Below are 72,089 nucleotides of genomic sequence, written 5' to 3' on the forward strand. Positions count from 1 at the left end.
TTCCAGCAGAGAGTACAGGTGTAGGACAGTAAATCTTTGACGAGGGCTGTTTGGTTGAATCTGGGAGTGGGGCTGAAGGTGAGGCCTTTGGATAGGACAGGGGTTTCAGATTGGGAGAGAGGTTTGGAGGAAAGGTTAACTACTGAATTGGGGTGTTGTGGTTCCAGATTGTGTTGATTGGAATTTTCAGGTTTTGGAGGGAGTGGAGCTGGAAGTGGGAGATTGAGTAGATGGGAGAGACTGGGTTTGTGTGCAATGAGAGGAAGTTGAGGTTTGCTGGAAAGGTTGTGAAGGATGAGTGAGTTGCCTTTCCGGAGGTGGGAAACCAGGAGATTGGATAGTTTTTTAAGGTGGAGGGTGGCATGCTGTTCCAATTTGCGGTTGGCCTGTAGGAGGATGCTCTGAACAGCCGGTGTGGATGTGGGAGAGGAAAGATTGAGGACTTTTATTAAGGATAGGAGTTGACGGGTGTGTTGATTGGCTGAGTGGGTGTGTAGCTGAAGGATTAGGTGGGTGAGGGCAATGGATTGTTCAGTTTGGAACTGGTATAGGGACTGATGGAAAGAAGGGTTGCAGCCAGAGATGGGAACTTTAAGTGTGAACCCTTTGGGGGTGATGCCAAATGTCAGACAAGCCTGAGAAAATAAAATATGGGAGTGTAATCTGGCTAGGGCGAAGGCATGTTTGCGGAGGGAATGTAAGTAAAACTTAATGGGGTCGTTGCGGAGGTGTTGTGAGGGTGACATGGTATTAGAAGGTGGAAAGTGTAACATGTGGCTGAAATGAAAATGAAAATAAATCTCTGGCTGAGGGACTACGTCAGCTTTCAGACAACACTATATAAAATTAATAAAATAAAATAAAATAAAATATTAATTATTTTATCTGTATGATTGTCTCTCCTATGAGTCGTCAGGTTTTAATTATTCGGTATCAGACGCTTGACAATGGCTTTTTCGTAAAGGCAATGTTACTCGTAGTTGACCGTGAAATAAAACTGAAATAATCGGACTTCGTAATTAAATCGTTTCCAAAGACTGCTGCGGTAGGTGCGGACTCATAATCTAAATCTCAATATTACAATAATTTGCCAGCCATGCCAAAACGTCGTACAGAGGTGATTGTCTACTAAACAAAAAATTACACAGTTAGTTAAATCAGATATATTCAATGAATAAGCCTACAGTTCATAATCCTACTTACTTTTATAAATATAAATTCTTTTCAGAATCGAGTGCCTAGTATGGTTGCAACTCGCAGTAATTTTCTATAACATGAAATATGGCGGTGTGCCAGACAATAAACTAAAATACGTGCTTCTCGCACCACTTCTACCAGAGCTCTCCCTCTTCTTAATCAAACATACGAGTAACGTAATTGTGCTTTTGATTTATCAGCGACACAGCGCTGCAGTTGTGTGCCATAGGCTTTATTTATTTGTCACTGATTATTTATTTGTCACTGATTATTTATTTAATTAATATCTCGCGTTTCCGAGGAAACTGACGCTCGGCATGCAAATGTGCCTTTATATTGCCCCCTGAATTGCGAGGCGAAAGGACACACCTGCAGGCGAGCAATTCACCTAAAGGCACAAGAAAATCTAAGTTATGTACAACTATTTACATGACCTACATTATACACATTATATACAACTTTGAATGACGCGGGTGCGCCGTAAAAGTTCTTATGTTGGCAGATAGAGTGCGCGCATGCGCAGAAGCGTCTGTGTGACTGCCGTTATGTCGTACAGTTAGATCACGCGGCACAGTATTGCAGTTCATATTGTTCGTGTGCGCGCGTTTCTCAGTCGTTGCACAAAGAAAATTTTCAACCAAGATTACATATGAAGACTACATTCTATGACAGGTAACTTAGTTTTAAATTTACAATATTCGTTATAACACAATGCAACTTAGATTGTTGAATGTTCTTAGTTACATAGTATTGTTTTGAAATACTTCAGAGAAAAATGTCCGTATGTTTCAGGTGCGTTGACCTATACACATCGTGTCGTTATCACAGTTCATATTCATCTGCTGCACAATAATTTTTTACAGGTTAGTATCGTCGTGGTAAAGTTTTTTGATCACAGTAACATCGTTGTATAACAATGTGATTAATACATAAGCGTGTCCATTTCCTATTTCCATTATAGTCGTTGTGATGCAGTTCGTAGTGAGTAAAAGCATTGCTAATTACAGATCAGACGTGACCCGTCGAGTAATTGGTCCACGTGCAGTTCGTTTTTTACATTCCGTGGAAGCTTGGTTGCAGAACCTCGGACGGCACATAGCTGGCGTCGATCCTTGGACAGTCCAGGTAAGCGTGTCCGTCACATTTCGAGAACATTAAATTCCCTGAAGTTCCAACCAAAATTCTTCCACCCGTCGTGTTGTTTTCTGGACAGGCACTTTGTGTCCATTTAATCCAGTTAACATCTTGAAGTTGGGTACTGTAGTAATGTCACTAGACGATGCACGAATTATTCGCTTCACATTTTCAGTTTTTTTTGCTGAATATAGCTCACCTAAATGTTCGTAGTTATTAATCAAGGGAATCGTTCATCGCGTTTACATAGGTACGATGCATAATGAATGGCATTAACCGTTTCCTTCACATAGGTTTCTGCGTAGTTGCAGAGTTAGTAATGTTCGTTAATGTCCGTGAACAGAGGTTCACTATGCAATGTCTTTTTGGCACTCGTTTTGTTCAAATTTTTACATGATACATCAGTTAAAAAAAAAAAAGTAATTATACATACACACGTCACATATTTTCTTAGCATAAACATAATACAGTTGCACATAAACATGTTTACATCATCTTTACATCGCTATTGGTTATTACATTGTGTCACATTTGATTACATGAATTGCAGATATTTACATCCTCTTTAGCGGTTTTGCTCGGATATTATCGATGTTTTTTGTGATGTCATCTGAAATTAAGATAGGTTAGACACAACATTCATTACATCAGTAGGCAAGACCAGGCGTTTTCACTACTCAATAAATATTCAAAATAGTAAGAGAGAGAAAATGTTCGATTCCTCGCGTTTTGTGCGTGTGTGTAGAGTGTCTGTGTGGCCTTGACTACTGATAGATGCTTTTCGTGTTGAGAGATGTGTGTCTAATCTATTTCTCAAAGTAAAAGATCGCTTCACAGATGACGTCTGTCAGTTCGTCAGGTGTCATACCAAGTCAGTGGTACCTACAATAACAAATGTTCCGTGAAAAATTAACATGTCATTCACTGCTACGTAATCATAAATTTTACTTTAATATTCAGTCTTCTCGGTGGAGCCGCGGCGTTGAAAGAAAAGTTCTTCTGTCTTCAACTGCGACTCTGGAACGCTGAAATGAAAATTTCTATACTACTTATTATCTGTGTTGTAGCAACAGAGTTTTTCGAGTTGCTTAGGCCGGTATTACACTATCAAATTTCTTTGTCCAATATTTGATCAAAGATGTGATCCAATATTCCGTCCAATATATTGGACAAAGATCTTTGACGTAGCGCTAGAAGGGGTATTACACTGTCATCAAATTTTTCGTCAAAGTTTAAGATGGCTGACAACAACTTGTTATTAACCGCAGTAGTTCTACGTACTCCAACTGCATTGTGTGCACATGCGGAAAAGAAGTGGGGGGAAAAAATGGAACCATACACACGAGGTTGACAGTCTTAAAAGTCCTGGGATTACAACTTGATAATAAATTCAGTTGGGAGGAGCACACCACAGAACTGCAGAAACGCCTTAACAAATCTGTATTTGCAATTCGAGTGTTAGCAGACATAGGCAACATAAAAATGAAAAAGCTTGCATACTTTCATTCCATAATGTCATATGGGATAATATTTTGTGGTAAATCTTGAAGTCAAACAAAAGTTTTCAAGGTCCAAAAGCGTGTAATACGTATTATTTGTGGAGTAAATTCACAGACCTCCTGCAGAAACCTCTTCAAAGAACTGGGTACTTCAGATTCTTGCATTGGTACTGGGGGAAAATAAGAAAGAAAATGAAACTGTTGGCGGGCCAGAAGTACAGTGAGACTGTCGTTTGGACGTACGAGATTTGCAGGTTAGCTTTTTTTGTTTTGTATTTCATGCCTAGATACTTCCGTAGAGATATTGTTGCATGTGGATCATTATATGTAATGATTATTACAATACATGCAACGATATGTTTGTACAGTTATCTAGGCATGAGAAACAAAAAAAAAACTATAACTCTCGTAGGCCCAAATGACAGAGTCTAACTATACTTCCGGCTCGCAGGTTAACTACTGCCTCTCAGTATATTTACTTCTTAATAAAATTTGTCGTAAATAATATATCTCTTTTTTTACAAACAACTCAGTTCATACATACAATACCAGGAACAAAAATGATCTGCACAAGGACTTAAAAACACTTACTTTAGTTCAAAAAGGGGTCCACTACTCAGGAACACTCATCTTCAATAATTTGCCAGGAAACATAAAAAATTTAGTTAGAAATAAAGATCAGTTTAAAAGGAGCCTGAAAGACTTACTACTGGCCAATTCCTTCTACTCCATTGGCGAAATTTTTAATAGAAACAAATGATGTATTGTATTTATTCATACCATTAGTATTTTTATTTCAGCTTAAAAAAAATCGACATGTTCCACATCCACGAGGATCTCCTCAGCACGGATCTATGGAACGAAAAACTAATCTAATCTGGGTGAAGCCGTGGGTTTTACGACGACACGATAAAAGCATTCAACAAAACTTGTTACGTGAGCTTACAGTGGAAGACGTCAAGTCGTACATCAATTACTTAAGAATGGATGAGCATACACTTCTGTATGTGCTCAATGAAGTGTATCCTCATATCACAAAGCACAATTTTCACTTAAGAACTGCTATATCTTCAGAAGACAGGCTCACTATAACACTCCGATTCCTTGCTACAGGAGAGGGTTATGTTAGGTTAGGTCAGGTTTGGTCTCCAATCTTCTTAATGTATTTTTGTATTCAGGGTGCCTCACGTTGTAAAGCGCCTCATAAGCTTCAGACATCTCTATTAATTCTGTAGTTGTCGGCACACACCAATTGTATTTACCGGCAATGGTTATAAAAACACTACAGACGACAGAACGCTGCAGCGATGCTAGCGCTCCGCGTGGTAACATTTCGCATTGCAGTGAACAGAAGACAAGCGATTTCTTTGATCAAATATACGGCCTCGGCCTAGATTTGATCAAATATTGGACGACATTTGTCAAAGATCCCTATTACACTATCAAATATCTTTGACAAAGATATTGGACAAAGATATTGGACAAAGTAATTTGATAGTGTAATACCGGCCTTAGCAATATTTTGATGGGTATGTCTTTGACATTATTCAGCATGAAATGCTCTAAGATCTCGGTGTGCGTATAGCCCAATAATTCTGTTAGTTCTACGATGTTGTAACAGATACGCACCAGGGTGCGGTATGTTAACAATTATATAAGGTCCTTCATATAGCAAACGCCACTTAGCGTTGCGTCGTTTGAGTGCAACAGATTTATGATGAGTACGAAGTAGTACAAGCATTCCTACCTCGAATTTTTGTTTTCTTTTTATTATGTTTCTGTGATGTTTGTTTCGTATCTGTGCGTGATGTGTCAGCGTAGTCAATACTTCTTTTATTTTCTGTTCAGGTGTGATTTCCTTGTCTGACAACTTAGGTAATGGTTCTATCCACTGATCGTTCTGTTTGCAATTGAACATGATCTCGTTAGGTGTGTAATTTGTATCGTAAATATTTAAGTTATTGTGTACGTCTTCAAAAAGACTTAGGTAGGACACCCAATTAGTATGTTTTGATGAAATATAGGTCCTCATGAAACGATTTAATTCTCGGAAAAGTCTCTCAGTCGCGTTACATTGTGGACTAAACCTCGAAATAAATATACTTTTAATGTTATTGTCCTTCAAGAAATTTCTCCATTTGTACCCAGAGTAGTATGCTGCATTATCTGATAGAATTGCTTTAGGTTTTCCCACGTGCGTCAGGTATTCACTTGAGAATCTTCGTATTATAGCACTTGCAGTGGCGGATTTTAAAGCATAAAGTTTAACATGTTTAGAAAATATATCGTAAAAAGCTAAGACATATTTGACGCCTCCAGAGCTTGCTGGATGCGGTCCACTGATGTCAGTACACAGAATTTCCAGGGGTTTACTAGGTAAAATAGAATGTAAATCTGTTTTTGTGGATAAATTCTGAGGTTTTGATTTTTGACATATGACACATGTTTTCAGTTCCCTGTAAATTTTTCTTCTCATATTGCTAAAATAACAGTATGTACTGAGCTTCGCTAAACACTTTTTTTGTCCCATAATGACCCCATACTAAGTGTGTGTGCCAAATTAAATTACGTTCAGACTCTTTGGGAATGCATACACACCAGTTAGTAGCATTTGGATGTCGGCGGTAAAATAGCACATCATTGTGTAACTTGTAATACTTAGTCAAAGGATGATTGTGTTTTTCTACCAGTAATGTTATTATTTTATACCAGTGAGGATCAGATTTTTGTAATTCAGCCATGTTTCTGCACATATCAATATAATATTGGTGATACTGCTTGTCTTGCATTAAGAGAATCCTGTAGTCATTTATATTTTCTAAGTCACTGTTGGTATCATTCATACCTTGTGGAAGTCTAGACAAAGTGTCTGCAATGGTGTTGTCCTTACCTCTTATGTACTTAATTTCAAAAGAGTAGTTCTGAAGTGTAACTGCCCATCGTGATAGTCTAGGATGTACAAGTTTACAAGTTAACAAAAATGTCAGGGCCTGGTGATCGGTGTAAATTACTGTATGTTTTCCAAATAAATAATAATTGAATTTCTTGAATGCCCATACTATGGAAAGTGTTTCTAACTCAGTAGTGGAGTATGTACGCTCACATTCAGTTAGAGTGCGACTCGCAAACCCAATAATTCTTATCTGTTCCTCCTCTTTATTCTTTACAACTTGAAATAAGCAACAGCCCAAGCCAGTACGTGAAGCGTCACAAGTCATACAAAAATCTAAATTGAAATCTGGATGGCTCAATATGTTAGCATTCACTAAAGCATGTTTAATTGTATTAAAGTCATTCTGGCACTGTTCCGACCAGATCCGAACTTGATTCTTTCTGAGTAGATTTAGCAGATGTTTACTGTTCAAAAGTGGTTGTGGCAAAAAACGTCTGAAAAATGAACATAGCCCAAGGAATGATTTTAACTGCTTTTTAGTTCGAGGGCTAGGAAAGTTTCTGATAGCATCTAATTTACTGGGATCCGGACGTATGCCCTGTGAATTAATGATATGTCCTAAATACTTTATCTCACTGCAACCAAACTTTGATTTTCTAAGATTGGCTGTGACTCCAGCTTGTGCAAATTTTTCTAAAATTTTTTGAAGTGTGTCAACGTGTTCATTCCAGGATTGTGTAGCTATCAGTATATCATCTACATAGTGTGTGACTGTCTCAACTAAATCGTCGCCAAGCACGGTATCCAGGGCTGTAATGAATACCCCAGAGCTGACATTCAGTCCGAAGGGTAGAACACAAAACTGATAGGTTCGCCCCCCGAACATAAATGCAGTATATTTCCGAGAATCAGGAGTGATACCCACCTGCCAAAACGAATTAGCGAGATCTATTGTGGAAAAATATTTTGCATCTAGAAATTTCTGTAATTGCTCTTCTAAATTTTCAGGTTTTGTGTGAACCGGTAAAATTATTTCATTAATAGCTCGTGCGTTTAACACTAACCTAATGCTTCCATTTGATTTTTTGACAACAAGTAGAGGACTACAGTAAGGTGAGGTGGATGGTTCAATGACCTTCCAGTCTAACATTTGTTTTAATTCTTGCCACACAGCAGGTCGTTGAGATAACGGTACGTTATATGTCTTATGGTAGAAGATCTTGTGAGGCTTAACTTCAATCTTGTATACATACGTGTTGATAACACCTAATCGTTTGGTAAAAACTTGTAAATATTTGGATAACACTTCCTGTAGTTTTATACGTTCATGTACACTGAGAGCTGTAGCTTCACTTATCTTATGATCAAGCAATGTTTTCAAGTCCATTAGCTCTGCGTCACATGAGTGTGTTTGCATGTCTTGAATGTCTTTGTCAAGTACTAACTGAACCTTGTACCCTGTACAGTGTTTGTCATGCTTTAGAGTTCTCCTGTCCAAATCAATAATAATTACCCTGCTTTTATCATTTAAAATACATTTACCTTTGGAGAAGTCTATAATGCATTCCTTCTCGCTCATAATATCTATTCCTAATATGCAATTTGTCACAAGGTTTTGTACAACCAGGAATGGCCATTGTACGGTTCCATTACCTATTTTAACGTTTACAAAAACTTGCTTCGTAACCCTACATGACTTATTACCTAGTGCAGTAGTTATTTTACAGTTTTGGGCAGGAAACTCAGGCACAGGTTCCAATTCACACATCTTTTTATAAAAATTAAAAGATAAAACGCTCACAGCTGCACCTGTATCTAGGATAATAGTAGTTGGAATCCCACCTACTACACCAGTAGTAGATGCTAAAACGATTTCATTTGTGTTTAAACGACATTGTGTACTGTCTTGTAAAAGTTCATCTGATATATTGTTATTGTGGTTGTATCTTATAAATAAAACAGGTAGTTTTTGTTTAGAATTACTCGGCATATCATTATTCCGTTGTTCAAGTGTGATGTCAAATAACTGATTAACATTGAAGCCGCCCCCCAAGGATTCTTCAGCCACGACCTGGGGCAAAGTAGTGACTGTTTCTAGTTTGTTGGATTAGCATTTGTACTAGGTACTGACACAGATTGAGGTTGTGCATCAGGTGTCATTTCTATTATATTCACATTCGGATATTGCCTATTATGATCTCCAAACTTCTGCGGTTGTTGTTGCTGTTGCGCATTATAACTTACCTGTCGGTCGTAAAGTATGCTCCAATTTTGACCTGGTGGCTGCTGTGGTAAAGCAGAGTTTGAATGAAAGTACTGATCGCTACGAGTCCAACCTTGATGCTGTCTTGGCTCGTAGTTATTATTATTTCTATTTCTGTTTGTGTTTTTGTTATTACCTTTGTATCCGTTGTTACCGTTGTAGTTGTTACCGCGGTGCCTTTTGTATGGATTGCCGCATGAAATGTTATTACTGTTGTAACTATTGTTTGTATTGGAATACGCGTGTTGATTTTGATTTCCGTACTGAGACGGCATGTGAGTTTGCTGTTTTTGTTGTACCGCGTATCCAACTGTGGGCGCGCCAGAATTGTGTTGGCGAGCCTGCATGTTTTGCATACCACTAGTGTAAACATTGTGGCTGCTGTTTTGCCGCGCGAAGCGCTGATCTTCAAGTAACATGTCAACCGAATCTAAAGCTGTTAAAAAATAATCTGAATCGTCATCCGGGATATGTAGGAGTTTTTCTTTAATGTTGAAAGGCAATTTGGCCTTCAACGCACGGAGTATATCTCGCGTTGCGACTGGTTCGTCTAAAAAGTGTCCCATGTTCAAGTATTTTTCAAAATATCTGCGTAAGTTACCATTTTTACTGTTAAAAGTTTCAGGTTCTAAAATTTGTCTTCTGAGTCGCTCCTGAACGGATTGCGACCAGAATTTGCTCAGAAAAGCACGCTCAAACTCACTGTACGTGGTACATACGTCAGCTTGACTGTATGCCCAGACAGCTGCATCGCCTTGGATGTAACCGACAATATATGAAATCTTTTTCCGGTCACTCCAAGTGCGTGGAAATGCGTTACTAAAAGATTTGAGAAAAATCACCGGATGAATGGTTCGTTTTTCTGGGATAAAAATCTGAAATTGCCTGTGTTTCATTAAGCTTTCGTCTTCCTTTGCATTATGATATGGATTTGTCCCACTGTAATTACTGCTATGTCCAGCTGGCGAGTAATTACGATAATGTTGCTGTGGTTTACCATAATAATAGCTTGTGTTTGTGTTTGCACATCGTGGTATGTGTTGTAGTCGTGGTGTGTTTTGTTCTTGTGTGTTTGTCGTGTGCGGTATGTGTGTGTCATACTCGAATGTATATTGGTTCCTGGACTGTGCATTTTGACTGATATTTTCGTTACATTCAGACTGTGGTCGATCGGTGAATTGTCTCATGGGTGCAGTGACGGATTGTACTGCGTCACTGATCAGCTGTTTGTTATTAGTAATGTATTGCGCTACGGAGTCGTGCACAATTGTTGGTAAATTTTCACGCAAGCATCAAGTCTTTGTTGACTACCCAATCATGAAATTCTTTATTAATATTTTGAAAATGAGCTGTGGCATCAGACTGTAAGATGTCAGTCAGGTGTTGTTCAACATTGTCAAATTTATTCTGTACGTCAGTAATTCGTTTTTCAAGGTTGTCATGTACTGAAGGATATGTTTGAATTTGTTCAGTAAGAACTTCACACGTGACATTAAGGTTTTTTACTTGTGTCTGTAAAAGTGCTACGTCAGTTGTCTTTTCTTGTCTCGTATTAAGCTGGGAAAATTTAGCGCTGAGTTCAGTCATCTGTTTGGTCAGTGTGGCGTCTATAAGTTCCACACGCTTACATAAAGTGTCATTACCTGTCTTGAGTGCTATGAGATCAGATTTGATTCCGTCATTTTGTGTCTTTAACTGTTCATTTTGCGTCTGTAAGGTTGCCATGTTTTCGGCGTTTTGCTTCATTAGCATTTGTAACATGTCGGCAATGTTTACCGTTTGCAAGGTCTCTGCCCCCGCCGCGTCATTAGACGTGACGTCATGCATTAACATGGGCTCTGATTGAGACTTTGAAATTTTTGTAGTGGACGGCCTATTGTCAAAATTTTCGTCAACACTTGCGTCAATGTTTGATGAATCGTCACTACCTGTTGCTGTCGTAAAGTCATTTTCTAACATTTGTCTCTCGTCCGAGTCGGATTGCGTCTGAATAGTACGTCTTTGCTGTTCCATTTTTGCGTATTGTTTTCTAGTTATTACCATGCCACACGTGATATATGTTTCAAGAAAATATTTGACACTGATTTTAAAATAAAATGCAGTTGAGCATGAATCGGTCGTAGCAACAATGGCTGTCTGTTAATTTAAAAATATAAACTGAATTTGAGATTATTGGTAATGGCTGCTGGCCATGTTACATGATATCGTACAGAAGTCGGCCATATTGTACACTCGTGTATTGGTATTGTTGCATACGTTATTGTTTAAGGAAAAATACTGAGAATGGAATTTATCACTGAAGCTGTTATGCGGAAAAGAAACACTACAGAATCTACTGAAAAGCTAATACACTGAATTATACGTCTGGTCAAGCCTGCTAATGCAAAGATGCTGCGTCTTACCTTATTTTGCTGGAAGCTTCCTTGCGTCTTCCCGCAAAATTTTATAATTGGCAAATATCTTCTGATTTTTGTTATTTCTCATATAGTCAAGTCCAGGTCCAGAAAGTTGATTTTTCACATGAAACAAAGAGAACAATGTAACAAATGACAAAATAACAAGTCCGACACGCAGTCGCCAATATAAAATTAATAAAATAAATTAAATTAAATAAAATATTAATTATTTTATCTGTATGATTGTCTCTCCTATGAGTCGTCAGGTTTTAATTATTCGGTATCAGACCCTTGACAATGGCTTTTTCGTAAAGGCAATGTTACTCGTAGTTGACCGTGAAATAAAACTGAAATAATCGGACTTCGTAATTAAATCGTTTCCAAAGACTGCTGCGGTAGGTGCGGACTCATAATCTAAATCTCAATATTACAATAATTTGCCAGCCATGCCAAAACGTCGTACAGAGGTGATTGTCTACTAAACAAAAAATTACACAGTTAGTTAAATCAGATATATTCAATGAATAAGCCTACAGTTCATAATCCTACTTACTTTTATAAATATAAATTCTTTTCAGAATCGAGTGCCTAGTATGGTTGCAACTCGCAGTAATTTTCTATAACATGAAATATGGCGGTGTGCCAGACAATAAACTAAAATACGTGCTTCACGCACCACTTCTACCAGAGCTCTCCCTCTTCTTAATCAAACATACGAGTAACGTAATTGTGCTTTTGTTTTATCAGCGACACAGCGCTGCAGTTGTGTGCCATAGGCTTTATTTATTTGTCAGTGATTATTTATTTAATTAATATCTCGCGTTTCCGAGGAAACTCACGCTCGGCATGCAAATGTGCCTTTATAACTACTTACAAAGTTTGCCAAGGTAATACCATTCCTGATGTCCAGGCGGAGCTTCAACGAATCCTCAGAACCTTAGGCCCCCTACAAAACCTTTCACCTGACTCCATCAACCACCTGACCCCACCAACACCCCGCACCCCTACCTTCTACCTTCTTCCTAAAATTCACAAACCCAATCATCCCGGCCGTCCCATTGTAGCTGGTTACCAAGCCCCCACAGAACGCATCTCTGCCTATGTAGATCAACACCTTCAACCCATTACATGCAGTCTCCCATCCTTCATCAAAGACACCAACCACTTTCTCGAATGCCTGGAATCCCTACCCAGTCTGTTACCCCCGGAAACCACTCTTGTAACCATTGATGCCACTTCCTTATACACAAATATTCCGCATGTCCAGAGCCTTGCTGCGATGGAGCACTTCCTTTCACGCCGATCACCTGCCACCCTACCTAAAACCTCTTTCCTCATTACCTTAGCCAGCTTCATCCTGACCCACAACTTCTTCACTTTCGAAGGCCAGACATACCAACAATTAAAGGGAACAGCCATGGGTACCAGGATGGCCCCCTCGTACGCCAACCTATTCATGGGTCGCTTAGAGGAAGCCTTCTTGGTTGCCCAGGCCTGCCAACCCAAAGTTTGGTACAGATTTATTGATGACGTTTTCATGATCTGGACTCACAGTGAAGAAGAACTCCAGAATTTCCTCTTTAACCTCAACTCCTTTGGTTCCATCAGATTCACCTGGTCCTACTCTAAATCCCATGCCACTTTCCTTGACGTTGACCTCCACCTGTCCAATGGCCAGCTTCACACGTCTGTCCACATCAAACCCACCAACAAGCAACAGTACCTCCATTATGACAGCTGCCACCCATTCCACATCAAGCGGTCCCTTCCCTACAGCCTAGGTCTTCATGGCAAACAAATCTGCTCCAGTCCGGAATCCGTGAACCATTACACCAACAACCTGAAAACAGCTTCGCATCCCGTAACTACCCTCCCAACCTGGTACAGAAGCAAATAACCAGAGCCACTTCCTCATCTCCTCAAACCCAGAACCTCCCACAGAAGAACCCCAAAAGTGCCCCACTTGTGACAGGATACTTTCTGGGACTGTATCAGACTCTGAATGTGGCTCTCCAGCAGGGATACGACTTCTTCAAATCCTGCCCTGAAATGAGATCCATCCTTCATGAAATCCTCCCCACTCCACCAAGAGTGTCTTTCTGCCGTCCACCTAACCTTCGTAACCTCTTAGTTCATCCCTATGAAATCCCCAAACCACCTTCCCTACCCTCTGGCTCCTACCCTTGTAACCGCCCCCAGTGTAAAACCTGTCCCATGCACCCTCCCACCACCACCTACTCCAGTCCTGTAATCCGGAAGGTGTACACGATCAAAGGCAGCGCCACGTGTGAGAGCACCCACGTGATTTACTAACTGACCTGCCTACACTGTGAAGCCTTCTATGTGGGAATGACCAGCAACAAACTGTCCATTCGCATGAATGGACACAGGCAGACAGTGTTTGCTGGTAATGAGGATCACCCTGTGGCTAAACATGCCTTGGTGCACGGCCAGCACATCTTGGCACAGTGTTACACCGTCCGGGTTATCTGGATACTTCCCACTAACACCAACCTGTCAGAACTCCAGAGATGGAAACTTGCCCTTCAGCATATCCTCTCTTCTCACTATCCGCCAGTCCTCAATCTCCGCTAATTTCTAATTTCAATTTGCCGCTGCTCATACCTGACCTGTCTTTCAACAACATCTTTGCCTCTGTACTTCCGCCTCGACTGACATCTCTGCCCAAACTCTTTGCCTTTACAAATGTCTGCTTGTGTCTGTGTATATGCGGATGGATATGTGTGTGTGTGCGAGTGTATACCTGTCCTTTTTTCCCCCTAAGGTAAATCTTTCCGCTCCTGGGATTATAATGACTCCTTACCCTCTCCCTTAAAACCCACATCCTTTCGTCTTTCCCTCTCCTTCCCTCTTTCCTGACGAAGCAACCGTTTGTTGCAAAAGCTTGAATTTAGTGTGTATGTTTGTGTTTGTTTGTGTGTCTATCGACCTGCCAGTGCTTTTGTTTGGTAAGTCACATCTTCTTTGTTTTTAGATATATTTTTCCCACGTGGAATGATGAGACTTACCAAACAAAAGCACTGACACACAAAAAAACAAACACACACACAAAATTCAAGCTTTCGCAACAAACTGTTGCCTCATCAGGAAAGAGGGATGGAGAGGGAAAGAAAAATATATCTAAAAACAAAGATGTGTGACTTACCGAACGAAAGCGCTGGCAGTTTGATAGGCACCTATATATATATATAAACAAAGATGATGTGACTTACCAAACGAAGCGCTGGCATGTCGATACACACACAAACATAAACACAAAATTCTAGCTTTCGCAACCAACGGTTGCCTCGTCAGGAAAGAGGGAAGGAGAGGGAAAGACGAAAGGATTTGGGTTTTAAGGGAGAGGATAAGGAGTCATTCCAATCCTGGGAGCGGAAAGACTATTTTGTACCCAACAGAAGGCCTAGTACCCAGTGCCCTGACACTCACCACGATGTCTGATGTATACCCACGCAATCTGTCCCTCACAGGTATACTTTCGATGCAAATTAATGTGGTGGTAATAGTAATGATGTCGTATTTCAGTGGCAAGTGATGTAAAGGTGACAGTCGAACACAGAAATGTTACAAATGCAGAATAAGAACCCTTAATTTGGAATTGGAATATAGTGTATGCCGTTTGTGTGGTCTCCTCAAATGTGACAGAAGACGAATAATTTTCACGAGCCCCATTTCTGTTGTTACGCAGGCACGTCATACAGTTGCTGCCGGTATATGCCGACAGCTTGGAACGTCTGGAACTTTATGAGTACGACATAGTCCGCAACTCGGCCAGAAAGGCGTTCACTACCGTCGGAAGCTTGAAGCACTTGCGGGAACTCAGGATGTCCGTCCCCGATCGAATACCGCCCGGAACAGCTGCTCTGGCTTTTACGTAAGTGACCCATCAAGTAGGTAACTGCTGTATTTACCTGATTATAAGATGAGGTTTTTTTTTCCAAATTTGCCATTCAGAAAATATGAGATCGAGTAATATTGGCAGATTAAACTGTTGCTGCTGAGATTAACATTTTAACATTGTTTAATAGAGTATATAGAGGGTATCCTACATTTACAGATGAAGCTTTGCTAGCTGAGGTCACGTGCAGGTTTATTTTGAAGAATTCAGAAGGGCAGTGCCGGGCAAACGATATTTGCATCGAAAGAGTCTCGAGGTTTCCCGATAGAAACATTAATACTAATTTTTAAGTAAACATAACATTCAAAAGCGGAAATGTTGTCCTTCAAAAAACATTACTCGATTCTGACCCCAGATCAATATTTTATTTGATTATGAGAGACTGGAAGGATTTATCAAGTGCATTGCAAGTGAGAAATTCAGTTGCTGTTCGTGTATTAGAACAATGGGTGAAACAATACCAACTTTTAATCAGCTTTAGAACATGGTGACATTCAGATGAGAAGAGAGGAAAATTAATCCAGAATTAGATTTCTAATTAACAAAATAAATCGTATTAGGTTGACTGTAAATTATAGTGGCGAGACTCATCAGGAGATAGTAATGACAGACGTCAGTAGATCGTGGGGTAAGCAATAGTTAAAGAATTGGACCGAATCATGATTGTGAACTTTATTTATGTATCGGTTGTGGTTGTCATTGTTGTTACATCTGACTTGCACTCTGAAGATATTGTAGTACACGTTCCACAGTCTCGAGCAGCACTATACGAGGCTCGGTGGGGGAATAGCTTGGCAGGGAACTAGGATGAGTGTGGGGAGGGGAATAGAACAGAAGAGAATCTTTTGTGGTGTCACCACCAGACACCACACTTGCTAGGTGGTAGCCTTTAAATCGGCTGCGGTCCGATAGTATACGTCGGACCTGCTTCAGCTACGTCATTTGCTATGACCTAGCAAGGTGCCATATTCAGTTACTATAATCTGAACAGATAATATTGTGAATCATGTACCGTCAAGAGCAATGTTCATCATTAATGGACCCCCCAGGGGATCCACAACTCTTTTGTGGATACGTGTGTAGCGAGCACGGGACCCCGAGCTAATGTGGCCTTCCTTCTTTTCCGGGCTGCATATCCCCCCTTTCCATATCCTTCCCCATCCCCCATCTTCGCCCCCCCCCCCTCACCTCTGGCTCTTTCCTTCCCTTTCTCCCCCTCTGGGAGTATGGTTTGTGCCTACGTCCGGAGACGGACGCTTGTAAATGTCCCGCACTCTTCGCCTTCCTTGCTTGTTTGTCTTCATCTTTCTTCGTACTTCTCTTTCCCTTACCTCTTCTCTTTACCTCTTCTCTTCACCCTTTTCTCCGCTGCGGCATTTGAGACCTCTCTTCTTTCCTTTCCCTGTCTTTCTTCCTCCCTGTGCGTGTCTGAAGGCCGACCCACGCACTTCCATGCGTAGCCGGTGACGGGGTAACGCGTAATTCCCCGCCCCGGGTAGACAGGTAGGACACGTACGTACCCCCTGGTAACGGCCAGGCCCAGGGAGGGGTGATTACCCGAGCTGATACCTTCCGAAAGTGCCGATTGGTCCCTCCGTCCGTTTGTCGGGAGGTGTGACCTGAGGTGTGAACAATCACCTAAGGCGGGTGTGCCCTCGGTGAGGGCCCCCACAAGGAAGGAGCGCGCCATCGGAGACGCCGGTAATCATGGGGGATTCTTCCGCAATGGTTTCCTCACCTTCCACTATGTCTGCTCACAAACGTAAGTTCACTGAGTCTCAGCCACAGACGGTTCTTCCATCGTTGCCACAGTTCCTTGTTGTTTCTCGGTCTGACGAAGGTCACGACTTTTCCACGGTCAACCCTTTCATTATTCAGAAAGGTGTCGACGCAATTGCGGGTCCTGTAAAGTCTTGTTCCAGATTACGAAATGGCACCCTGTTGTTGGAAACACACAGTGCCCCCCAGGCTCAAAAATTGCTGCGTACTTCTCTGCTCCACACCTTCCCTGTCCGGGTGGAACCGCACCGTACCTTAAATTCCTCGCGTGGAGTCGTTTATACACGCTCCCTCGATGGATTGTCTGACGAAGAAATTCAGCACTACCTGTCTGACCAGGGCGTCACAGCTGTTCATCGGGTTATGAAAAGGGTTGACTCGAACATCATTCCAACCCGCACTGTCTTCTTGACATTTGACAAAGTTCAACTCCCATCAAAAATCAAAGCAGGCTATGAGATAATTTCCATTCGCCCTTATGTCCCAAACCCTACGCGTTGCTATCAATGTCAGCGGTTCAATCACACCAGCCAGTCCTGTTCCAATCCGGCCAAATGTGTTACGTGTGACAAGGATGCCCATGAGGGTGCTTGTCCACCTCCATCCCCTCGCTGCATCAACTGTATGGGTGACCACGCTGCTTCCTCTCGAGATTGCCCCGTTTTTAAGGACGAAAAACTCATCCAGGAAATAAGAGTGAAGGAAAAGGTGTCGACCTTTGCTGCTCAAAAGTTACTCGCCAGTCGACAGCCCACTGTGCCTCAGAAAGGAAAATACAGCACTGTCCTTGCTTCTCCTCGGCCAACAAAGGAGGCGGCCACGCAGACTTGCGACCTCACCTTTAGTACCACGGTCGTCAGATCGGCCAGCGCAAAGATCGCCCGTTCAACCTCACCACTTTCGCCTGCCCACTCAATGGCTCACCCTTCGTCGGGTTCTGCTAAATCTCGAGCCCAAAAGTCAGACGCCAAGTCTTCGAAAAAAGAGCATTCTCGTGAAGAGTTTTTACGTACCGCAACTTCACAACCATCGGTTCCTCCTTCATCTAAACATCATATTTCCAAGAAGGCTATGAAGAAACACAGTTCCTCTCCTTCTCCGCCAAGGCGTGTCCCATCTACAGCACCACCTGGCGGAAATCGCCCTCGGCCGTCTTCTGTGTCGCCGAGGCGCACTGCTGGTGGCCGGTCAACTGGCCGATCCTTGGTGGCTGGAGCTGCTCCTGACCAACCTATGGATCAGGATCTTCTGCCTTCGACTGAATGCCATTCCATGCTGTCGGTCGCAAGCTCTGAGCAGTCGTTGAGTTGACAGCACCCTTGGTCACGTTCCTCCATTTTCTGTTCACCCTATGTCCATTATCCACTGGAATATCCGCGGCATTCGAGCCAATCGGGATGAATTGTCGATCCTCTTACGATCCTACTCGCCGGTCATCTTCTGTCTTCAGGAAACAAAGCTGCGTCCCCATGACCGCTTTGTTCTCCCTCATTTTCAGTCCGTTCGATATGACCTCCCCTCTGTTGAAGGCACTCCAGCCCATGGAGGACTCATGATTCTTCTCCACGATACTCTCCATTATCACCAAATCCCCTTAAACAGTTCCTTCCAAGCTGTCGCCGTCCGTCTTTCCCTTTCTGGATACATGTTCTCTCTTTGTACGGTATACATTCCATCGTCCACACCAATGGCACGAGCTGATCTCCTTAATCTTCTTGGTCAGCTTCCACCCCCCTATTTGCTGGTTGGGGACTTCAATGCCCACCACCCGCTTTGGGGATCTCCACATCCTTGTCCACGTGGCTCACTATTGCTAGACGTCTTCCACCAAGCGGATCTAGTCTGCCTCAACACTGGGGTCCCCACATTTTTGTCTGCCTCCACGACAAATTTATCTCATTTGGACCTTGCGGTCGGTACTGTTCCGCTAGCTCGGCGCTTCGAATGGTTCGCCCTTGATGATACACACTCGAGTGACCACTTTCCATGTGTTCTTAGACTGCAGCCTCAACTGCCATATATGCGCTCGCGACGCTGGAAGTTTGCCCAAGCCGATTGGACACTCTTTTCGTCTCTAGCGACATTCGATGACCGTCGCTTTCCCAGCGTCGACGATGAGGTCACACATATTACCGACGTTATTCTCACAGCTGCGGAACGTTCAATACCACGCACCTCCGAATTGCCCCGGCGCCCCCCAGTTCCTTGGTGGAACGAGGCATGCCGTGACGCAATACGTGAGCGGCGACGTGCTCTTCGCATTTTCCGTCACCATCCAACTTTGGCAAACTGTATCCGATATAAGCAGCTCCGTGCGCGATGCCGTCGCGTCATCCGCGATAGCAAGAAGGCAAGCTGGAAATTCTTTATTAGCTCATTTAACATCTTCACTCCCTCCTCGGAAGTTTGGAGTCGGCTTCGACGGTTCTCACGCGCGCCTAGTTCCTCCCTGGTCTCTGGGCTCACTGTCGCGCATGATACCTTAGTGGACCCCGTCGCAATTCCTGACTCATTGGGTCTGCACTTTGCTGAGATTTCGAGCTCTTCAAATTACCCGCCAGCGTTTCTCCCGAAGAAACGTGCAGCGGAAGTGCGACATCTTGCTTTCTCCTCTCAAAATCGCGAAAGCTACAATACTGTTTTCTCCATGCGGGAACTCCAACATGCCCTCTCTTCTTCTCGCTCCTCCGCCCCAGGACCAGATGGTATCCATGTCCAAATGTTGCTGCATTTATCAACCCATAGCCTGCGTTACCTCCTTCGCCTTTACAATCGAATTTGGACCGACAGTACCTTTCCCAGGCGATGGCGGGAAGCTATTGTCGTTCCCGTTCCGAAACCTGGATAGGACAAACATCTCCCCTCTAGCTATCGCCCCATTTCTCTCACGAGTAGTGTCTGTAAGGTTTTAGAGCGTATGGTGAATTACCGTTTAGCTTGGTGGCTGGAATCCCGCAGTCTTTTAACACCTGCCCAACGCGGATTCCGAAAGCATCGTTCTGCAGTTGACCATCTTGTTGCTCTCTCCACTTACATCATGAACAATTTTCTCCGGAAACGCCAAACGGTAGCAATATTTTTTGATCTGGAGAGAGCATATGATACCTGTTGGAGGACAGGCATCCTCCGCACACTGTTCTCTTGGGGCTTTCGAGGCCGGCTGCCCCTTTTTCTTCGCGAATTTATGGCAGAGCGCACATTTAGGGTGCGGGTGAACACTACTCTCTCCCGTACTTTCTCCCAAGAAAACGGGGTACCCCAGGGCTCCGTGCTGAGTGTTGTACTGTTTGCCATCGCCATTAATCCAATTATGGATTGTCTCCTTGCTGATGTCTCGGGCTCCCTCTTTGTGGACGATTTTGCGATCTTCTACAGCTCTCAACGGACCAGCCTGCTTGAAAGACGTCTTCAAGGATGTCTCGATCGCCTCCACTCGTGGAGCATCGAAACCGGCTTCCGTTTCTCACCCAGTAAGACCGTTTGTGTTAATTTTTGGCGACGTAAGGAGTTTCTTCCGCCCTCCTTACATCTAGGTCCTGTCAACCTTCCGTTTTCCGACGTCGCTAAATTCTTGGGTCTTATGTTTGACGGAAAACTGTGCTGGGCCTCCCACGTTTCCTATCTTTCGGCTCGCTGTCTGCGTTCCCTTAACACCCTCCGTGTCCTGAATGGTACCTCCTGGGGAGCGGACCGAGTGGTCCTTCTCCGTCTCTATCACGCCTTAGTGCGCTCGAAATTGGACTATGGAAGCATAGTCTACTCCTCTGCTCGGCCGTCTATTCTTCGGCGTCTCGACTCTATCCACCACTGTGGATTACGTTTAGTGTCTGGAGCTTTTTACACCAGCCGTGTGGAAAGCCTTTATGCTGAGACTGCTGAACCTCCGCTGTCCAATCGGCGGGCAGTCCTTCTGAGTCGTTATGCTAGCCATCTGTCTTCCATGCCTGCTAATCCAGCCCATGACCTTTTTTTCGACACCTCCTTTAATGTCGGGTATGCAGGCCACTCCTCCTCCCTACTACCCCCGGGAGTCCGCTTCCATCAACTGCTCCATTCTCTCTCCTTCCACTTTCCTAAAACCTTCTTGACAACTTGGGGTACAGCACCGCCCTGGCTCCGTCCCCGGATCGACTTGCTCAGAGACCTATGTCAATTTCCCAAGGATGGTACCCCTACACTTGTTTACCGTCGGGCATTCGCTGCTCTATGTGCACAAATGACGGAAGCCACATTTATTTACACCGATGGCTCGAAAACATCGTTAGGTGTAGGGAGTGCCTATATTGTTGGCGACGCCCCAAATCACTTTCGGCTCCCCGACCAGTGTTCGGTTTATACTGCGGAGCTTTACGCTGTTCTCCAGGCTGTCCACTACATCCGCCACCATCAGCGGATACAGTACGTAATCTGCTCAGATTCTCTCAGCTCTCTCCTAAGTCTCCAAGCTCTTTACCCTGTGCACCCTCTGGTCCACCGGATTCAGGACTGTCTGCGCTTGCTCCACCTGGGGGGCGTCTCAGTGGCGTTCCTCTGGCGCCCGGGACACGCTGGTATCTGTGGGAATGAGGCGGCCGATATAGCGGCCAAGGCTGCAGTCTCTCTTCCTCGGCCAGCTATTCAGTCTCTTCCGTTTACCGATCTACGGAGCGGTTTGTGTCGCCAAGTTGCTCATTTATGGCATGCGCATTGGTCAACACTTCCCCACAATAAATTGCGGGAAGTGAAAGCCTTTCCTTGCGCTTGGACCTCTTCCTCCCGAACGCGTCGTCGGGAGGAGGTAATTTTAGCTAGACTCCGGATAGGGCACTGTCTTTTTAGCCATCGACATCTTTTAAGCGGTGATCCTCCCCCACTCTGTCCCCACTGCTCTCAGCTGTGGACGGTCAGACACCTTTTAATTGAATGCCCCTATTTTAATCCGTTACGCTCCCGTCTACAGCTATCGCCTGATCTATCGTTGATTTTAGCAGATGACACGCGCTCAGCTGACCGCTTTCTACAGTTTATTAGTGACAGTGCAATGATGTCAGTCATTTGATTTTTTTTTTTGGGGACAACCAACCCCTTTCTATAGTGGATTTTTAAAGCATTCCTTCTGCCTTTAGTTTCTCAAATTTTATGACTTTGTTCCCCTTGCTGCTGATTTTAAATTTCGTTTTTTTCCTGTTTCCTACGTCACGGGATGGGCGCTAATGACCATAGAAGCTTTGCACCCTAAAACCACAAAAAAAAAAAAAAAAAAAGAAAAAATATCGTTAATGGATTAAAGTTAAGTATCAAACTAATTATGTCCGCTTTCTGAATTCTAATTCCTTGTCATGTTCCAGATCTCACGTCAATATAGTTCTTCCCTCCTTACGCCAGCCTGCGTGAGCTAAAATGCGTGCCTTTTGGCCTCCTCTCGTAACACGGTGTTGACTCTTCAGCCAACACAACATCTTTATTGTCACATGACATGTTATATACAGTCGTTTGATTGAAATATTGGTCACTCATCAATGAATATATCTGTGCCTACCTAAGGATACCTAAAACAAGATACATTAAAATAACGCATATGGAAGTATTTTTCATGTTTGTTTCTGTAGTTTATAAATATGGACATACCTCAAGGACCACATATTTCCATAAATGTAATATATGTGTTTACATCTACATATTTAGATACATAGTTCTCATTATAGTTTACAAGTATCAACACATTTAAAAAGAACATATACCTCCAGTAAAAGGGAACATAAGCATACACATAGAACGTAATGTAGAAAAAACAGGAAAACAAAACAGATATATTATCTCCTACTTGTCTCTGTTTATAAAATCATCCACACTGTAGTAGCAGTTGGCTTTTTAAATATTTTCAATGTTTGCACAGGTAGATTCTAGCTTACAGTCCTTCATCTTTGAATGGATTTTATTTGCTAAGCTTCAAAGCCATGTAATATGCAGTATTTTCAGATAATGGTAGTCTATGGCAATGTAACATGTAATCTTGTTTGTGTTTTGTTGGATAAGTATGTGCAAATGAATTTCCCTCAAAAAGATGTGGGTTTCTTAACTCAGAGAAGTGTTTCATATATAAACATGGAAGGAATGGTCAGAAAGTCAAGGCTTGCAAATAAAGGTTTGTTCCAGTCATAGCTCTGATAATTTTTTTTCTGTAGCTTGAACACTCTTAGGTGGCTTCCTTTTCAACTCCCCAAAAAATTATGCCATACCTTACAACTGATATAAAATATGTATGATACACAATTTTCCTAACAGCTAAGTCAGTTACTTTATTCAGAACCCTCATTGCATAAACAAAACTATTTAACTGCTTCAGTAAGCAATCCACATGATCAGTCTGTTTTGTTTTCTGTGCTAATTCTTCAGTGTTTTTACAGCAGACTACTGCTGTTGAGTCATCTGCATACAGAATCGTATCTGAAGTTACCTTACCTGGTGTGTCATTTATATAGTAATGGGCCTTGTATGGACCCCTGGGGTACACCTGCATGTATTTCCTTCCAACTAGAGCAAGCTTTCTTGCCCTTATGTTGTATAACTACCCTCTGTTTCCTATTTTTGAGATATGACTTGAACTAATTTAAAGATTTTTCATGGACACCATAAGAAGCTAATTTGAGGGGCAGCTGCGTATGGTTCACCATAACAAATGCCTTACTGAGGTCACATAAGATACTTGATATGCCAACCGTGGTAATCTGTACCACATACTCTGTCTCTTTTTGTACATCTTCCATGTTTAAACTGCAGTTTGCCTGAATGCACATGTATTCAGAACTGAATTGACTTTAAAACTGGACAAACACACAATAGTAGTATTAACTTCTGCAGCAGACTGTTAGTCTACATAGGAGCCAGTGGCATAGTTGTGTGTTTCCCGCTGTAGTGTTATCGATGTTCACTGTGATGTATGATGGGTGTGAAAGGATATGTGTCAGCTGTCAGTTCTATGTAGCTAATGAGAGAGCAGTGAGCAGATTATGTGTTTGGAAGTGAGAGACACCGCAAAATTGTCACACCTGTACAAAAGCAAAATCCTACACGTATTTGGATGAAAACAGCCATATTCTGAGGTCATCACATCATCAGAACAACTCACAGTTAATTCAATTAAAATGGCATAAATTTAGAACAGGTATAATGTTAACTCTTTAGGCAAATACTTTGTCAATAAAACAGTTTGTAATTTTGATTGGTCAAGAATATGTTAAAAATTAATTTTTCTTAAGAAGCCAGTCAAATAAAAGGGGGCTCGTCTTAAAATTGGGGTCATCTTACCCTTGCATATGTACAGTATGGTGTGCTGTTTGTTACTGAAAACATGTACTGAGCCAGCAGGGGTTAGGTCTCTCAGCTGTCAGGGTTACTCACAAATTTGGTGGCTTCAAATCAACCAGCCAAAGATCTGGCAGTTCTAATGTAAATATTATGAAGTAAAGGAAGCCTCTCACTGCACTAGATAGCAGAAGTGTAGAGTTTTTCAGAAGAAACCCTTTGGCAAGTTAGAGGACACACACACACACACACACACACACACACACACACACACACACAGAGAGAGAGAGAGAGAGAGACAGAGACACACACACACAGAGAGAGAGAGAGAGAGAGAGAGAGAGAGAGAGAGAGAGAGAGAGAGAGAGAGAGTGTGTGTGTGTGTGTGTGTAACAATTTTTGTTTTTCATATTCATGTTTCCAAAAAACGCTTAAAGAAAGATTTTCACAATTCCTGTTACAGGTTCCTAAGGGTTGTGCAGGTGACTTGGCAGAACAAATCTGATGAGGAACCCATGTCTGCAAATTTACCATTTGGATGTAAAATAAGTTTGAAGGTTGGATCACTTTCATATCTTCCACTTCACTGTGTGCAGACACGCACACAGTGGAGGTAATAAGCTCCGACTCACGTGCTGTAGGAGCACACGATACAGTCAGTGTTTAGAATATTCGTCTTAGTGTTCCATTCTACGTGGTGAAGGACATTCTCTTCAAAGTAGAGAGTTTGGCCGGTCTGTGAAACACCGCAGATCGCTGCAGTTGTGAACGTACTGACCAGTGAACGTACTTGCAGCCATTGTTGGAGTCAGAGGAAAATAGTACGTGATGTCATAATTACAACAGCGTGTGAGAACGGCACATTCCTCTCAATAGGTGCGCGCACTGGGAAGTGGTGGATTCAAAAGTGTTCTAATCTTCAAACTTATTTTACATCTCAAGAGGTGCGGGTTCATTATTAAAAACTTGTATACTAAGTCCCCTCTCCAAGTCCTAGAAGACAGCAATAGGAATTGTAAAACACTTTGTTGCCAATAAAAAACAGAAAGCGTACAGAAAGCAGAATCTGGACTGAGGATCAAAGTAAACAAATAATATGAACACAGGTCTCGTACCAGTCGGCCACAGTCAGTGAGGCCTTTATCTCGAGGCACATCTGTGGTAACGGGTGAAACTTTGGCGTGACACATACCACAGCTGTATACATTTTAAGAAACTTTTATTTTCACAGACTCAGTTGTATGACATAAATGACTGAGTTGTTTGGTCATATGAAAGACAGAGAACAACAACCTGACTGATCGATTCAGACCACAGAAGAGGACACAGAATTGACAAACATTTTCTGAATAACTGTAGGTCATAACTGCACCGTTGTGGAGCTACAGCTGATCGGTGACGAGAGCACAGAAAAGTGTGTGCTCTTGAACTAACTTTCTGCAGCGTAATTGCCTGTTACACTAAAGAGCACAGTTACTACTTAAATTAGCTGCAGATGATAGTATCAGCTGGTCTGTCAAACTTGGTAAAACTTTAAATACATATCCACGGCTAGTTACCTGACACACGAATTTTCTGTTATGTTTACTGTTTAATGGTAGACTGTTAAATCCAATTATGCTAATAGTACTGTAATGTCAATAATAAGATACTAATTGGTACTGGAGAAACAGGACTGCATGTAGATAGTTGACATGAGGTACTGTAAGATCCAGTGTTGTTAATACTGAAATGTATAGGCTACATGTTTGTTTTTTTGTCATGTAGAGATAACCTGAATTAACTTTTATTCTAACAACTTCAGTAGCACCGATTCTGACAAAATTACACAACTAGACACATTCTCGCAGCTGACCGGCTGCTGTTCTACAGCGGGAGCTTCCCGACGGTGCATTTCTGACCCGTGGTTCTCTATTGCTCAAATCGAGGTTGCCAATGTTGCTCTACTCTCGTGTTGTGGCCAGTTTTATTTTCCCATACTATATAATGATCACCTCGATATCCGCGTGTCCCCACTGTCCGTGATCAGTCGAACATATATGAAACAAATTTAAATTAGAATTTTGATACCTGGAAAATTAATATAGTTACAATTTCCCTATTTTTTAGTGTTCTAAAATTGTACTTGGTGCAAATCAGATAGCGCCTCGGTTCATTTGACGTGGATGTTTCCAAAAAATGTAGTGTTGTGATCCTATCCTTTCATGAGAGTTACTTTGCTGTGGCAACTGATCAGCGTCCTGAAGTTATCAAAATTGGTGAGCAGGGTGTGTTCTGTCATTGTAAGCAGAATGTGTCAGGTTGCTGTTTCTTATTTTTTCCCCCCATTATAAAGACAAAATAATGTGACACAACATAAACTATGTACTCGATTGTATTTTTAAGGAATGGAGGACTGCCACAACTGAAAGTGCTGGATCTACCACACGGATACGGTGTGGAAGATAACACAGTAATTGCCATCAGCCACGGATGTCCCGGTTTGCGGCAGCTCTCCGTCACTCACGCTACGAAGCTGTCGCCTGCTGCCTTCTCGGAGATTGACCGTCTAGAACATCTTGAAATGTAAGTGATGTTGCTGGCTTTGCAGTGTAGTGCAGACAGAGTATTTTGCTGAATAATGAAAACGTAACTGGTGAAGTAGTACAGAATCGTGTGAGTTACTCATAAATGTTGTGACTGAAATTGTGTTGAATAAGAATTGTAAGTCAAGACATTAAATAAAATATGCAGCTGGCCATTAAAACTGCAATATGACTGAGGTAGAGTGCAACAATTGTCAAACACGCATGAAGTTTACTACTGTTTTTACCCAAGTATAAGACGATCCGAAAGGCTTCTTTAGAAACATTTATTTTAACATACCCTGACTAATCAGAGTAACAAACTGTTTTATTGACATTATGTATCTGCCTAAAATTCCAGTTTTGACTGTCTACATTTTGATAATACAAGGAGAATTAACCCCTTAATATATATATATATTTTTTTCAAATTATGTTCCAAAAATGATATTTTTTATTAATGAAAAACATTATATACTGAAAGACATTACATACTGAAATATAAAGATGGGTTTTAGAGCTCAAAATTATAAGTTACAAAATTTTGAAAATCACCAATAGTAAAATCCTGAGCATACTGGTGCACTAGACTTCGATTGATATATCTGAAACTTGGAGTCATTTTTAGGTTTCTGTGCAACTGTCAATTCTAAGTGTGGATTTCACAACGGTTTCCTGTGAACAGAAATCTCGTAGAAGCTGGCCAGAGCACAGTGGACGTATTTATCTCGTACCACCGGCAAGTACTTGTCGCTCGACTGGCAAACTGTCGTCACTTTCGGTCTCGAATGAAATAACGCCACATTCTTCTTCACTTTCTAAGGTGCAGTAAATGAAGCAGGGAAAAATGAATACAAACGTCTCAAAAATGAGATTGACAGGAAGTGCAAAATGGCTAAGCAGGGATGGCTAGAGGACAAATGTAAGGATGTAGAGGCTTATCTCAAGAGGAGTAAGATAGATACTGATTACAGGAAAATTAAAGATCTTTGGAGAAAAGAGAACCACTTGTATGAATATCAAGAGCTCAGATGGAAACCCAGTTCTAAGCAAAGAAGGGAAATCAGAAAGGTGGAAGGAGTATATAGAGGGTTTATACAGGGGCGATGTTCTTGAGGACAATATTATAGAAATAGAAGAGAATGTAGATGAAGATGAAATGGGAGATATGATACTGCATGAAGAGTTTGACAGAGCACTGAAAGACCTGAGTCGAAACAAGGCCCTGGGAGTAGACAACATTCCATTAGAACTACCGACAGCCTTGGGAGAGCCAGTCCTGACAAAACTCTACCATCTGGTGTGCAAGATGTATGAGACAGGCGAAATACCCTCAGACTTGAAGAAGAATATAATAATTCCAATCCCAAAGAAAGCAGGTGTTGACAGATGTGAAAATTACTGAACTATCATGTTAATAAGTCATGGCTGCAAAATACTAACGTGAATTCTTTACAGACGAATGGAAAAACTGGTAGAAGCGGACCTTGGGGAAGATCAGTTTGGATTCCGTAGAAATGTTGGAACACATGACGCAATACTGACCCTACGACTTATCTTAGAAGAAATATTAAGGTAAGGCAAACCTACGTTTCTAGCATTTGTAGACTTAGAGAAAGCTTTTGACAATGTTGACTGGAATACTGTCTTTCAAATTCAGCAGGTGGCAGGGGTAAAATGCAGGGAGCGAAAGGCTAATTACAATTTGTACAGAAAGCAGATGGCTGTTATAAGAGTCGAGGGGTGTGAAAGGGAAGCAGTGGTTGGGAAGGAAGTGAGACAGGGTTGTAGCCTCCTCCGATGTTATTCAATCTGTATATTGAGCAAGCAGTAAAGGAAACAAAAGAAAAGTTCGGAGTAGGTATTAAAATCCATGGAGAAGAAATAAAAACTTTGAGGTTCGCCGATGACATTGTAATTCTGTCAGAGACAGCAAAGGACTTGGAGGAGCAGTTGAACGGAATGGACAATGTCTTGAAAGGAGGATCTAAGATGAACATCAACAAAAGCAAAATGAGGCTAATGGAATGTAGTCGAATTAAGTCGGGTGATGCTGAGGGAATTAGATTAAGAAATGAGACACTTAAAGTAGTAAAGGAGTTTTGCTGTTTGGGGAGCAAAATAACTGAAGATGGTCGAAGTAGAGAGGATGTAAAATGTAGACTGGCAATGGCATGGAAAGTGTTTCTGAAGAAGAGAAATTTGTTAATGTCGAGTATTGATTTAAGTGTTAGCCATGTATGGAAGTGAAACATGGACGATAAATAGTTTAGACAAGAAGAGAATAGAAGCTTTCGAAATGTGGTGCTACAGAAGAATGCTGAAGATTAGATGGGTAGATCACATAACCAATGAGGTGGTACTGAATAGGATTGGGGAGAAGAGGAGTTTGTGGCACAACTTGACTAGAAGAAGGGACCGGTTGGTAGGACATGTTCTGAGGCATCAAGGGATCACCAATTTAGTGTTGGAGGGCAGCGTGGAGGGTAAAAATCGTAGAGGGAGACCAAGAGATGAATACACCAAGCAGATTCAGAAGGATATAGGCTGCAGTAGGTACTGGGAGATGAAGAAGCTTGCAGCTGCATCAAACCAGTCTCAGGGCTGAAGACAACAACAACAACAACAACAACAACAACAACAACAACGTGCTTAAATTCAATGTCAGACTTAGGATCACTGTAGTAAACCTAAACAACAATACAGGAGAAAGGCTGGAATGCACGTGTTTAATTGTCGAGCATCTAAAGCTGCACACAGTAAAGATGGTACCGAGTGGCAACCACCACGACAGCCAGGTACAAACGCAGTACCAGATGCTCTATAGTGGCTGAACACTTAACTATCAGTGCTGAAACAGGTATAAATGGAGTTCTACTTTTTCACAGGTCTATTTATAAGCTGCCCAAGTACACTATGGATTTTTAGTATCTCTCAGAATAATAAAACTGAGGTAACTCAGGGTTTTATGATAAGGAGTTAAAATAAAGGAAAAGATATGGTTTTCATTAATATTTGGACTGTTTTCTTTTCTACCTATTTTGCTTCTAACCCAGTTTTTTTGTGGTACCACTGTTTTTAATCATTATCCTGACAGTACAGCTGTGAAATTTATATCTTTGCTGTCACAATTATTTGCCTGTTTATTCAGAATACATTGCAATTTCAAAGGTTTTGGTGGGACCTGAGAAGGCATCTGTCATCCCTCCCTCCACCCTTTCCCTGCCCTTCCAAATTCTTCAGAATTGACCTGCATGTGATCTCAGAGTCAAAGCTTCATCTCTAAATGTATTATGACCTCTATATGCTCTACAAAACAATGTGAAAATGTTGACTGTGAATACGAGATGAAATGATCCTACAGTTTAGGAATGATGAGTTTGGGAAAAGCCTCATCTTATAATCGGGTAAATGCGGTAAACATTTGTATATGCAAAGAATCGGCATTTCAGTGCAATCGTGCAAAATTCTTAGCGAAACCTCTACCTACATTCTTTATGTAAGGAAATATTACAATGGTGGTTTCTCTGCACTGGAGCATAAAAGCCTTTACAGTTCCCAGGACTGATAAATTTTATAGCTCAATGGAAAAGTATATTGTCTCTTAACATGGAAAAAATGTACTTTCACCCAAGGGATAGTGTATTTTCTCTAGGCAAAAAGTGTGTTTTTGTTAAAGAAATAAAGAAAATTTTTTCTTCTCAATGCATAACCCTGAAGTTTCTCATTGTGAGATAGTGGCTAATGTAGCATTTTGCTCTTTTCCATTGTGTTAACAATGGCTTGCTGATTATAAAGCCTGATGTTCAGGCTATCTCAAGGAGTAGGGTATCGTCATCAATGTTGCAAATCTTTGCTTCAGATCTTGTGTAAGGTGTTGTTTTTGTGACTTTTCCTTTATGACAGTCATGCCACTTTGTAGGTGTATTTGTCATCACCCTCACCTTAGACTTAAGTTTAATTTTGGAACAATTTTACTTGAAGATGTACAATAATTTTGATTTACATGAAAAATGCTCTGTCTCAAAGGTGACAGCTAGGAGTAAAATTCATCATATTTATTTCTGCCAACTTGTTCCCATGTAAACGATAGTGCACTTGTGGTTTGTTCCAGACTAGATGTGACAGGTTGTAGCAGACTCGGCGGAGGCCTATTCCCCTACCTCGTCGGGCTACCGCGACTTCACACATTGCGAATGGGTACCATGTATTTCGGTACCACGTATTTTATAGAGTTGCAGCCAGGTGTGAGCAGCATCCTCAAATTGTCAGGTTTGCGCTGTCTGACATTCGATTATTCGGATGTTACTGGAGAGCCTTTTGATAAGTTTCCGGAGAATCTCATCAGTCTCAGGTAAGGAAAGATCTGTGTCTACATAATTACTTTGCAGGTTCAAGCTTTGGAAACTGCAGGTTGGAATAAGAATAATATAAGGAAAAGGATAGATTCTTACTCATAACAAAGGTGACCTGTCGAGAAGCAGAAATGCACGACAGAAAGACTGTTACACAGTATAGCTTTCGACGAGAGAGAGAGAGAGAGAGAGAGAGAGAGAGAGAGAGAAGCACACCTCATGCACACATGTCCACTCCCACCAGCAGGTCTGACTGGAACACAACTGTCACATTAATAGCAATCTGAACCATGGACCTTGCCGTTGGTGGGGAGGCTTGCATGTGTCAGCGATACAGATAGCCGTACCATAGGTGCAACCACAACGGAGTGGTATCTGTTGAGAGGCCAGACTAACGTGTGGTTCCTCAAGAGGGGCAGCAGCCTTTTCAGTAGTTGCAGGGGCAACAGTCTGGATGATTGACTGATCTGGCCTTGTAACACTAACCAAAACGGCCTAGCTGTGCTGGTACTGCGAACGGCTGAAAGCAAGGGCAAACTACAGCCGTAATTTTTCCCGAGGGCATGCAGCTTTACTGTATGGTTAAATGATGATGGCGTCCTCTTGGGTAAAATATTCCGGAGGTAAAATAGTCCCCCATTCGGATCTCCGGGCGGGGACTACTCAAGAGGATGTCATTATCAGGAGAAGGAAAACTGGCATTCTACAGATCGGAGCGTGGAATGTCAGATCCCTTAATCGGGCAGGTAGGTTAGAAAATTTAAAAAGGGAAATGGATAGGTTAAAGTTAGATATAGTGGGGATTAGTGAAGTTCGGTGGCAAGAGGGACAAGAGTTTTGATCAAGTGAATACAGGGTTATAAATACAAAATCAAATAGGGGTAATGCAGGAGTAGGTTCAATAATGAATAAAAAAATAGGAGTGCAGGTAAGCTACTACAAACAGCATAGTGAACGCATTATTGTGGCCAAGATAGACACAAAGCCCACGCCTACTACAGTAGTACAAGTTTATATGCCAACTAGCTCTGCAGATGATGAAGAAATTGATTAAATGTATGATGAGATAAAAGAAATTATTCAGGTAGTGAAGGGAGACGAAAATTTAATAGTCATGGGTGACTGGAATTCGAGAGTAGGAAAAGGGAGAGAAGGAAACATAGTAGGTGAATATGGATTGGGGGTAAGGAATGAAAGAGAAAGCCGTCTGGTAGAATTTTGCACAGAGCATAACTTAATCAAAATTAACACTTGGTTCAAGAATCATGAAAGAAGGTTGTATACATGGAAGAATCCTGGAGATACTAGAAGGTATTGGATAGATTATATAATGGTAAGACAGATTTAGGAACCAGGTTTTAAATTACAAGACATTTCCAGGGGCAGATGTGGACTCTGACCACAATCTGTTGGTTATGAACTATAGATTAAAACTGAAGAAAGTGCAGAAAGGTGGGAATTTAAGGAAATGGGACCTGGATAAACTGACTAAACCAGAGGTTGTACAGAGTTTCAGGGAGAGCGTAAGGGAACAATTGACAGGAATTGGGGAAAGAAATACAGTAGAAGAAGAATGGGTAGCTCTGAGGGATGAAGTAGTGAAGGCAGCAGAGTACCAAGTAGGTAAAAAGACAACGGCTAGTAGAAATCCTTGGGTAACAGAAGAAATATTGAATTTAATTGATGAAAGGAGAAAATATAAAACTGCAGTAAATGAAGCAGGCAAAAAGGAATACAAACGTCTCAAAAATGAGATCGACAGTAAGTGCAAAATGGCTAAGCAGGGATGGCTACAGGACAAATGTAAGGATGTAGAGGCTTATCTTGCTAGGGGTAAGATAGATACTGCCTACAGGAAAATTAAAGAGACCTTTGGAGAAAAGAGAACCACTTGTATGAATATCAAGAGCTCAGACGGAAACCCAGTTCTAAGGAAAGAAGGGAAAGCAGAAAGGTGGAAGGAGTATATAGAGGGTCTATACAAGGGTGATGTACTTGAGGACAATATTATGGAAATAGAAGAGGATGTAGATGAAGATGAAATGGGAGATACGATACTGCGTGAAGAGTTTGACAGAGCACTGAAAGACCCGAGTCGAAACAGGGCCCCAGGAGTAGACAGCATTCCATTAGAACTACTGATGGCCTTGGCAGAGCCAGTCCTGACAAAACTCTACCATCTGGTGAGCAAAGCGTATGAGACAGGCGTAAGTAATACCCTTAGGTTTCAAGAAGAATATAATAATTACAATCCCAAAGAAATCAGGTGTTGGCAGATGTGAAAATTACCGATCTATCCTGTGAATTTTAACTTATTTTATGTTTAATCAAGAATATTTTGAACAGACTGACGGTGTCGCCATGGGTAGCCCCCTGTCTCCTTTGGTGGCCAACCTTTTTATGAAGGATTTTGAAGAGAGAGCGCTTGAATCAGCTGCCCTGAAGCCAACTGTTTTTTGGCAGTATGTGGATGACACTTTCATAGTGTGGCCTCATGGAGAAGATAAATTAATGGAGTTTCTACATCACCTCAACTCCATTCATAGCAACATCCTGTTCACCATGGAAATAGAGAAAGATGGTTGTTTGCCTTTCTCGGATGTCCTGGTCGAAGGAAGAATGATGGTTCTCTAGGGCATTCAGTTTACTGGAAACCCACTTGTACTGATTTGTACCTGCAAGCATCGAGCTGCCATCACCCATCACAAACCATGAATTTGCTTAAAACACTTGTTCATAGAGCTCATACTGTCTCAGATCTAGATAGCTTACCTCAAGAATTCGCCCATTTAAAGACAGTACTCAGCGAAAATGGGTATTCCATCCGGCAGATTAACAGGGCACTAACAATTAAAACTAAGAAGCAGGAAGAGAATAAAGAGGAGAACATGCCAGAACCATCTTTAGCTTTTCTTCCTTTTGTTGGTAACACTTCGTTTAAAATAGCAAGAATCCTCTGCTGAACATGGTATTTCTACTGGACATTCAATGGAGTATGAGAAAACAATGATTTTGTCTACAGCAACGTCTTTCTGGGACTCCATTATTGAAGAATCCGTAGAAATACGACTGGCGGAAAATCTGTTAAACTGTGACAGCGGCTACCAGCTGGACAGTGCATGGAATCCTGTCATCTCCACGATTTGCTCAAATCGAAGACGACCGAGTGCATCGACGGCCGTGGCAAACAGCAACGCAGAGGGCGACTGAGTTCCGCTATTCACCAGCGAGGGCGCGGCCGGCGGGCAGTGTGGTTCAACTATCAAGCTTTCGATGCATGCACAGAATAGTTACAGTACGCTATATATTGTGGAATGGAGGACGTTTTCGCGTCTGCGACGGCTCAGCTGAAGGTGACTGGCAGGTGCCCAGTTGACATATCGTGCGAAGTATTGAACGACGACCGGCTGCAAGCCCGAAATTTGTTTGAACTACCGACCTATCCATTTAATATGCCACAGCTGCAAACTACTAACACGAATTCTTTACAGACGAATGGAAAAACTGGTAGAAGCCGACCTCGGGGAAGATCAGTTTGGATTCCGTAGGAATGTTGGAACACATGAGGCCATACTGACCCTACGACTTATCTTAGAAGAAAGATTAAGGAAAGGCAAACCTACATTTCTAGCATTTGTAGACTTAGAGAAAGCTTTTGACAATGTTGACTGGAATACTCTCTTTCAAATTCTAAAGGTGGCAGGGGTAAAATACAGGGAGCGAAAGGCTATTTACAATTTGTACAGGAACCAGATGGCAGTTATAAGAGTCGAGGGGCTTGAAAGGAAAGCAGTGGTTGGGAAGGGAGTGAGACAGGGTTGTAGCCTCTCCCCGATGTTATTCAGTCTGTATATTAAGCAAGCAGTAAAGGAAACAAAAGAAAAGTTCGGAGTAGGTATTAAAATCCATGGAGAAGAAATAAAAACTTTGAGGTTTGCCGATGGCATTGTAATTCTGTCAGAGACAGCAAAGGACTTGGAGGAGCAGTTGAACGGAATGGACAGTGTCTTGAATGGAGGATATAAGATGAACATCAACAAAACAAAACGAGGATAATGGAATGTAGTCGAATTAAGTCTGGTGATGCTGAGGGAATTAGATTAGGAAATGAGACACTTAAAGTAGTAAATGAGTTTTGCTATTTGGGAAGCGAAATAACTGATGATGGTCGAAGTAGAGAGGATATAAAATGTAGACTGGCAGTGGCAAGGAAAGTTTTTATGAAGAAGAGAAATTTGTTAAAATCGAGTATAGATTTGTGAGGAAGTTGTTTCTGAAAGTATTTGTATCGAGTGTGGCCATGTATGGAAGTGAAACATGGATGATAAATAGTTTGGACAAGAAGAGAATAGAAGCTTTCGAAATGTGGTGCTACAGAAGAATGCTGAAGATTAGATGGGTAGATCACATAACTAATGAGGAGTTACTGAATAGAATTGGGGAGAAGAGGAGTTTGTGGCACAACTTGACTAGAAGAAGGGATCGGTTGGTAGGACATGTTCTGAGGCATCAAGGGATCACCAATTTAGCATTGGAGGGCAGTGTGGAGGGTAAAAATCGTAGAGGGAGACCAAGAGATGAATACACTAAGCAGATTCAGAGGGATGTAGGTTGCAGTAGGTACTGGGAGATGAAGAAGCTTGCACAGGATAGAGTCGCATGGAGAGCTGCATCAAACAAGTCTCAGGACTGAAGACCACAACAACAGGTGGGGGGAGAGAAGAAGACGGGCGGGGAATGCAGGGACTAGATGGAGGTACAGCAATACTGGCAGGTGCAGTGTTGGGAGGTGGAGGGAGGGGGAAGATTGAAAAAGAGGAGAAGAGGAGGGGAAAGGATGGTCAGGTGCATTGGCAGAGGGAGGCACACAGCGAGGGTGAGAGGACACGAAAATGGACGAGGTGGAAGGACAGAGGGGATGGAAACAGTAGCGACAGTAGGTTACTGTATGTTCAGGCAGCTATAATTTCGGGAGGGAGTGGAGAATGTCTTGTAAGGATAATGCTCATTTTTGCAGTTCGGAAAAGCTGGTGTTGGAGGGTAGGATCCACACGGCTCGAGTAGTGAAGCAGCCGTCAAAATCCAGCACATTATGTTCACCTGCAAGTTGTACCACGTGGTGCTACTTCGCTCTCGCCCCCCAGATTGGTGGTGCCCGTTTGTCTCGTACCGATATAGAAAGCTGTGCAGTGATTGCAGAGCTGGTAGATGACGTAGCTGCTTTCTCGGACGGCCTGGCCTCTGGTGGGCTAGGACGAGGCTGTGACGGATCTGGAATTGGAAGTGCTGGGAGGTGGATTGAGCTGGTTCTGCACCAGGGTCTCCACAGTGATACGATCCCTGTAGCTGTGGCCCAGGACAGGGAGTGGCATAGGGATGGACTGAGATGTTAACGTGTCATATTTATGGTGAATAGTAATCTATCCTTTTCCTGCAGTTTACGTTTGTTTGGCAAAGGGTTCAAAAATATAGAAGCACTCGGGCTTTCTCTGTGTTCTGTCTCAGATAGCATGTGAGGAAAATAAATAACTTCTCTTGCAGTTCTGTATCAGTGTTAAATAAGGATAAATGTAAAATAATGACTCTGTGTGTGTGTGTGTGTGTGTGTGTGTGCGCGCGTGTGTGTGTGTGTGCGCGCGTGTGTGTGTGTGTGTGTGTGTGTGTGTGTGTGTGTGTGTGTGTGTGTGTGTGTGTGTGTGTGTGAGAGAGAGAGAGAGAGAGAGAGAGAGAGAGAGCTAGCTGTGTAGTATCTGCTTATAAGATTAGTAGCAAACGTCTTGAGTGTATCACATTGTATATGCATTAATGGGTAATAGTAAGAAGTTATATGAAATATGGTGATCAGGCAAAACATTACTAGGAAAGGTGCACAGAAAGCTTAGATTTGTTGAAAGGGTGCTGTGATTTATGTCTGAATAGGAAATTGCACATGACGCACCAGTGCAACCATTTATGTCACTGTAGATGTTTGTAGGTCCCAAAGTGTGGCAAGTGTTGATGATGTACTCCTCCAGTCCGTGCACACACAGTGATCATTTGAAGAAATGTCAGTCAGAATCACTGCTACTTCTCTGAATTACAACAGCTGCTGTTCTCCTATTTGGTATCACAGTTGCGTGGCAGTCTGTATTCTGTGGAGTTATGTGCTCGTTCTCACGGCCAGGAAATCTAGAAAAAATGGGGGAACTTTTTCATCTGGAAAAAGTCCAGCAATTTGTTAGAATTTTGGGAATTTTTCGTTGTTTTAATTTTCAGATCAATTTTTGTAGTTTTGACTGATAAAAACTGATATTCTAACAAATAATTTTACTGTAGCCCACTCCTGCAGAATAATACTGCAGCAGTAAAACATAAACCAGAGAATCACACTAAAGCAAAAGTTAAGACTGTGAAAACTTTGTAAGAACAAATTGCTTTCGATGAGAGTGACATCGCAGGTGTTTACATTTCTAACAAGCTGTGGGAAAATATTGTGAATGGTTATTTGAGAAGCACTGCTTTCAAAGTAAATTTCCTTTTACACAAGACATGTGAGAATATGTGATGAATTAATTAAATTGTGAAGTGTTTCACTGTCATTCGAAACTTAAACATTTTGAGAGCCAGCCACTTTAAAAAAGACCAGCCATTTATGCCATTATTTAAAATTTTAATGGTGCGTTTGTGTTTAACACATGCTAAAAAGAGACCAAGCTTCAAGGTTAGTTTTTCATATTTATTTCAGTTCTTTCGTAGATTACAGATTATGCAAAAACAATGGCAGAAGTATGATTATCCTTTAGAAAACGAAAAAAAAAAAAAAAAAAAAAAAAAAAAATTGAAGGATGAGTTCAGCAATTTCACACGTAATTGGATTTCCAATGAAAGGGTCAAAGTTTTCTCACATGTAGGGGGATATGTCACAGTCGTAGCAATACTTGTTTGCTTCTTTCCTGCTCATTTTACAAGTAAATTGTCTCATCTTCTCCGTACCGTGCTCCGAATATCTGCTGTCGTCGGCTGTCTAGGTTGTGTGACACAAGCTATAATTGGTTAACGGAAGTGCATTGTGCAGCACAGTCTAAATTTCACTGCTCCGAAAGCTACTGTGCTGTACGTGCTGGAATTCGTATTTATACTTTTGTAATACCAGTATATACAATGTTTATGTTGCCCCACAGCAAAGAGCTTTCCAGAACGCATTGTTTTCTTGCTGAATTTTGTTTCCTAAAATGCTGGAAGTTCTGTGCTGGTGTATAAAACGTTTACCAGTCAAAGAATTGAAAAGTTTTACAGCTTCGAAGGAAAATATACTGGCACTTAACAAGGAAAAATGTACTTTCTCTCAGGGTATAGTACATTTTCACCCAGAAAAAGTGTATTTTTAACAGGGGAAAATCTACGTGGTTTTTTCTTATTTATTTATTCCCCCCCCCCCCCCCCCCCCCCCGCCCCCCTCCCAAATTGTCCGCATGTACACCCTGTCGTAAAGAATTTAAATCCAGAAGCTCATTGAAATAATGGTCCTGATGCATCTCCATAGTGCTTTGAGTCATGAAGCAAGTGATGTTCAGTGTGTGTTCGCTGCATCCTGTCACTGCAGTTATAGTATTGAATAACATTACACAACTGCTCTGCACATGTCGCCCACAACGTAGCTGATGTTAATCAGTTCCTGTCCTCAATGTAGATAATAAAGTTCGTGTTAAAGTACAGTCTGTCTGCAAAGGAATGTCCCGTTTCAGTGGTATATTATAACAGTTTTTTATACAAATATTCAGTTCAACCTAAAATACAATTCTTCCCACACTTTGGGTAATAAGTCCAGAGCAATGGAAGCAACAACAGCCCCTTCAGTTTTGTGTCTCAACTCTGGCAGATCATTAGATAGTGGCACAAAGCAGACAAGATCTTTTACAAAGCCCAAAGGAAAAAAATCACAGGGGTCGAGGCCAGCAGAACAGTGTCCTCGTCATATCAGTTATTAGCACCAGTCCAGCGGTCAAAGGCTTCGATGTTCGACTGTGCTCGTACAAAAATGTGCCAATGGATAGGGGCCCGATGTTGTTGCCGAGTGAAGTTTTCGGGGTCACCTTTTAACTGATGAAAGAGCCGTTCTGGTAACATATCCAGATAAGCTACCCCTGCTATGGTAGCTTCAGCAGAACAAAATAGTCTGAACACTTGACCTTGGGACACACCACAGAAAAAGTTTAATTTTGGGATTTCGCATGTACTTCCATTGCGTAGTTCTGTACATCTTAATTGTCACATCGGATAGGTCATCTGCAATCACTTTGTACGGTCCACGGAATTGTGCAGCTAGCTTCTTAGAATGACACCTTCTTACGGTCTCATCAAACAAAAGAAGCATCCTAAATATTCTTCGATTCTCCAACTCTTCGTGTGAGCTTTCCTGGTTTCCTTAATTTCTTTTATCCTTTCTCGTGCTACTGGATGTGCTGCTTGCAGCATTCTAGTTGGCTGATATGCATAACAGTTCATTCCTCTGTCTTTATGACTCCTGGAATGTGTACTTGTCTCCCATAAATTTATGGCAACAATGTATAGCCATTGCTACTGTGAAAATATAAGTAATTGGATAGATTAGTTTTCCACATCTTTCATTTTCTAACCTTCTATTTTTTGCAATACCCATCCCACCTGTACCACATACAGTGCACTTAGCTTTCCGCATTTATTAGCTCGTGCACGATGTTACAGCAGTATTCTCTGTTTCTCGTATTACTGTATCTACCGTGTTTAAGCTCTCAGATTTTTGAATCTTGTCCACTGCAGTCTATAACGGTCAGTCTTTCCGTCTCCTCCTGTCCGGTAAGTCTTCCTCTGACCAGAGGTTCTGCATGACTCCTCCAAACTCTACTCCTTTTCCTAAACCTTACCAGTCCTCCTCCTTCACCGCTCTCCCTTCCCCTTCGACCCTTCTGCTAGGAGAAGGATCCTTCACTGCTCTCCCTCCCCCTTCGACCCTTCTGTTAGGAGAAGGAGCAAGTGGCTCCAAAAGCTTGCAAACTGTAATACCTTTTTCATGTGTGTTCTCCTGCCACCACATGATGAATAAATTTTTTTTCTATCCAGTTACTTGTTTGTTTCAAAAACTGATTATTTTCGTTGATACTTTGCTACTGTGAGGCATATTAAATACAGAAACAGTATACTGTTCCCATATATTCCAAGTACAGTGGTCCTCTCTAACGAAGTGTCATAAGTATTCCACCAGTGTCCTACGAGTTCTCTAGGGCACCCCGTTTGTCAGTGAAATGCTGTCGTCACAGTTTTCTGGATCATTAATAACTTATGTACCCTCTTCTCTGTGTGAACTTATTTCTTTGAGATTTGTAATAGTTCCTAATGTGTTCATCTTTTCATGCCTTTCCACTAATTATAGTTTTCTATTTGGCCTAAGTTTCTGTGCATCCTCTGATGACTGCCTAACACTAGTTCGACCTTTTCCTCTGTGTCTAGTTCATTTTATTCACACGTTCTTAATTTTCCCTAACCACTCTGTGTCTCGTTCTTTCGTGCCCTCTACATCGTCTGACCACATTCGGCTCAATGCATCACAATGAGGACGCATGTTATTGTTGCAATGTTGCCCAGCTCCCAGTAATTTTACACGTCATATGTCCACTTTTCTTGTAATTATTTGGTTTAGGAAGCCTAATATGTGCTGTAATAGATGTTACAATATACAGTCTTCGGTTACCTGACATCTTGTCACCTCGATAACAGACGTGAAAATGCTGCAAGGCTTCAAGCAAACTCGGAGTTTTCTCTCTTACTCCAACTCTGTGCAGACAGTGCACACCACCGTACTCGGAGCGGGTACGAGTCGAGTCGACGCCCGTCCGTGGCAACAGGTGGCTCATGTGCCAGTGACGTCGGAGAGTAACGCAGTCGGCACGCAAATTCCCTGACTCGAGACAGTTCCTAATGTCCCGTCAGAAGGCACCACTCTATGGACGACGTGTCTGCCAGCTTTCTCTCATTCATTTGTCATCGAGGCCACTAGAGTGTGCCATTCCACCATCCACAAAGTTAAGAGTACCGATCTTTTAACATCGGTTGTGATAGTTTTGTTTTTTGACAAATTAGTTTTGAAGGTAGAAATTCGGAGAAATTTTTTTCTCATCAGCATAACTGGAGTTTATAGTTTTTCAGTTGTAAATTGAGCGCAGATTTAATGTAGTGGCATTTGGAAAAATGGCTGGAATATTGCAATTGTAGCTGTTACTGAAGTCCTAATGTTTTTATTTATCACATTTAGAAATATTATCTCCGAGAACCTCGTGTGTATACGTTGTGGCGTTTCGAGGTGATCGAGTGTATCGGTTCTCGATGCTGCATTTTTCTGTGCACTGTTGCATATAATACGTTCTGTACAGTGAGAACTAGCTCGTCACACAGTTCCTAGTTTGCAAAGTGTAACCAGTTTTAAACACCGTGCAAAATATTAATACTGGAAATTGACAGTTTAGGACAGCGTTTAAAATGAATATTTGTAAAAATAGTGATTGGTTGTGTGGCTGTGAATTTAAAAATGCATTATTTTGCTTCCCACGCCTGTATGATGTTGAACCCTTGTGAACAAAAGTGAGGGTTACAGACGTAAACCATCTGAGTACCAAAGTGTAAAAGCACGAATCTTCAGCTGCTCAAATACAAAATAGCTGAACAACCGAGTAGTGCATCGAGAAGGAAAATTGCCGAGAATGACGTGTCCGAAAGAACAGACGTCACACATTTGTATAACCGATCTGCCATGATGGGCACTGAAATCACAACCTTCAGTGCAGATGCACATTTACATTCAATCTCCAGCAGGAATCTAAATGTAGTGAGTGTGGACGACACAGGTGGGGGCTGTGGATAGGCAGCACTAGGTGGGAGTGCAGGTCAGCTGAGATAGTCTGTGCATTTGTGATAAACGGTCTGTCTGGGTCACACAGTGGTTAATGCGACTACCTAGTAAGTGGGAGATCCCAGGTTTGAGTCCCAGTTGCGTGCACATTATCCCTCGTCACAACTTATTTTGCACAAAGTCCTGATACGACTGATATCTTAGTACCATCCCCGTATGTTTATTTCTCCTCCCTCCACCGTCAGTTTGCGTAGTAGAAGAAGTTGGGTGTAATAGGTCTGGGCTAAATATATTTCTGTGGTTCCTTCGAATTGGCCTTAAGGGATCATGATAAAACTGAATTGTTATCAAACCCTGACTAATTTTACTTCTGGATTGAATGCAGCATTGAAAGATAATTTGGGTAAGGCAACTGTTTTCAAAGGAACCTTCAAAACTATTCAAAGTGAACTTTTCCAAATTATGTTGGATGTATACCAAGAAGAAATTTCAAAGCAAATAAGGAATCATAATTTTTAGCTGTTATAGCAGATAAAACAAACAGATCAAACATATTTCAGATGGCTGTTGTATACTGTTACGTATTGAGACCCAGAGGTTCTAGAGTTTCCTATCTCCTTCTGAACACGGTGCACAGATGTTCGCTGCGACTTTGCTAGAAGAATTGAATAGGCAAAAAGACTCACCAAAAATTACTTGCACAGACCTGTGATGAGGCATCTGTTATGGCTGTTTCCTCGGGTGGGGTACAAACTGTTGTGTAAAAATTGTCCTAATGCAGAATGTGTACATTGCTATGCTGATGAAGTTAATCTTATAATGAGCAAAGCGGTATCAATCAATTGCAGTATGATTTATTTATTTATTTATTTAGAGTTTTCAGAGAATATGTCCATTCTTTTCATAGAGTGCGCAGTGGACCACTATCCTCGGTGACTTAGTGAGAAAGCATTTCCCTCGATCTTGTCCAGTGGATTTTTCGATCTCAATTCGTAAACGCAGTTCATTACTCCAACAATGTATAAATCACATACTGGAAGGTGATTCTATAAGAAGTGAAACTACAATTTACCAGGCTCTTCGCCATAAAAATGTTCGTTTCAATCATATCTTAAATTATCAGTGAGCACAGACATTTGCCTGCAGGGGAACAGCAACTGTTATAAATTAAAATTGTAGAGCCGGCACAAGTTGCATGTAATTTTTTATTTATTTTACATGTTTCATTTGTCCAATGCGAGCACCCTCAGAACTTATGTAGCGGGGGCCACACGGTACCCGTTTCAGTTATTGGTTGGAATTTTCTAGTTAAGTTATGCCATTTGTCAGAGTTCTGTTTGGTCAGTTACGGTACGGAGAATCAATGCGTGCTGGCCCATAAGATCATTTCGACATTTAAAATAAATGTTATCGAGATTTGAGAAGTAATTGGTATCACCAGTGGCATTGAATCTGTTGATTACTAATGAATCTACTGATTTATCAGTGAAGAGAATGAAGTTGGAATAGCCTGATGTGAGTAGAAAAGAAAGGCAAAGGTGGTGTGCAACGTGATTGATGTTATAGATCATTGTATTTTTTCACATCATCTTGTAGCTGCTTCATTGTTTTTTCGTGTTAAGTTCCCCTTGTATCTTTTTAAGATATCCTGAAGATACCTTAAAGGAAATGTGTTCGTTGTCATCATTTTTGGATAAGCTGAAACTATATTGTTAACTATCTTTTATCTACCTAGCACAAGAATGTAGATCATTCTCTGGTGCAGTTAGTCTAGTTGAGTCTGACAACTAACAGCCCAGGGAAGATGTTCACTAAGTAGTCTAAACTGTTGAAGGTAATTCTCACAATTCCCTTGACATCGGTCGAACCGAAAGGCTGCTTTTCAACTTTGAAAATAATAAAATTATTCTTACATAACTCCGAGTGAGGAAAGGTTGACGGCCTCGGCGATGCTTTCCGCCGAAAGAGGTCTCGCGATGCAGATTACAGACTGCAATTGGTGTGTGACTGAAGAGTTTGTCAGTGAAAAATGGAATGGCAAAGTTTCAATACAAGTAAGACAAGTTCGTTAAATGATGAGTGTGTTTCAGTTCTACTAGAAATGTAGCTCATTCAATAGTTTTTCTAGATAGTTGATAAATCATAGCATGCTCTTTGCTACAGATATTTTTCTGTCAGATATATTTCTCACTTTTTTCAGGATCATAACTCGGATTTAAAAAATTGAATTTTCTGGCATTCATACACACGAATTGTCAGGATGTTTAAATCGTAACAAATGTCGAGAAGCGAGGCACCGATAAAAGAATTTTCTTCCTTGTAACCATCTCGTATAAAAATGTAACATTGAAACTTTGGTGCAACACCCAGCTTCAGATACCACTGGCTACCACTGATGTATCAGCATTTGCATTAAGATTTCTGGGTTTATACACAGTGTAAAAAAAATATTCCTCTAGTTCCAACCACCATTTCAGTAATCTCGGCAACAGACCTTCGACACCAAAAGTCCGTGTCAGTGGCTCGTGATCTGTTACTACGGTAAAATCTTCCTAAATGTGTGGTCTGCACTGTTTTGTGGCCATACAATTGCTAAGCACTCTACCTTAGTTTCAGCCTTATCTAACAACCGTGGGGCACAGTTGACTGGCAAATCTGAATCTATCTCCCTTCGTGACAGAACTGCTCCGAACAGTTCTGCGCTGGTATCTGTAGCACCAGTGTTATGGTTTCTTGAAATCAGGGTAGCTCAGTATGGAAAGATTTACTAATCTCTCAGTTCCTCAAATGCTGCTTGTGGCAGATTTCCCAGTTCAGCGATTATACAATGGATTCACAGTATTAATATTCAGCCACCCCTAAATATCCTTTAAATCCTGTAATGGATTTCAGAACTGTTCTCCACCTCTTCACATTATGCTCACCTGGCTCCACATCTTTCTTTGTTATTTTGTGTCCTAAGAATATTACCTCTTTCTCAGAAATTCACACAATCTGGTGTAACTTTAACCTAGGTGCCCTTAAACCATCCAATATTTTCCTGCAACTTCTCATCACATTCCTTTACTGAACTACCTTAGCAAGTTACGTCATCCGAGTACATTGAAACACTTTGTCCCATGCAATCTTGCCAAAGCAACATTCACTAGTCTTTGAAATATATTTGATGCATTCTTTGCCCCATTGGCATCCTTTTGGACTCTTAGTGCTGATAATTTGCAGTGAATGCTGTGTTTTCCTCTATCTGCTGAATCTATTAAAATAGTGGAGAAATACTTGGCTTTCCCCAGTTTGTCCAGTATCTCACTTATGTTGGGGATGGGGAAAGTTTCCCCCACTGAGATTTCATTCTATATTTCCCTATCCCACAGGTGTCCGTGGGTACTTTTCGGGTTCTCTGAACAATTATATCCCCATTAACCATTTTCTCAATTTGCTCCTGTAATACCACCTTTTGTGCTTCCAGTATTCTGTAGGGATGTACCTTTCCTTTGTTGTTTTGGCAATATAGGGAATGCATGCCTTACCATTTATGTGAATGCCAAATTGTCACCTTTTAGATAAAATACCTCACCATATGCCATACAATTCATATCAGTCTTCTTTATCCAACTGACCATTCAGATCATTTCTCTAACTTGTGCAGTGAGATTTCCTTTTGTGCTCATGCCGTTAATTGCTCCCTGTGTGGCTCATGTTGGTGTCACTTTGTCTTATCAGTTCACCTAAAACTTTCACTGTACTCAGATTCCACTTGGCCTCACTTGTAATTAGTACACTGAAAATATATTTCCCTTGCTCTAATAGTACCGTAAATTTGGCTGTATGCACACTTGGCATTTCTTCTTGTTTGGGAATAATCTTTTTTTTTTTTTTTTTTTTTTTCATTACTGGGATTCAACCCTGTTTCTACACACGTTCTTATGTTTTTCTTTGCTATGAGCTACTTTCACATCACTTTCTGATGCCCCACTAGTTTGCCTTATAGGTAACTCATAACATGTCGTCTCACAACTTGCCTTTAATTTGCATTTTTAACTTTTCCTTCACCATTCTGTGATTTACACTTTTTCATCTTATGTCTGTCATGTGGAGCTTACCGTCGTATTCATAGATCCTTTTTGCCATCTACTTTTCCTGATTTGCGATTATTGATGAAAGCTGGATCCATCATTACACACCAGAGTCGAAATGGCAGACAAAACAGTTGACAAAAGGCTGGTAACAGTCCACTGAAGAATGCAGAGACCATTTTGTCAGATGGTGAGGTGATGGTCACTGTTTCTTCGGATTCCCAAGGATTACTTGGAAAAAGGCACAGCCGTAGCTGGACCTGTTTATGCTTCATTGTTGCATCATCTGAAACTTGTGTTGGTGGAGAAAAGACCCAAGTTTAACCACAAAAAAGGGTCCTTTCACCAGGATAATGCACCATCCCACCCATCAGCGATAACAATGGTGAAAATGCATGAATTGGACTTTGAATTGGTTCCTCATCCACCCTATTCACCATACTTAGTCCCAAGTGACTTCACCTTGTTCCCTTACTTGACACTTTGGCTTGCTGGGAAGAAATTTTCATCAAATGAGGAAGTGATAGTTGCAATCAACAAGTATTTTGCAGTGGGATGAAAAAGTTGGTGGATCCCGGGACCAAGTTTATATCCTTCCAAGCAGAATATGTTGAGAAATAAGTTGAGTTATTTACGAAACAAACATTTTTCTCGCTTATTTTAAATGACTTATCAAACCGACTTCATATGTGCCCTGATATCTATTGATAACTGCAACTGACTTCCTAATTTGTAGCAATATTCCACTGCAATTTTGTTTCTTGCTTCAAAATCTGTGACTCTTAACATTTGGGCATTTTGTCACAGTAAGATGTGTATTCCTCGTGTAACACACTCTTAGTTTTCCATTTCACTTGTGGGCACAGCCCCTAATTTCTCATTGAATTGGGGTCTAGCCTTTCACATTTTTCACAAATGGTTATCTTTTTAAGTCTGCATTTGTGTGACCTGGTTTGTCACAGTGGTAACAATATTTCTGAGAGCCTTTTGCTTCTTCTGCCTTCACCGTCTACCCTCGTGTTCCTCTTTGACTTTCCACAGTCTCTAGCCGTGTGACCCATCTGCACTCAGTGTCGTCATCTTCCCTCTGTTACTTAGAGTTTAGACTTCCTTCACTCTCAGGAATAGATCCTTTTTCTTTCACGGAGAGTAGGGCACTTTCCTCTCACAACACCTCTTCTGCTGTGGTGCCTAACCTAATTTAATCGGCGTGCCTTCGTACAGCTGCCCGAATCCTGTCACTCGGCAGGCCCTGCATGGAGCGATCCTGTCCCAGTATCCGCACCAGTCTCGATGCACCTCACGGTTGTGCTGCCCGTGTCACTGGTGACGGCCTCTCTGAATGATTTTTAAACTTCATCTATCCGATTAACCGATGATGCAATTGCTTTCCCTGTGTGTTGTCTGGCCTGACAGGCCTACACGCATAATAGCCTATGCTGCACTTATCTGTATAATTTTCTTCCCCGATTATATTCACTCGATTCTAGTTATAATTATCCCGGACAGTTAATTTTGCTGTAGCTTTTGCCATAATTTTAGACTTATATTGTGAAGTAGCAATGGTTTGTCATCTGATTGGACTACTTGAAATCCTGCATTCACATTGTCTGTGAAATCCCTAAGTTTGGAGCTCCACTAAATGACTTATTTAGTAATACAAGAATATCCTTCGCACTGATGCCTTTAACATCTGAATTAGTAGCTGAAGCCAGCTTACATTAATACGGTGTTATATGTACAGTCTTAAAACTCTTATGTCATTGCTTCCCTGAAGTGTGCCGATGCTGTAGTTCTGCTGATTTCTTTTGCAGTTCCTTCAAGTATTTCTTCCTCTGATGGTCCCTCCTGCGACTTGCCTGGCCCGGACAAAACCACCGAGAAGTCATCTGCATCTACATCTATACTCCGCGAGCCACCTTACGGTGTGTGGCGGAGGGTACTTATTGTACCACTATCTGATCCCCCCTTCCCTGTTCCATTCACGAATTGTGCATGGGAAGAACGACTGCTTGTAAGTCTCCGTATTTGCTCTAATTTCTCGGATCTTTTCGTTGTGATCATTACGCGAGATATATGTGGGCGGTAGTAATATGTTGCCCATCTCTTCCCGGAATGTGCTCTCTCGTAATTTCGATAATAAACCTCTCCGTATTGCGTAACGCCTTTCTTGAAGTGTCCGCCACTGGAGCTTGTTCAGCATCTCCGTAACGCTCTCGCGCTGACTAAATGTCCCCATGACGAATCGCGCTGCTTTTCGCTGGATCATGTCTATCTCTTCTATTAATCCAACCTGGTAAGGGTCCCATACTAATGAGCAATACTCAAGAATCGGACGAACAAGCGTTTTGTAAGCTACTTCTTTCGTCGATGAGTCACATTTTCTTAGAATTCTTCCTATGAATCTCAACCTGGCGCCTGCTTTTCCCATTATTTGTTTTATGTGATCATTCCACTTCAGATCGCTCCGGATAGTAACTCCTAAGTATTTTACGGTCGTTACCGCTTCCAATGATTTACCACCTATGGCATAATCGTACTGGAATGGATTTCTGCCCCTATGTATGCGCATTATATTACATTTATCTACGTTTAGGGAAAGCTGCCAGCTGTCGCACCATGCATTAATCCTCTGCAGGTCCTCCTGGAGTACGTACGAGTCTTCTGATGTTGCTACTTTCTTGTAGACAACCGTGTCATCTGCAAATAGCCTCACGGAGCTACCGATGTTGTCAACTAAGTCATTTATGTATATTGTAAACAATAAAGGTCCTATCACGCTTCCCTGCGGTACTCCCGAAATTACCTCTACATCTGCAGATTTTGAACCGTTAAGAATGACATGTTGTGTTCTTTCTTCTAGGAAATCCTGAATCCAATCACAAACCTGGTCCGATATTCCGTAAGCTCGTATTTTTTTCACTAAACGTAAGTGCGGAACCGTATCAAATGCCTTCCTGAAGTCCAGGAATACGGCATCAATCTGCTCGCCAGTGTCTACGGCACTGTGAATTTCTTGGGCAAATAGGGCGAGCTGAGTTTCACATGATCTCTGTTTGTGGAATCCATGTTGGTTATGATGAAGGAGATTTGTATTATCTAAGAACGTCATGGGCTCTGGGGATGGCATCTGCTTCGTTTTACCTGTTCCACATTCCCCATCACCAATCTTCTTACCGTACACAGTGTGAAGGACCAATTCCGATAGTCTTTAGGAGGTGTGGCCCGTGTGGTGCAATCGAGCTGTCGATGACAGTGTGGACTGAAGCCTACTGAGTTATCTGTAATGGAGGAGAGGAAGAAAGTCTTGAGGATGCTTAGAACAGGTGATTCTGGAGTGGAGACGAGAAGTTGTTGGCTTTGTAGGAAGTGAATAAGGGTGCAAAAACTAAAGAGGTCGTATGGATAAAAAAGAGAACATTCTTTGGAGAAGATTTTCTGAGTGAAAGAACGTGCTCTGAGGAAGTTCTTTATATCGTATGAACAAAATGTTCAGAGCATATTTTCTGATGAGGGAGTTCATTCTCACTATCTCGCCACCTGCTCGAATCTGTTCTCCGCGTTGTGTTGTCTGCACCGGGCACGGAACGTACTCTTTATCTTGCATTTCGTTCAGCTTGCTGAAATATGCAAACTATTCAGTGTACAAATATGGAACTGTAGCATCACTGTGTTTGGGAAGAGTTGCATAAAATTTCATTTTGTTTTCACTTTTTTGTGCGGCAACAGATTATTAAGAAGATTACGGATGGTTTATGAAAATACATTTTCTGATAATCTTGACAAATTTTCGACATGCAGGGAACTTTTTTTTATTGATGTTAGGTGAACGCATTATGTGAATGAAATTTTAACAATACGTCACATTATCGTCTACTCCGGATTGTAAAACGAGTGTGTTCTGACACGTGGTAATCTCGATTAAATGGCACATAATATTCTGTTGGCACGTCAAGTACTTAAGTGGTCATCTTGTGGTTTTGTTATGAGAAACAGTTCACTAGGTTTGTAATAAACCTGTTTTTAATTTTTATGATTTGCCTACTTATTTCTAGCATAGCAAAATGGAACATCTGTGCTGTGCAAAAATATGATGAACATCTGAAAAGGTCAATGACATATTTGTCTCGTTTGTACCTGGTCTTCCCATACACCACTCGGGAAAACTTGGGTCTCGTAAATAGCACAAAAATGTTTTCATTTTTTCTTCATGATATTTGGGAAATAAGTTCACCACCCTAATAATGTTTTTACTGTTAAACCCATATAAACTTACACAGTTACTCTACTCAATATGTCTTCGGGTTACGTATATGTTTCTTTTTCCATCTGAGCAACATAGATTTATTAAATTTACTAAAAAAACTTGGTAAGACTTAATGTCTGCAGAATTTAATCAGCCTGATTTATGTTACAGAGCTCATATCAAAAAGGGGAGAATTTTCACTGCTCGTGAGAAACTTCGCTGTGTTTATTCGTATGAAATCGGAGAATGTTCTTCATGTTGAGCAAGGTTACCCACTCATTTACTCAAGCTGAGAACACACTCAGGTGAAGTACATACTCACTTTGTTTTATTTGTGTGAACTTGAGAATGTTCTCCAAAATTCATAGAATTGAGTACTTTCCCCATGTTATTTATACAATCCGCAATCCGAGGATTGTGAAATTAAGAACAACAAATTCCAGTAGCTTTATATCTTTGCAAATCATTGCGGCCGCACCTCTCTACACCCCCCCCCCCCCCCCCCCACCATGCCATCAATTTCCCCAATTTCTCTCCTACGCCACCACTGTCCCTACCCATCCCACCATGCTGGCACCCCCCCCCCCCCCTCCCCCTCTCCGTGCACGGTCGCTCCTGCCACACCTCCTTTTTCACTTACCTAAAGATTTTTTTTCTCTGAGTAAATATGAATTTTCATGTACGTTATTAGAATTTTGTAACAATCTCTCTCTCTCTCTTTCTCTCTCTCTTTCTATTTCTATTTGTCTAGACAGTTCCAATTCTCTGTGATCACATGAACCAAAGCATGCCAATTTCTTTTGTCCTGCACTTTCTCCTGTAGGCTTTCCAGATTGGAGCAGATTACTTCTGTGATGCGATTGATTCATTTCACCTTCTGACGTCCTCTTCTTCTAGTGCCTTTCCTCACCATTAGAGTTTTTTGCAGTGAAACATATCTTCTCATGATGTCTCCAAAGTAGGTCAGGTTTTGTTTTAGCATCAGACCTTCCAGGGAGTGCTCTGGTTTTATTTGCTCTAATGTTAACCTATTCATTCTCTTTGAAGTCCACGGGGCTCTAAGGAGTTTCCTCCAACATCACAACTCAAAGCAGTTTATTCTTCACCATTCGTTCCACATTTGTAATGGTCCAGGTCTCACATCTGTATATAACAACTGGAAAGACTGTAGCCCTTACAATATGGATCTTTGTTGCTAAAATTATATCTCTACACCTTAAAACCTCGTCAAGGTCTTACTTTTTATCAAGCAGCGAGCATCTCTCGATATTGTGGAGACGCTTGCTGCTTGGTAAAAAGGCAGTGTCAAAACTTGATGAGGTTTTAAGAAGTGGAGATATACTTAATACTGTTGTACAAACATTCACAGTACAGAAGGATCTCAGTTTGTCACAGTAACAGCAGTGCTCCCGTTCCTGTCACAGGGAGCTGAGTGTCGAAGGGTGCCGAGGTGACCCCAGAGCCACAGACGGGCTGACCGAGCAGATGCCCAATCTCGTAATCCGCGGCAAGATCCACGCTGAGCTACAGCGTTTCTACTTCGAGGCACTCGAGGATGTAGGGCCCGGCGAAGCAGACGAAGTGGTGGACGACCGTTCGGAGAGTGACGAAGACGGCGACAGTGATAGTAGCGTCGGCGGCAGTGACAGTGAGAGAGGTTGAGAGCACTATATCTGTATGTATAAAAATGATGTGAAATTTATAGGAAAGTACAATTCTCAGTACTTGTCAACATAAGCGGAAACTGTTTTGAAGGAATATAACAAATAATTTTAGAAATGTGTAGAAGAAACAGTAATGTTGTTTGAATACCTGCTGTAATAATCTGCAATAATGTTTGATTCTTGTTGTAACAACAATGGATTCACAATGAAACAAATTTTTTAAATGATAAAATGGCTACACAGATCAGGTAGCAATTCATAAATAGCACTGACAATGTTTTTTTGCAGTAAGTCGAATTTAAAAACTTCTTTGTTTTTATAAACCTGTGAAACAATAATAAATGAGGACTGCTACCTTGTTATTTTAAGTGTTAATTATATTTATCAGGATACTACTAGATACCATTTTTAAATATTAAATTTCATTTGGAGGAACCACTTTGTGATTAAAATACACGACAGACTCTTTTACGAATGAACCACACATCACTAGTGTAATACTGTACAGCATTTATTATTTGTTACACAAACCAGTTTTTGGCTGATAAGTCACTGTCGGGTATGAAGATAAGTAAGTGGTAAAGTGAAATTGGTTGGATCAAAGATTTTAAAGTAGTCCATCTAAAGAGTATTTCTGTTTCCAGAGGTGAAAAAAAATTAATGTTACAAGAAGGAACAAATAAAGGATTATTTCAGTGTAAATGTGGTGTAAGATTATTTAACTTAAATAAAATATGTGAAGCATTATCTGGTGAACTATAGACCATTAAAGTAAAATTTACTTTGTATAACCACAGCTGCGTAATATGAGTATTATATCTTGTCTGTTTGTAATTTAGGATGGATTAAAGACAAGATTATTTTCTTCAGCTGCATGTTTGGACTATGTCACTAAAGAGTAATGTTAAATTATTTTCTTCTACGTACAACCGTTGTAATTTGTGTAACGGCATCCCGTGCACGGGAGAGCAGTTCCCCAGTGTCCCAGGCGGCAGACGCAGCTGAGGAGGGGTCACGTGTGCTCGTGCTCGGTGCACAGGGTGATCCTAACTTGTGGCAGTCAGATGCCAGATTTGCCACAGGTTCTGGAAATCGGGGAAATTCCAAACACATCAGGGGAATCTGAACAAACAAAACACTGGAAAAATCTCGTTTTCGTCTCAGTAGATGAAATGGTTTGTTTGCTGAGGTGTCACACATCGTCGATGGCCAGATGTGGCTGAGTATGTGTGTGCACTTCTTCCCCACTCCCCCCCTCCCCTTCCTACCACTCCCCTCAGCTCGCGACTTTTTGTCGCCAGCCTAGGAGCTCCCGACAGGAGGCGTGAGGAGTGGTTTGTTCGGATCTGATTCTCAGAGACTGTAGACGCAGTGGCCTTAGACAGTGGTCGTGTGTCGAAACAAGGCCCCGGGAGTAGGCAACATTCCATTAGAACTGCTGACAGCCTTGGGAGAGCCAGTCCTGACAAAACTCTACCATCTGGTGAGCAAGATGTATGCGACAGGCGAAATTCCCTCAGACTTCAAGAAGAATATAATAATTCCAATCCCAAAGAAAGCAGGTGTTGACAGATGTGAAAATTACCGAATTAATAAGTCACAGCTGCAAAATACTAACACCAATTATTTACAGACGAATGCAAAAACTGGTAGAAGCCGACCTCGTAAAAGATCAGTTTGGATATTGGAACACATGAGGCAATACTGACCCTACGGCTTATCTTAGAAGAAAGATTAAGAAAAGGCAAACCTACGTTTCTAGCATTTGTAGACTTAGAGAAAACTTTTAACAATGTTGACTGGAATACTCTCTTTTAAATTCTGAAGGTGGCAGGGGTAAAATACAGGGAGCGAAAGACTATTTACAATTTGTACAGAAGCCAGATGGCAGTTATAAGAGTCGAGGGGCATGAAAGAGAAGCAGTGGTTGGGAAGGGAGTGAGACAGGATTGTAGCCTCTCCCCGATGTTATTCAATCTGTATATTGAGCAAGCAGTAAAGGAAACAAAAGAAATGTTCAGAGTAGGTATTAAAATCCATGGAGAAGAAATAAAAACTTTGAGGTTCCCTGATGACATTGTAATTCTGTCAGAGACAGCAAAGGACTTGGAAGAGCAGTTGAACGGAATGGACAGTGTCTTGAAAGGAGGGTATAAGATGAACATCAACAAAAGCAAAACGAGGATAATGGAATGTAGTCGAATTAAGTCGGGTGATGCTGAGGGAATTAGATTAGAAAATGAGACGCTTAAAGTAGTAAATGAGTTTTGCTATTTGGGGAGCAGAATAACTAATGATAGTCGAAGTAGAGAGGATATAAAATGTAGACTGACAATGGCAATGTAAGCGTTTCTGAAGCAGAGAAATTTGTTAACATCGAGTATAGATATAAGTGTCAGGAAGTCGTTTCTGAAAGTATTCGTATGGATTGTAGCCATGTATGGAAGTGAAACGTGGACGATAAGTAGTTTAGACAAAAAGAGAATAGAAGCTTTTCAAATGTGGTGCTACAGAAGAATGCTGAAGATTAGATGGGTAGATCACATAACCAATGAGGAAGTATTGAATAGGATTGGGGAGAAGAGGAGCATGTGGCACAACTTGACAAGAAGAAGGGACCGGTTGGTAGGACATGTTCTGAGGCATCAAGGGATCACAAATTTAGCATTGGATGGCAGCGTGGAGGGTAAAAATGGTAGAGGGAGACCAAGAGATGAATACACTAAGCAGATTCAGAAGGATGTAGGTTGCAGTAGGTACTGGAAGATGAAGAAGCTTGCACAGGATAGAGTAGCATGGAGAGCTGCATGAAACCAGTCTCACGACTGAAGACCACAACAACATGTGTGCACTTGTTGTGTCTGTGTGATTGTTTGAATGCGTGTGTGTGTGTGTGTGTGCGCTCTTGTTTTCTGACAAAAGCTACGGCTGAAAATTTAGTTGTGAGAGGACAATTGTCTTTTATACGTCCTGTCGGTGCCTCGGCAATCATCTTTACAGTGAGTTGCTACCTATCCTCATCATTATCAATTCTCAGAGTAATCGAACAAATTACCTGTCGTGCGGACCGATCGCCCCAGTCTCATTTCGTCGACATGCTGTCTGCGGCTCGTGAATAGCTGAATTTGTGTGGGTACCTGTAACGGGTGAGGCTCGCCGACCTGAAGCCGCTCGGTCCCCCCTGGTGTGTGAGCCCTGCTCGTCAGATCTACTCCCACCGACCCGCCCGCAGGCCGGTCAACTCCTGTGCGTGGTTTAAACGCAGCGAATTTTCACGGTTTATCCGTGGACCGGGACTGCGGCGCTCCTTGGCGGGCCAGAGGCCACGGGCGACGGATTTCAGGAACTGCAACTGTCTCACCTCAAGCACATTGTACAGTGTCGCGTTTTATAGACGTTTTATTTATTCTAGTACATTTTGGCACTTCAAAAGTAGGTAACATATTAGAAAGTACGGACAATGAGAAGAAGAAAATTGTGTCAGTCGCTGGTAGTTTGTATGCCACTTACTCGTGTATTTTTCGAAATACCTGTAAAATAATAGATATAACGCAGTGGCTAATAATTGACAATAACGAACGTAGTAGAACCGACATTGTATTGGTGGTCACCTACAGTGCTGATTTACACAATTCTTCCCCTTCTTATTCACTTCTTTTGAGAGGCCTACTTTTTCTGAGGTTATTTCCAAAGTCAGTGAACTTATTTTAAATCTGTCTTGCGACTCTGAGGAAATGCGTACTTTTGTCACCGAATGTGTTTCATTTCATTGAAATGAAATAATATTGTGGTCTTAATGAGACACACGTACCGTGTGGCTTGCTTTCTCCATCTAAAAACAGCTCATTACAAAATATATTAATGTTAGTACTTAAGATTTTTGCTCACATTGGGAAACGCCATCTGCTTGCAAGCTTTTTTAGATATTTCCTCGTTTACACTATTATTTCTTGTACCACTGTGGCAATGACGGGTTGTCGACTTAAGTTTTAACTTACCCTCGATACCTCAAAATTTGTCAGGGAAAAATGCTAAAACTTGTGTGGAAATCGGGGAAATATCAGGGAATTTCACTTGGGGAAACTTGTGGCAACCCTGGTTGTGGTTGGCCAGAAACTAGACTAGTATGTCTGCCCTCACGTTCCCACGCACTCGGACATCGGGCCACTGTCACACGTGACTGACCGGCAAATCTCTGTACTGCACGACTCGACTAGCCGGCCGGCAGTTTCTTTCAAACTTTGTCACGTGCTGATAGCGCTGTCTCACAGGATCTGTGTCCTCCTCAGAGATTACTCGACTTCTGACACTGTTTATGCCCCTTATATATCCTTCCGGGCCGATAACAACGTGAAGCACGAACGAGATTAACACTCTCTGGTGGCCATTCTGTGTGTCACAAAGAATCGCGGCTCTAACACACACGCACCACTGGCCGTCACGTAAATAATTAGTGTTACACTGTCATCCGGCCACGTCTTCTGGACACTTCACTTCAGTCATCGGGCAGCGTATTTCAGGTCGAGATGCAGCATACGATTTAGAGGTGGTGTCTTACTATAGTTCAATTTACAACAGATTTGATGATGGAAAAACTGTTAATGAAGGTGAATTTGTTAGTAATTGAATTTAGTTTGTGTTCTGAAACTGGTTCGGAGATGTGCAGAAATCATCTGACACCCTCTTCATTGATTGTAGCAATATTATGAAGAAGATAGTCACTCTTCACCATGTAGCAGAGATACTGAGCTGCAGGTGGGCACAGCCAAAAGGCTTTCAGAAAATGAGCTTTCAGTTAACAAGGACTTTGTTGGAGGTAGAACACACACACACACACACACACACACACACACACACACACACACACACACACACACACAAATGCAGCTCACTTGCACCTGAGGCCACAGCCAGAGACTGCAGTCACGTTCATATGTTTATCAGTTGTGTGTTTTCTATCTCTGACAAAGGCCTTGTTGGCCCATAGCTCACTTTCTAATATTCTTTTTGCTGTGCCTATCTGCTCCTCAGCATCTTTGCTATGTGGTGAGTAGCAACTATCATTGTCATAATATTGATACATTCCATTCTGGATTCTCTTTATTGATTGATCTCTTGAAATCTGCCAGTAAGATAGTTTAATGTTAGATGGAAAGACATTAGTTTCATGTGAGATGGAAAGTCATAATGTTGTCAATGTACTGGGAAGTTTATCTAGGAAGAGGTCCAAGATATTACTTGTTAGTATTATACTTGTTGTACGAGGGGGGACCCAAAAGAAACCGGACCCCGAGTTCGCTGTCACTCGTAGACATAAAGGTTCTCACACTAGATGGCGTTAGTACAGACCTCCATGAAACAGCTGTGCAGATGGCGCCAGTGTAGAGCTGAACGTGCAAGTCTGGTATTGTGTTTCTCTCACTGTTGGCGGGTTACCTCTGCAAAGTCATTATGGCAACTTTAAAAGAACAAAGAGTGTGTGTGAAATTTTGTTTCCTGCTTAAAAAAGCTGCAATGGAGACACACCAAATGCTTCAGGAAGCTTTCCAGGACGACGCTATGAGCCGCACACAGGTTTACGGGTGGTTTGGGCGCTTTAAACATGGTGAGATGTGTGTTGAAGACCGAGTTCATTCTGGACGCCCTTCAACATCGCGAAATGAGGAGAACATTGAAAAGGTCCGCCAAAAGATCAACGAGGATCGTCGCCAAACGATCGACCAAATTTCAGCTGAGACAGGAATCAGTTGGAGCTCGTGCCAGCGGATTTTGAGTGAGGATTTGCACATGAGACGCATTGCTGCTAAATTTATTCCGTGCCTTATCACACAGGAGCAAAAAACCATCTGCATGAATGTGTGTCAGGACTTGAAAACAGAGACTGCACGTGGTCCAGACTTCTTGAACATAGTCATTACAGGGGATGAGAGTTGGTGTTACAGGTATGACCCAGAAACCGAGCAAGCGTCAAGCCAATGGAGGACTCCCAACTCTCCCAGACCAAAAAAAGCGAGGCGAGTGAGGTCAAATGTGAAGACGCTGATCACTGTCTTTTTTGGTGTTCGTGGAATTGTGCGCCGGGAATTCGTACCCCCTGGCCAGACTGTTAACCAGCACTTTTACTTGGATGTTTTAAGGCGTCTGCAAGAGGATGTGCAGAGGAAATGCCCCGAACTTTGGCGATCAGGTGACTGGTTTCTGCATCACCACAATGCTCCAGTACACACGGCCTTACGAATGACCCACTATTTGGCATCTCAGAGGTGGTCTGTCATTCCTCACACTCCGTATTCGCCGGACCTAGCCCCGTGCGACTTTTTCCTATTTCCACAAAGTAAAAACAGCTTCGCAAAGGGCACTGGACAATATCACAGTTGAAGAGTTCCAAACATGCTTCCAACAGCGGGAAAAGAGACTTGACAAGTGCATCGCATGTAATGGAGAGTATTTTGAAGGTGACTGAAGTAATTTTGTAAAAAGGTTCATCAATAAATTTTTTATGACAACAATCCGGTTTCTTCTGGGACCCCCCTTGTACACTGATAACTGCTCTGTGGAAATCAAAGTATCTTATTTACTGATTATATATATATTTTTTGTTTGTTTTCATTATTTGACTAGGTGACAAGCTTGGTGTTGCCCACATACATATTTTTTACTAATCAGACTTTTTTGTATACAGTGTTTGAAGCAGTGTGATTGGGGACATACACAAAGAGACTGTTTGCTTCACTAACGCAGGAGAGAGCCATATAAAGCTGCCTGTGCAAAAAGCGACTGACGCCAAGGTCCACACCCGCATCACGCAGCATCTGGTGTTGTGTTTTGTTTGTGGTCTGGCATAACCGTGAATTGCACACATTTAAAGGGAAGTGATAAACTGATAAGAATAAGTGGGATTTTTGGTGTAAGAAGTCCCTCGTCTGTGCCGATTCCCGTCAAATTTTCTGTTTGTACGATGTTACATTGGGGACGAGTAACTTAAAGCCTGTGTGAGTGAAGAGGTCAGAGGTGCGACATAATGCACAACGCTCCCGATCGGAGTTATGTTTCTTGAAAGGAACTTCCAAATAGCTAGTCAAAGCCTGATGTTCTCAACCCGAAGTGAGTCTCACTCTCACGTCGTGATCTTTATTGGGTTCTTCAGATGGCATAGACCTGTCTATTAGCCATTCTGGTGTAATCAGAAAGACTTGACTGTTTCCTAGGCATTTTTATTTGTAAACAAAATGAAATTGAAATGTAGTGAGTAGGAATCCAAATAAAAATGCAGATTTAACAAACTCATTTTTTCCTAGCAAAGAGTATAAATAAAACCTATCCAATGAAGTGCACCAATGTTGTTTTACAATACACAAAGCAAAATCTGTAAATCTGGATATCCTAGCCAAGCAATTTCGCAGTTAGTCTGTATTCCTAAAGACGAGATTGCTGTGCTTAATTCTGTCACTGAGGTAAACTTCCTCTCGCACATCTGTAGTGGAGTTAACAAAAACTAAATCGGTTCTCTGGCGTACTACACTGACAATTTTAGATAAAAGTTTGTTACAAAATATATATAGCGTGTTTAAAAAAGTTTCAGATACTTCGACACGTGGTAGTAATCATCAAAAAAAGAAACAATAAACACTGGTCTGCAAACGATATTTTCTGAGATAGACATGTTTATAGGAATGGCTGCGCGATGCTCGGTTGTGGTTATTAGCACTGTCATCGCATTGGTGCCCTGTCAAATGTGTCGGCATGGTATTATGTTGTCTTACCATTAAGTGATCCGCAGCCAGTTGTGTGGTTAGAGTTGTGTTGTAGGCTGCATTAGTTTTCATAATGTTCGAGTGCTTATTGTCATTACAGTCAACCCTGGGTATGTATCACGGTGTTTTTCTTCTTCCAAATGCGGATTCACTTATGTATTTACTGTTATTGCACTGTTTGTATGTGCAAATGGTATAGTACATTTACATTTTCTCACTTACACCACTTGTTAGCAACGGTAGTCTGCTACTCGACAAGTCAACTGGCCGATACGATATTCTGCTACTGTGTAGCAAATGGAGATAGCCTGTCAGCTCCTGCCCTCTATGCTGAAATGCATCTAAAGTGCAAAATGGCTTCCGATAAGCTGTTAGACAGACTTTTCCGGCGCCTGAGGGACACAGGTATCCTTGCGCCTCAGAAGACTGACAGTAGAAGGCCCCACAGAGTCTGAATACCTGACAAGGAGGAGCTTGTACTATGTTTGGTGGAAGAAACCCCTGGGACTAGTTGCCATGATTAGCTGCAGCAGAAGGCATGTCTCATTCTCTTATCTGGGGAGTACTTCATGAACAGTTACTTTACCCATATCGTCTACAGCACATTCAGGCCCTAAGGCCACAGGATCATCACGACAGATGGTGGTTCTGTCAGTGGCTGTTGCAGAAGTGCGCCGCAGATCTACTGTTCACATCAGAGATTTTATTTACCGATGAGGCATGGTTCACTTGAGATGGTGTTGTGAATTCCCATAACCAGCATGTATAGGCAGGTGTGAATCCTCAAGCGCCAGCCGGAGTGGTCGAGCGGTTCTAGGTGCTACAGTCTGGAGCCGCGTGACTGCTACGGTTGCAGGTTCGAATCCTGCCTCGGGCATGGATGTGTGTGATGTCCTTCAGTTAGTTAGGTTTAAGTAGTTCTAGGGGACTGATGACCTCAGAAGTTAAGTCCCGTAGTGCTCAAAGCCATTTGAACCATTTTTTGAATCCTCAAGCAATTCAGGAAAGAGGGCATCAGCACCAATTCTCAATCAAGTTATGGGCAGGTGTGCTTGGCATTAGATTAATAGGGTCATAAGTGCTACCACAAAGGTTAACTGGAGCGTATCATCTGGACTTTCTCATTAATGTATCGCCTACCTTGCTGGAGCCTGTGCCATTGCATCAACGAATACAAATGTGATTTATGCATGATCTCCTCCCCCCCAACCTACCCCCCCCCCCCCCCCCCCCCACACACACGCACATGCGCACGCATGGGGCTTGCTGCTCTTTGGTGAGTTCATGCTTGGCTACCATGTGGCCCCAGCCTTTGCAACATCTTCTCCCTTCCGTGCTGGATGTCTACCCTCTTGCTGTGCGTTTTCCCCTCCCTTAGGGAACATGCCTGGATTTTCTTTGGTAGTTCTTTTAACAGTTCTACTCCCTCTTCGGTTGTGTGGGCCAACCTCCAATGGCTCTCTGGGACCAAGGGTTTGCAAGGTGACAGAATGTAAGATTCCTGTCGAGCTGGTACGGTGTCTCGAGTCTCGCAATTTACTAACCACTGCACTGTGTGGCTTTCGAGCGCACCATTCTGTAGTTGACCATCTCGTCACTTTGTCCACCTGTGTCGTGAATAGTTTTCTGTGGAAATCCCAGACTGTGGCCGTGTTTTTCGATTTGGAGAAAGCCTACCACACCTGCTGGAGGACTGATATTCTCCACACTCTCTACATGTGGGGCTTCCGTAATTGCATGCCCCACTTGCTTCAGGAATTTTTAAAAGTTTGAGTTTTCAAAGTAAGTGTGGGTTCTGCCTTGTCGGACGACTTTATCGAGGAAAACGGTGTGCCTCAGGGTTCCGTCTTGAGCGTCGTCCTCTTTGCTATCACCATATACCCTACAATGGCCTGTCTACTGCCCTGCACCTCTGGCTCCCTACTTTTGACGATTTTGCCATCTATTGCAGCTCTCCACGGACTCGCCTCCTCGAGCGGCACCTTCTGTGATATCTCGATTGTTTTTACTCGTGGAGCATCAACAGTGGCTTTCGTTTCTCACTGACACAACAGTTTGTATGAATTTCTGCCGGTGCAATTGGTTTCTTCTATCGTCTTCACACCTCAGACCTGTTTCTCTTCATTTTGTCGAAACTACGAAATTCCTGGCACTCGTGCTCAATAGGAAACTTTCTTGTTCGTTTCACGTGTCTTTCCTGGCTGCCCACTGCAGTCTCTCAATGTCCTACGTGTCCTCTGTGGTACTTTCCGGGGAGCAGATCGGAACACCTCCGTGTGTACCGGTACCTCGTCCATTAGAAACTAGACTGTGGGTGTCTCGTTTATGCATACCCTTCACCACTTTGGTTTTGTGCGGCAGTCGATGTTCACCTTGGCCTTCGTTTGCCTCGTAAGGACACTACTCCGGCCTCGCCCTATTGCATTCGGTATCGTGACCTTTGCACAGAACTTCGAATTAGTACCTCAGTGTACACTGACTGCTCTTAGAGTGACCGAGGTGTCAGGTGTGCCTTCCTCATTAGCACCAACATTTTTCGGTTTCAGCTTCTGGAACACAGCTCAGTATTTACAGCACAGCTCTCCTCCCCGTATGAGACAACGCAGTACATCTGGCGACAGAGGCTTTCCGATTGCGTCATCTGCTCAGAGTCTCTCAGTGCCCTTCATAGCCTCTGTGTGCTGCAGACTGTCCATCCTTTAGTGCGACGGGTCCACGGAAGCTGTCACTCGCTCACTCCTGACGGAGCCACCGTCACGTATACGTGGGTTCACGGTCTCGTCGGTCTGACAGGAAACGAGGCCGCTGACGCTGCTGCCGAGGCTGCAGTCCTCGTACCTCGGCCCGCCAGTTCTTCTGTTCCCCTCGTCTCCACATTGCAGTCTCTGCGCAGGTGGTTTCACTACGGCTTCACCACCGGCCCTCCCTTCACAGCAATAAGCTGCGGGTTATTAAGCCCGGTTGTCCGAACATCGTCGTCTTCCTTGTTGTGTTTCTTTGTACGGTCTCCTAATTTTTTACTTTTTTTTGTACTGTACCGGTGCCAAAGGGGAAAATTCTAGTCAGCTGTAAGTATACACGTCATACCCCACGTAAGCACAAAACAGAGGAGAGAACCCTATTATTGGCAATGTTTTAAGTGAATGAAATGAAAACTTCTATTGTAATGGAAAAAATGCATGTAAGTAATAACATACACAACAGATACAGATATTGTGCACACACGAATGCAGAATTGGCCAGTATTATTTTGGAAGTACCAGCACACATGAGAGGTGAGACAGTTACACATATTTCCCACTGACACCTGAACAGTTCAGTCACAGTTCTAGTGGTGACGTAATGGCATTCGCGAAAATGTGTTTAGAATAGTGCACATTGTTATGCTGTAGACCGCGTCACACTGCAACACGTATGACCTGAGCAAATTCTTGTCACCAGTGTTCAATACTTGATGATGATTCGGTGTCGTCAAATAAGAGTGCATCATACTAAGACTGTAAACTGAAGATGGTAACCCAGAATTACACTGAATTTTTCTGGATATCCAAACTCGTACAGCCATTGCTCGTGACTTTTTTGTATTTTGGTTGGTATTTTGCTCAGTGAATATATAACACATTTTTGGAAAGATGGCACCAGTTTTACTGTTACAGTCCTGTCAGTTAAAAGAAAAGAGAAAAGCCATTATAGTGAGCCCCATGTATTTTGTTGCCACAGTGGTTTTTCTTTCTTTTGTGCAGTGATTTATTTGTAATATTGATTTTTCTCCTTACTTTGATTTTATACTGCATGTGCTTCTGTCCATTCCAGTATCATTTGGTGCACTGGAAGAACAATTGTTTAAACGCCTGTGTGCACACACTGTAATTAGTCTCTCGTACCTACAAGTCCAATGACACAGCGATACATGGGGGGTTGTGGTGTATTCCTAGAGCTGTCACTTAAAGCTCAATTTTGAAACTTCGTTAGTTGGCTTTCTCGGGGAACTTTATGTCTATCTACATGCACCTGCCAGTACAGTTCTTTCGACGTCCCACGGGTCAAACTGACTCACCTCGGTCAGAGTAACAGTCAGACATCGTCTGTACAATCACCCACTGGAAACACACGGTTACGGGTTGTTGAGCCACAACTTGCCACACGCAGTGACCGATAACCTCTGGCACAGAGATGCAACAGCAGGGAGCTGTCATCCAGTCATCCGAGCTCACGAAGGACTGCGCCTACTCGTCACCACTGATTTCGTCCAGATTTATGGCACGTGCTCCTCGGTATTGCCAAAAATGAGAGTGATCCAAGCGGGAGATCCAGGTGGCCAACCATTTAGGGAAAAATATCTGGATGGCTGGATGAACCACGGACCTTGCCGTTGGTGGGGAGGCTTGCGTGCCTCAGCGATACAGATAGCCGTACCGTAGGTGCAACCACAACGGAGGGGTATCTGTTGAGAGGCCAGACAAACGTGTGGTTCCTGAAGAGGGGCAGCAGCCTTTTCAGTAGTTGCAAGGGCAACAGTCTGGATGATTGACTGATCTGGCCTTGTAACAATAACCAAAACGGCCTTGCTGTGCTGGTACTGCGAACGGCTGAAAGCAAGGGGAAACTACAGCCGTAATTTTTCCCGAGGGCATGCAGCTTTACTGTATGATTACATGATGATGGCGTCCTCTTGGGTAAAATATTCCGGAGGTAAAATAGTCCCCCATTCGGATCTCCGGGCGGGGACTACTCAAGAGGATGTCGTTATCAGGAGAAAGAAAACTGGCGTTCTACGGATCGGAGCGTGGAATGTCAGATCCCTTAATCGGGCAGGTAGGTTAGAAAATTTAAAAAGGGAAATGGATAGGTTGAAGTTAGTTATAGTGGGAATTAGTGAAGTTCGGTGGCAGGAGGAACAAGACTTCTGGTCAGGTGACTACAGGGTTATAAACACAAAATCAAATAGGGGTAATGCAGGAGTAGGTTTAATAATGAATAGGAAAATAGGAATGCGGGTAAGCTACTACAAACAGCATAGTGAACGCATTATTGTGGCCAAGATAGATACGAAGCCCACACCTACTACAGTAGTACAAGTTTATATGCCAACTAGCTCTGCAGATGACGAAGAAATTGAAGAAATGTATGATGAAATAAAAGAAATTATTCAGATTGTGAAGGGAGACGAAAATTTAATAGTCATGCGTGACTGGAATTCGAGTGTAGGAAAAGGGAGAGAAGGAAACATAGTAGGTGAATATGGATTGGGGGACAGAAATGAAAGAGGAAGCCGCCTGGTAGAATTTTGCACAGAGCACAACATAATCATAACTAACACTTGGTTTAAGAATCATGAAAGAAGGTTGTATACATGGAAGAACCCTGGAGATACTAAAAGGTATCAGATAGATTATATAATGGTAAGACAGAGATTTAGGAACCAGGTTTTAAATTGTAAGACATTTCCAGGGGCAGATGTGGACTCTGACCACAATCTATTGGTTATGACCTGTGGATTAAAACTGAAGAAACTGCAAAAAGGTGGGAATTTAAGGAGATGGGACCTGGATAAACTGAAAGAACCAGAGGTTGTACAGAGATTCAGGGAGAGCATAAGGGAGCAATTGACAGGAATTGGGGAAATAAATACAGTAGAAGAAGAATGGGTAGCTTTGAGGGATGAAGTAGTGAAGGCAGCAGAGGATCAAGTAGGTAAAAAGACGAGGGCTAGTAGAAATCCTTGGGTAACAGAAGAAATATTGAATTTAATTGATGAAAGGAGAAAATATAAAAATGCAGTAAGTGAAACAGGCAAAAAGGAATACAAACGTCTCAAAAATGAGATCGACAGGAAGTGCAAAATGGCTAAACAGGGATGGCTAGAGGACAAATGTAAGGATGTAGAGGCCTATCTCACTAGGGGTAAGATAGATACCGCCTACAGGAAAATTAAAGAGACCTTTGGAGATAAGAGAACGACTTGTATGAATATCAAGAGCTCAGATGGAAACCCAGTTCTAAGCAAAGAAGGGAAAGCAGAAAGGTGGAAGGAGTATATAGAGGGTCTATACAAGGGCGATGTACTTGAGGACAATATTATGGAAATGGAAGAGGATGTAGATGAAGATGAAATGGGAGATACGATACTGCGTGAAGAGTTTGACAGAGCACTGAAGGACCTGAGTCGAAACAAGGCCCCCGGAGTAGACAATATTCCATTGGAACTACTGACTGCCGTGGGAGAGCCAGTCCTGACAAAACTCTACCATCTGGTGAGCAAGATGTATGAAACAGGCGAAATACCCTCAGACTTCAAGAAGAATATAATAATTCCAATCCCGAAGAAAGCAGGTGTTGACAGATGTGAAAATTACCGAACTATCAGCTTAATAAGTCACAGCTGCAAAATACTAACACGAATTCTTTACAGATGAATGGAAAAACTAGTAGAAGCCAACCTCGGGGAAGATCAGTTTGGATTCCGTAGAAACACTGGAACACGTGAGGCAATACTGACCTTACGACTTATCTTAGAAGAAAGATTAAGGAAAGGCAAACCTACGTTTCTAGCATTTGTAGACTTAGAGAAAGCTTTTGACAATGTTGACTGGAATACTCTCTTTCAAATTCTAAAGGTGGCAGGGGTAAAATACAGGGAGCGAAAGGCTATTTACAATTTGTACAGAAACCAGATGGCAGTTATAAGAGTCGAGGGACATGAAAGGGAAGCAGTGGTTGGGAAGGGAGTAAGACAGGGTTGTAGCCTCTCCCCGATGTTGTTCAATCTGTATATTGAGCAAGCAGTAAAGGAAACAAAAGAAAAATTCGGGGTAGGTATTAAAATTCATGGAGAAGAAATAAAAACTTTGAGGTTCGCCGATGACATTGTAATTCTGTCAGAGACAGCAAAGGACTTGGAAGAGCAGTTGAATGGAATGGACAGTGTCTTGAAAGGAGGATATAAGATGAACATCAACAAAAGCAAAACGAGAGTAATGGAATGTAGTCTAATTAAGTCGGGTGATGCTGAGGGAATTAGATTAGGAAATGAGGCACTTAAAGTAGTAAAGGAGTTTCGCTATTTGGGGAGCAAAATAACTGATGATGGTCGAAGTAGAGAGGATATAAAAGGTAGGCTGGCAATGGCAAGGAAAGCGTTTCTGAAGAAGAGGAATTTGTTAACATCCAGTATTGATTTAAGTGTCAGGAAGTCATTTCTGAAAGTATTCGTATGGAGTGTAGCCATGTATGGAAGTGAAACATGGACGATAAATAGTTTGGACAAGAAGAGAATAGAAGCTTTCGAAATGTGGTGCTACAGAAGAATGCTGAAGATTAGATGGGTAGATCACATAACTAATGAGGAAGTATTGAATAGGATCGGGGAGAAGAGAAGTTTGTGGCACAACTTGACCAGAAGAAGGGATCGGTTGGTAGGACATGTTCTGAGGCATCAAGGGATCACCAATTTAGTATTGGAGGGCAGCGCGGAGGGTAAAAATCGTAGAGGGAGACCAAGAGATGAATACACTAAGCAGATTCAGAAGGATGTAGGTTGCAGTAGGTACTGGGAGATGAAAAAGCTTGCACAGGATAGAGTAGCATGGAGAGCTGCATCAAACCAGTCTCAGGACTGAAGACCACAACAACAGGACTTGGGCACTGAGAGCTCTGTAAAAAAATTGACAGTTTTTGCCCGTTATCAATACTGATACTGACATGTACTGTTCCTGAGTACTCCAACACTTTTAAGAATGATTTTGTGTTATATTTTAAAATTTTTTGTAATTTTGCATTTGCTATTTTAATGTCTCATTTATTTTATTAATTTTCGAGTTATTTTAATATGCCGTGCCAACGCAATTGCACGTGCACTGACTTCATCTGCTGTTGTCCCTATTGTGATTAGTGGTAAGATCTGATGGAAGTCCCTGAAGAAGAAAATGGTACAGCTGGCTATAGGACTATATTTTTTACACAAACATTGAATTGTTCTCTGAATATTATATGAGGTACTGGAACTCGTCTGAAACAACTGAAGTGCATTCCTGCATCAATTACCAGTACTACTTTACTTTGAAATGTTACGGAGACTGTACGTGTCGTAGGCGTAGACTGTCAGCGCAGTAGTCGGGTGGCCCTACGCCTGTTGTGGCGATGGTATTAATTTCACAGTGGCGAGGGAATTCGTTTCGTCTTAGCTCAGGCAATTACACAAAATATTTGTGAGTGATACACGCAAACTTTTCTTGTCAGTCATTTTACCTATTGCTGGAAACGAGATCAAAATGCCTTCAGTACTTCCCTGAGATGTTTTACAGATTATGACTTATATGTAAGTTTGTAATGGCAGAAAGAAAATATTTTTGGTGATATATACTGATGGGAAAAAAATTGCAACACCAAAAAGTAATCGATGTAGAGTAATATAATTTCGGGAATACATTTGTCTAGGTAACATATTTAAGTGATTAACACTGGTAGATCACAGGTTAATGTAAGCCTGAGATAATCCATTGAAAATGTGAAGCACTGGTACATTAATAACCTCTGTAACCACCATAATGGAAACCTGCATGCATTATGTTGTAAGGGCACCAGATACAAATACAAAATGCATGTGTTTTATTCCACCTCTGAAAATGTTTACGTGCAATTGGTGCCTTCAGTGTTAACATAATAACAATAGTAATAATAATAATAATATAAATTTGGACAAATGTCATCAACTACAATATAATAATCCAAGATGGATACAACACATATTTATGCAAATGTCAATAACAACAAAAAGTTTCGTAACAGATCAGTTACAAGATAAATGAACTACAGGGGTCACTCCAAAAGAAATGCACACTATTTCTGTAAAAATACAGTTTTCATTCTGCATGTGTGAAAGTTTTACAGTGTGTAGATACAAACCTTCCCACTTGTTTTCAAACTTAGTTCAATCTGTTCCTGTGAGCGGCGCTGTCACAGCATGTCTTCAAGATGGCTGCTACACTTGACGTTCGTCAGAAGCAATGTGCTGTCATAGAATTCCTGTGCTGTGGAAACGAGGCAGTGGGAAACATCCACAAGAGATTGAAAAAGGTGTACGGAGATGCTGCTGTCAATCGCAGTACAGTTAGTCGGTGGGCAAGCAGGTTACGTGACGAAAGCGGGCACGGCAATATTGAGGACTGTCCTCGCAGCGGCAGGCCTCGTACTGCACACACTCCAGACAATGTGCAGAGAGTTAACGAATTGGTGACTGCTGACAGACGCATCAGAGTGAACGAATTGTTGCGCTACATTGGGATAGGGAAGGAAGTGTTTGCAGAATACTGAAGTTGTTGGCGTTAAAAAAGGTTTGTGCCAGGTGGGTTCCCGGCACCTGGCGGGCCTCACGCCCAAAAATTTTAACTGCTAACACAGCCAATACAAGGAGCTGCAAATCAAAATGATGGATATTTCGTCGCCCAGCCAGGCATTCCCCAGCAAGCTCTACAACAAATACAGGAACACTTTAATGAAGCTTCAGAAGACAACTCTCAATATACAGTTTAATAAAAATTGCCTAGCTAATAATGTAATTCCATATTATATCAAAAACTCTGTGAATAGCATGTCATCTGCACCAAAGGAAGTGTAACAGAAAGTGGAGATTTTGTGGCTAAAGCATGAAATTAGGGAATTATATGCTAAAAAGTAGTTGCTTAACACTAAACTTTACCAAACACATTTAGATTTGGCCAACAAATTCACAAACCAGCTCACTTTGAGGAAATAACAGAGAGAGAAAAGGCATATATTCAGAAAGTAATGCAAGAAAAACGAGAGAAACAAAACAGAAAACTCAACAGAATAATCAACAGCACAAACACACCCACTAAAAACAATCTCAATCAACAATATAAGTTCCATGACGGAATTGTTAACCTACCTGACATAAATCTTACCGAACAAGAAAAGAACCTACTAGAAAAAGGGCCAAAACACAACATTAACACTAACATATCACACAAAACAATAGAAAACCTAATAACGGAATCAGGAGACATTTTACAGGAACAAGAAAGACTCAGCACCCCAGAGTTTAATGCAAACTAGACAAGAGAATTAGTAGCTGCAGAAATATCACAGATAATCAGAACACACAAATCCACAATTATTTCTAATCATAAAACATCAGAGGAAATCACAGCCAGCAAACTTAAAATAAATTAAAACAGAACAATGCCATAGTAACAAGAGCAGACAAAGGGAATATTACTGTAATTATGAATGAAAAGGAAAACACAGAGAAAACACTAGATTTTCTCAAAGACAACAACATCACAAAACTGATCAGAAAAAAACATTCAACAGACACTGTAAAACATCAATAATACATTCTCAAAAAGCCAGGTAAAGAGGATGACACAGGAAAATGCAAAAGCACCCACCCTAAATGCCCTACCAAAGGTTCACAAGGATAATATCCCATTAAGACCCGTAATTAACTTCCGAAATGCTCCATCCTACTACATAGCCCATCAAACACACGCACTACTTAAAAAGCTGTACACGTTTGATAACAACAGGAATCTGGAAAACTCAAAGGAGTTAATAGACAGAATCAAGAACATACACATACCGGACACAGCAACCCTCATATCATTCGACGTCACATCAATGTACTCTTGCCTTCCAATAAATGAAACAATCATCATCATCACACGAATATTAAAACAACAAGGAAACATACCAGACACACAAATCAATGAAATAACCAACATACTCAATACCATTACATCACAAAATAATTTTGTATTCAATAAATAATTTTATTCTCAACACGAAGGACTGCCAATGGGATCACAACCTGGACAATCTTCAGACCCATAATAAAACCAAAGAACTACAGGTTATATACTGGTACCGTTATGTCAATGCCTGATTGATGAACCACATACACACATAGAACAGCTACACAATGAACTAAGCAACTTACACCAAAAATTAACTTCACATTAGAAACAGAAACTAACAACACACTACACTTTCTAGATCTCACCATACAAAAAACAAACAACACACACAACTTCACAATATTCAGGAAACTGACAACCACAAGCACCACCATTCACAACCTATCAAACCACCCATTGACACATAAGCATGCAAACTTCTGTTTCTTCATGGGTGTTCTGTTTAATCTGTGGAGCATGAATCTGAACTACACACAAGAACTAAACAAAATAAAACAAATAGTAGCAGAAAATGGTTGTACCCTCATATGGTAGACAAGTTAAATCAAACAATATGCAAATAGTACAAAAATGAACACAGAACACACCACACACACACACAAATCCTCACCCAGCACAGAACAACACAAAACACAACAGAGCAACAACACACACATCAAACGAAATGGCACATACTCACCTGCAATAAGAGCAAAAGCATGTGGCAACTTATTAATATGAATACTAATAGAGGAAAACAACTACAAAGTGATATTACCTTAAAAATAGAAGGAAAATTAGTCTCCAGTGGGAAAGAAACAGCAGAGGAATTCAATAACTACTTTACAGAAACAATAGAAAACCTGGCTGACCATCTTAAAAATAGCTGTCCCTTGCAACTAGAACCAAACTTATGCTCTGAGACACTATTTTTAAGGCCTACATCTGAAATTGAAATAGAAAAGACACTTCATAGCAAAATTTAAAAAAAATCATCTGCTGGACAAGATCAAATTCCATGCTTCCTCCTCCATAATTGCAGTAACTATCAGTAAACCCCTAGCCCACATAATAAACTTCTCATTCCTGAATGGTGCATTTCCTGGTATGCTCAAAATTGCAAAAATTATACCTGTCCACAAAAAAGGAAGCAAAGAGGATCCCAGTAATTATCGACCCATTGCACTGCTTTCAACTTTTAGTAAAGTATTTGTATATATAATGGCCACCAGAATCATGTCCTTTCTAGACAAAGAAAATATCCTGTCACCTGCTCAGTTCGGCTTCCAAAGTAAGAAAGCTACAACTGATGCAATACAAGAATTTCTAGATCATGCACTGGAGCTTGTGGACAAAAAACTCCCAGCCATAGGTATCTTCCTAGATCTAACAAAGGCCTTCGACATGGTTAATAATAGTATACTTTTGCAAAAGATGAATTCCTATGGAATAAGAGGAAATGCCTATGACTGGTTTAAAAGCTATCTGGAAGATCAACAGCAGTATGTCGAATT

The 72,089-nt window shown here is 41.7% G+C and overlaps 1 protein-coding gene across 1 annotated transcript; it reads left to right on the top strand.

Moving 5' to 3' along the window:
• Nucleotides 1–5,371: 5,371 nt before the first annotated feature.
• On the top strand, nt 5,372–52,829 carry LOC124552648. Its single transcript, XM_047126974.1, has 6 exons — nt 5,372–5,405; nt 15,092–15,277; nt 26,750–26,929; nt 28,387–28,439; nt 31,162–31,282; nt 51,888–52,829. The coding sequence occupies exons 1-6, from the start codon at nt 5,383–5,385 to the stop codon at nt 52,123–52,125; spliced, it is 801 nt and encodes a 266-aa protein (XP_046982930.1). The 5' UTR covers nt 5,372–5,382; the 3' UTR covers nt 52,126–52,829.
• Nucleotides 52,830–72,089: the final 19,260 nt, after the last annotated feature.

This window comes from Schistocerca americana, chromosome 10, assembly GCF_021461395.2.
Source record: "Schistocerca americana isolate TAMUIC-IGC-003095 chromosome 10, iqSchAmer2.1, whole genome shotgun sequence".
Taxonomy (NCBI): Eukaryota; Metazoa; Arthropoda; class Insecta; order Orthoptera; family Acrididae; genus Schistocerca; species Schistocerca americana.

Bases quoted from the DNA above. Each gene is read 5' to 3' on its own strand.
- LOC124552648 (XM_047126974.1), top strand. From the start codon at position 5,383: ATGAAATGCTCTAAGATCTCGGT. The intron at 5,406-15,091 runs GTGCGTATAGCC...GTTGTTACGCAG, and splicing joins AAATGCTCTAAGATCTCGGT to GCACGTCATACAGTTGCTGC. The intron at 15,278-26,749 runs GTAAGTGACCCA...TGTATTTTTAAG, and splicing joins ACAGCTGCTCTGGCTTTTAC to GAATGGAGGACTGCCACAAC.